The 72,089-nt window shown below is 44.5% G+C and overlaps 1 protein-coding gene across 2 annotated transcripts; it reads right to left on the bottom strand.

Annotated features, from left to right (window-relative positions):
* Nucleotides 1-44,875: 44,875 nt before the first annotated feature.
* Nucleotides 44,876-62,445, bottom strand: LOC115093210. Of its 2 annotated transcripts, none has more exons than XM_029604899.1 (6): nt 61,121-62,445; nt 56,105-56,165; nt 55,902-55,973; nt 48,484-48,650; nt 47,730-47,899; nt 44,876-45,114 (listed from the first exon to the last, which is right to left on the bottom strand). In XM_029604899.1, exons 1-6 carry the CDS (start codon nt 61,521-61,523, stop codon nt 44,896-44,898), a joined length of 1,092 nt encoding a protein of 363 aa, XP_029460759.1. In that variant the 5' UTR covers nt 61,524-62,445; the 3' UTR covers nt 44,876-44,895. The 2 variants fall into 2 exon arrangements, with proteins under 2 accessions (XP_029460759.1, XP_029460760.1); XM_029604900.1 differs by lacking the exon at nt 44,876-45,114 and adding an exon at nt 46,491-46,594.
* Between the last annotated feature and the right edge of the window lie 9,644 nt (nt 62,446-72,089).

Here is a 72,089-nt window from a genome sequence, read left to right as displayed (position 1 = left end):
CTCGCTCCACCCTTTCTACCTTTGTGGCGACTCCCCGGGCTGGCTTGATGCTATGGATCCACCATGTTCCTGATGACGTAAGGGCGCGCGCGCGCTCCAGACTTTCTACCAGCAACAAACCTCGGGTGGTATCTCCCTGTAGTGACGTCATCCGTTTTCAATTTAAAAGGTCTTTGTTTGCTAACTACAAACGAATTAGCAAGGAACTCCAACTGGACTTGCTTCGGCAGTCCACGATACTTGCAACAACGATCCGAGTCAGCAAGGGAAAACCTTTCTCCACTGCTCGGCCTTTTCAAACTTACCAGGAGTACCTGCTCCTCGGGGGCTCCACTCTCTCTCTTCTTGATTTCAGATTGTTGGATGGGATCCGGTACTCGCTCCACGAGGGCCTACTTTCCCGAAGATTCAGAAGACTCCTATTGCCTGTAGGCGATCGCAGACGTGAACACAGTGAGTCCTATTACAGACAGGAACTGGTACTCGCTCCACGAGGGCCCTTGTTCCTAATCTCTAAGACTCCCTTCAGTCTAAGATGTTATTGCAGGTACAGAGATCATGAGTTACCATTGCAGATTGCAGATTGGAACCGGTACTCGCTCCACGAGGGCCTATGTTCCTAATACATTTCTCAGACTCTCTTCTTCCTCAGAAGATATTGCATACCTGTATCTTATGGATTACTATTACAGATTAACAGATAGGAACCGATACTCGCTCCATGAGGGCCTATGTTCCTAAATCTCTTCTAGCCTCTCTTCTATTCCAGAAGCCATCCCATACACAGTTATTGTGAGTTCTATTTCAGACTGCCTATAGGAACCAGTACTCACCTGTGGCTCCTGTTTCTGAATACTGAAGACTCTCTGTTGCATAAGAAGACATTACAGATATCAACAATTGTGAGTGTATCATCTACCACTGGTTATGCCCTGCATACCCTGTCTACTCACTACCTATAGTCTCTCCTTACAGCTCAGCAACTCAGAGATGATAGTTCCAATATCAGAGGGACTTCAGCCCTGCCAGGCACATCAACTCAATACTGCCACCTCTGGTGGTTCTACTTCCAGTTTAATAAAGAACTATCTGTGTTTGTCTCAATGCTCCAGCCTAGCCGGTGGTCCTTCTCAGGATCTCCACTTGAGGGCGCTGTCATCTGCCATCGGCCCAGGGATTCATTATTTCTACTAAGTGTTACTCCTTACACTAATAGAGCGGTATTATCATCTGTCACTCTGTGGGAGCCAACACACATCAGACCATTACTCCTCTCTCTGCGGAAGCTGATCCATATCAGATAGCTATCTCCCCATGGGGATCATACAGGTTGCTGGCTCATCTTTCTACAGGAACAAAGCATAACAGTTGCTACTCCTTTCCTCTGGGGGAGCAGACCACTAACAGATTGCTAACTCCTTAGCAAGATCAGTAACAGATTCTAAACTCCTCCTCCTATAGGAGCCAAGCCTATCAGACTGCTATTTCCTCCCCTTGGGAGGAGCTGATCGATACCAGATCGCTCACTCTGCCCTCCTGGCGGGATAAGCGCTAGCAGATTGCTAACTCTGCAGCCTAATTCATAACACATTGACTCCGGTACAGGAGGTAATTTTATTCTGAAGTGCTTAGTTGAACATCTATGGATTCCTACCACACCAATAGCTAAGCCTCTGCTATTGTCCTCTACCCATGGAGAACCACTTCCTGGTGAAGTTTCATTGACCACCCATGCCATTGGCCTGCACACTGGAGCTCTACATTCAGAATCCATTTCATTTCTAGTATTGGAAAAAGCCATGCATCCGTTGGTTTTGAGGCTGCCCTGGCTTCAAGACCATATGCCACAATTTAATTGGGCCACGTTGGAACTGTCCCGGTGGGGACCAGACTGTCATGGTTGGTGTCTTGCGAAAGTTTCTCTGCTCATTTGCATGCATACCACTCCATCATTACCTGGCTTACCTCCACAATACGCCTCCTTCAGGGATGTTTTCTCAAAACAAGCAGCTGACGTTCTTCCACCGCACAGAGTGTTTGACTGCACCATAAATCTGAAACCTAATTCAGAACCTCCCAAAGGAAGAGTTTATCCTCTGTCAGTAGCTGAAACTAAAGCGATGTCTACCTACATACAAGAAAATCTACAAAAGGGATACTTCAGACCCTCCAAATCTCCTGCCGGTGCAGGCTTTTTTTTCGTAGGGAAGAAAAATGGCACCTTACGCCCCTGCATCGACTACAGGGGTCTGAATGAGATTACCATCAAGGACAGGTACCCCCTGCCCTTAATTTTGGAACTGTCAGATAGGCTCCAAGGAGCCAAAATATACTCCTTAAGGGAGCTTACAACTTGGTGCATATTTGAGAAGGAGATGAATGAAAGACTGCTTTTAACACCCGTGATAGACACTTTGAATACCTCGTCATGCCCTTCGGTTTAAGTAATGCACCTGCAGTCTTTCAAAATATGATGAACGACATCTTAAGGGACTTATTTTATCAGTGTGTGGTAGAATATCTCGATGATATACTGATCTTTTCTCAAGATCTGCAAACTCATCAAGGGGATGTCAAGAAAGTTCTAAGATGCCTGCATGAGTACCACTTATACGCCAAGCCTCGAAAGTGTGAATTCCACAAATAGTCTGTACCCTTCCTGGGATACATTATTTCTAAGAATAGTTTTCTAATGGACCCTAAGAAATTAGAAAGTATCCAGGATTGGCCTCAACCCACATGCCTGAAGGCATTGCGTCGCTTCTTGGGGTTCACCAATTACTACCGGTCCTTTATTAAAAACTACACATCACTGACAATCCCTCTAACCGCTATGAACAAGAAGGGAGCCAACCCGCCAATTGGTCTCCAGAAGCCTTATCAGCCTTTCTGACTCTCAAAGAGGCTTTTCAGAAGAAGCAGTGTTTCCGCCACCCTGACCCACACCGTCCTTTCATCGTGGAGGTCGACGCATCAGACGTTGGTGTGGGGGCGGTTCTAAGTAAGTACAACAAATCCAATGTGCTCCATCCTTGCTCCTTCTTCTAAAGGCGATTCTCACCTGCTGAGAGAAGTTATGGGATAGGAGACAAGGAGTTACTCGCAATCAAGATGGCTTTTGAAGAATGGCGTCCTTGGCTAGAAGGCGCAGAACACCAAATTGTAGCATACACCGATCACAAGAATCTGGAGTACCTTTGACATGCTCAACGACTCAATCACCATCAAGTAAGATGGTCTCTGTTTCAACAGATTTGACTTCCTTCTGAAGTATCATCCAAGAGAGAAGAACACTCGGGCTGATGTCCTTTCACGATTCTTCTCCCCTGAGGATGTGCCGGATGAACCCCATCATATCATTGATCAAGAAAGAGTGGTCTTCGCAGCCACTCACACAGTACCCACTGGGAAGATGGCAGTCACCAGAAATTTAAGGAAAAAGCTGTTGAAGTGGGCACAGGATTCCCGTCTGGCAGGTTATCCGGGACAGAGTTGAACCCTAGCTATGTTACAAAGATACTATTGGTGGCCAACCATGAAAAAAGGTGTACAAGCTTATGTGGGTTCCTGCACTGTTTGAGCCAAGCAAAAACCACCACCCGGGCATCCTTGGGGCCTATTACAGCCTCCACCATCGCCGGATAAACCATGAATGTTGCGATTCCAGGCCGCCCCCGGAATCGCCACTCACCGGCTCGCGGGTTGACGCGGATCCCGCGCTCCCCAGGGCCCCGGGGATGCCGCCGACCGCAGGCCCGGCGTTCCCCCAGCTCGCCCGGGCCTACAGCCGCTTCTGCTGCCGCTCCCCTGCCTCGCCGGAGCAGCCGGCGCCTCGCGGCGCTAAGCCCCGCCCCCTAGACGCACGCGCGCGTCTCTTTTGATTATTTAAAGGGGCCAGCGCGGGAAAGCCTTGGGGACGCCCCTGATGATGTCAGATGCCTCCAGGGTACTTAAACCCTGCAGCCAGGCCTAATCGTCGCCTTGCAACGAGGTTCCCAGGCTTGCTCCTGTCTCCAGTTGCTGCGTTCCTGCTGTCTCGGCTTCCACTTGGTTCCTGACTCGGATTGGCATACGTTTCCTCTTGGCTTCTGACCCCGGACTGGTAATTGGATTTCTTCTGGCTTCTGACCTTGGACCGGCTTCCGTTGACCCCCTGGCTTCTGACCTCGGACCGGCTTCCATTGACCCCCTGGCTTCCGACCCCAGACCGGCTTACGTGGATTCTCTGGCTTCTGACCTCGGACTGGCTGACGGTGATCCATCGGTTCCTGACTCCGGATTGGCGAGCAAAGACCCTTCGACACTCAACCTTGGACTGCAGCGGACCAGGCCCCCGTGGGCCCTCCTAAGTCCCAGCGGCCGGGTTCCTACGGGCTCCTCCTGGGGGGACTCCGGCTTCCAGGGTGAATCTCCTAAGTCCCAGTGGCCGAACTCCTACGAGCTCCTCTCGGGGGAGGATCGGCTTCCAGGGCGAAGGTTCTCTCAGCACAGTGCCAGCGCCTTCATCACCGCCTTCCTCGCCAGAGCTCTTGGTCGCATAGAGCTCCCAGGATTCCACCTTCGACCAGCCACTAGTCTGTCAGCTCCGCCTCCCGGTCGGGGTCGCTGCTACAAACATCTACAGCAGCTCCTCTTCCGGCTCCGATCGGCCCAAGGGTCCACGAATCCAACAATGAATGCATATAGCAACCAATTTCATAGTGGACCTGCCATCATCCAACGGAAATAGCACCATTTGGGTCATGGTTGACTGCTTCTCCAAAATGGCACATTTTGTAGTGCTACCAGGATTGCCCTCTGCTACTGAGTTAGCAAAACTCTTCATTAAACACATCTTCCGCCTTCATGGGATGCCTAAGCATATCCTATCTGACAGAGGAGTACAATTTACTGCAAAGTTTTGGAGAGCATTATGCCAAAAATTTGACATCGCCTTGGATTTGACTTCTGCCTACCATCCTCATTCTAACGGTCAGACTGAGAGGATGAATAGAACGCTGAAACAATTTCTGCGATCCTATGTCAATTCTAGACAGAACAACTGGGCTGAATTACTGCCTTGGGCAGAATTTGCCATTAATTCGCATCCTGCTACTGCAATGGGGTCTTCCCCCTTCCAGCTTGTCTACGGAAGACAACCATTACCTCCTCTGACAATTCCATTGACAGTGACCTCTCCTGCTGCCCAGTCTACTGCATCAGAATTATCCCAACTATGGAGACAAATGAAGGAGCTTCTCATCAAAGCAGGACAAAGGGTAAAAAGAACCTATGATGTTCATCATCAAAAGGCACCACAGTTTCAGCCCGGAGACAAAGTCTGGTTAAGTATTAAGTACCTTCGACTTAAGCTTCCTTCAGCAAAATTTGACCTCGCTATGTGGGACCCTTTGCCATCCTTTGGTGATTAGGGAATATGATGTACAGTCTAAAACTGCCTCCATCAATGAAGATATATAATGCATTTCATGTATCTCTATTCTCCAGGAAAACCCCAGAACCTACCAATCCAGATACATCCTTGATGTACGTAAAAGAGGCAAGACATGGGAATATGTCATCTCATGGGAGAACTAAGGCCCAGAAGAGAATTCATGGGAACCTGATTGAACATTCCTGATTGAACATCCCTGATTAAACATTCCACAAACCCACAAATTAGGTTTGTTTGTTTGAAAGATTGTTGATCACATACCAAGTTGTTCACCTAGTCCCACCCCCTCCTCCCCGCCCCCTCCCTCCTCTCCCCCTCCCTAGTTTATCTTATCAGGTTCATTGTAAAGCCCTGTTGGCTAATTATTGTTCTATGGAAACCGATGTGATGTTTTCTTAACGAATATCGGTATACAAAAACTTTCAAATAAATAAATAAATAAACTATTTTACTCTGCTAGTTTTCTACTCTATAGTAGCGCTATGTTAAGCTATATCCATTTCTTACAGTTCTCCTGAATTCATCACCCTGTTTTATGTAACTTTTTTCTCCTATATCATTGGTTCTCCCTTGTTTTGCTGTAAACTGGTATGATAAGATAATTATCTTGAGTATCTGTATATTAAAAGTTTCTAAATAAATAAATAAATAAATAAATAAATAAATAAATAAACCACTGGCCAACATTACAGATAAAGAGCTGGTACGTCAATTCCATCTGGCACACCCACAAAAACTCAGACCACCTGGAAGAGGTCTTGGAGAGGGCCCTTTGAAGGAGGTACTGTTACATCTGTCGGTCACAGATGGCTGCGACCACTCTGCCTTACCTCTTTTCTTCCATTTTCCTCCTCCTTGGGCAAGATGGCTGCCTCCGGAGCCGAGTGCCGAGGGACTCGACATCTTCAGCTTAGCATGGGCATTCCAGTCCACAATGCTCACTCCTGTGGCCACCTAGGTGCGCATGCACACATCTCCTTCACTCAAATACACGTGATGGCGGGAACCTCAGGACTTCCCTACCGCATGACGTCAATACCTCCGGGTATTTAAAGCCTCTGCTTCGCTACCACCTTTGAGTTAGCAAGGACTTCGGTTTAAGCTACTCTGATCGCTCTAAGCTGCTCACTTAGACACCGCTCTACACTCCGAGGACCTCGCTTCTTTAGAAGCTCAAGACACCAGCTCCTCAGGAGTTTCTCACTTCCATCACCCTTTGGGGCCTCTACTAACTTAGACAACCGCTCCTCAGGGGTATCTCTCTCTTATTTCTTTTCAGGATCTCCGGACTATCAGGTACTTGCTCCTCGAGGGCCTACCAGTCTATGTATCCTGTACCACGGACCTTCTGTCCCACCATCTCACTACCAGGAAGACGCCTACACTTCTGTGAGTACCTCTACAATCCGGTGCTCCAACTCTACCCACCAGGCTCGGTGTTGCCGGCATCATTGGTCCCCACCTCTCTTCAACATCTGGGTGAGATTCTACATCTGAGACTGTTGAACGTATTGGCACCTCACAGATCTCAGTGTCTTACCTTCCTGCTTCATACCATCTATCTACAGCAGTACAATAAAGCCTTCCATCCATTCTGTGTCTGCTATCTGAGTTTAGCCTATCGCTGTGGTTCCCCACAGGGCTCCTCCCCATGGGTGGAGTCATCTCCACAGTGACCAAGGGTCCACAATGCCACAAACACAACAGCCTCAGGGCTCCACTACAGCTATTATACCTCTTGATGCTGACTGCAATGTCTTCTCTACTGTATTTTCTTCATTTGTTGTGAAAGCTGATATCAGTGCAACCCAAGCAATCTCTGTCTCCTCATCTCCAACAGTTTTCAACAGCAATTTCAACAACTAAGATCCAGCCAGTGCAGAAGGAACAGTATGTCCATCAGGGCTTAATGGTACCTCATTGAATAGCTGACTCTCTGTCCCAGGTTATCAACAGACTCCTCCAATAAATATACAGGTAAACTGGGCTTATGCTCGGGGATTAAATTCTGCCAAAGCTAAGGTTACTGGTGAAACCCCCGACCTCTGACCTTCCCCTTATGCTTCACTATGATCTTTAAATTAAATAACTTGACAAGAAAAGTAAGACCTCAGAATTCAAAGCCACACATCCTTTCAATGTGCCACCATTTTGGTTCACACCTATCTTCTAGAATGTACATGAGTTACTAATCTCCCTGAGACACCACCACAGTGCCTAAAGGCGCCACTTCTTTTAATGTTTTCCACAGATCCCACACATCAGCCTCTACAGGATCTTTCTCTTGTCAAGTCTGATAGTACCACAAACATATGTTGTTGGTAACTTTTAGCTAGAGTCAGAGGCACAACAACACATCTGCTGGGAAGGGGGCAATTGGGTCACTGCTGCCATGGTATATCCCTGTCCTTGGTTCTCTGACATTATTTCCTGTTACTAAGAGTGCCAGTGAGCTAAGAACTGTTGTGGCTCACAGAGTAAAGATATCAGTGCATGGATGTGGTAGGAGCTACAGCATCAGACAGTACACACAGTTCCCTCCCACCAATATGAATTTATATACACAAACACACACACAAACACACTTTGAGCTCAGGGGAAGAGGCCCCCCCCCCATCTGTTAATTTGCTTTGGGCCCTGCATCCCCTTATGTCCAACTCTAGAGCAGAAAGTATTAAGTATGGGTCAAACAACAAAAGTGAATATTCAGGAGACTGAATATACACTGAATAACTGCCTGATGGACCAGTGGATAAATGTTAGTGCTCTTCTAAGCCAACAGATGGGAAGAAGAATGCCATTAACTGCCAGGAATAGAAGAAAAACTAATCAATACCAACAGATGCACAATATAAAAGATACAACCTCACTTTCAGAACTCATTTTACACTTACTTCACAACAATACAAATATAAACTTATTCACTAATACATCTACCAAACAGATCCGGAGAATCACAATCACGTATTAGGGATATGCATTGTTTGAAATGAATGGGTAAACATAATAAATGTGCCAATATTCATTGCATTCTTGGCCCTACAAAACAAATGGAGGGGTCCCATTAATGAAACAATTATTCTTTGTCCCATTCATTTATGTTTCCCATTAATTTCAATGGCCCATTAAAGTCTATGGCTGTGTACTGCTGAGAAAAAAAAAGTAACTGGTAACTATAGCAACTAGCTCTTGCCTGTGTGACCTCACTCTCTTGTCAGAGTCTTCTCAGAACCAAGGTAGATCAAGTAGTCAAGGAGACTAAACAGAGGACAGATCATTGTGAAACATCTTTTTAACTTGTCTATAGCTGCTATATTGATCAAGTAACACTAACGTCCTCCTACTGTTAAATCTGAACACATGCAAGAAGCAGTCTGTATTTTCTCTTTAGCTCTTCACAGAGAAGAACATTCTAGGAGAAACACTCTGAGATTTTTAAAAGTTCTTACCTTATAGACTTGGCATTGGTAAATGTTATGATCGTGGACCCTTGACCCGGCTAGAAGATGATGATGAGGCGCTGAGGGGAGGCCCACAGCAAAGGTCGTAGTCGTGAGGTGGATCAGAGCCAGGAGACCAACAGGATCTTCACCACTGGAAGCTCGAGATCCCCCCAGGAGGAGCCCTTGAGGACCCGAGCCACTTGGACTTAGGTGCGGTCACCTGGGGATGAGAGTCCTAAGAGAATTCCATAAGTCGTGAGTTGAGAGAGGAGTTGGAGCCAGGAGACCCACAGGAACTTCACCACTGGAAGACCGAGGACCCCCCGAGAGGAGCCCTGGAGGACCCGAGCTGCTTGGACAGGTGGGGATCTTCTGGAATTGGGTGTCCAAAGAGAAGTCCGAGTCAAGGCAGGCAGCAGCGAGGCAAAACATGGAAATGGACTAGGAGTCAGGGCAGGCAGCAGACAGCAGAGACCGGAGACAAGCCAGGAGTTAAGATGGGCAGCGAAGCAGGATACCAGAGAACAAACCAAAGTCAGGAGCCAGGAAGATGAGCCAAGAGGAACCAGGAACAGGAGCAGGCGAGGACAGAGCTGGAAACAGGAACAAGGCTGAAATGGAGCAGGAGTCAGGAACAAGCTGGAACAGGAGTCAGGAACAAGCTGGAACAGGAACAAGCAGCAACGGAGACAGCAACTAGATACTCCAGGAAGCGAACCTCGTTGCAAGGCCAGGATTTAAGATTGGTGCTGGTTTTTATATTGCCGGCGTCTTATGTCACTCCAGAGGGCCAGGCTGTCATTTCCCGCAGCAGGCCCTTTCAATTTCAGCCTCCTGTGCATGTGCGTGCCTAGAAGGCGGGGCTGAAGCAGGAAGTGAAGGAGCTCGGTGGCGTCTCCCTCATGGAGACGCCACCATGGAGAGGCCGTGCTGCAGCCCAGGGAGAGCGGGGGACTGCCGGGAGTCACCCCGGAGCTGGTGGAGAGAGAGGTAAGAGCCCGGCTGTGGTGTCCTGCATCTGGGAATCATAACAGTAAAGTGCTGTTCCTAATCTTCTCTGTGCTGAAATGGTCTCACTCATTGTGCCAGGAAGAGAGACAGTGCACTGTGATTTTCCTATTTATTGGAAGAGGGTCAGGGTAAGAGACAGTGTGGAGATTGCAGTTTCAGAAGTGTTAGAGAGTTTTTGTTTCTGGACAGTGAGGTGAACACAGCACACTCAGAGACTGAAGGCAAGACTCTTACCAGGTTGCCAGTCTTTTTTGTTTGTTAGTGTTTAACAATTATTTTATATGTGGAGTCAGTCAGCACTACTGCACACAGCACACCACACACACACACACACACACACACACACACTGTATATGTGCCTGTGTGTGTCTGTGTGTGTTATACAGTTCTCTATGCAATGAGGGTACTGTGAGTGGGGGGTACAGCTAAAGTAGTAATACATTCATTTGTAATATCCAAACCCTTAGTAGGCAGTGCTCCTCAGCAAATTCTATCATGTTAATAAAAGAGAGAAGAGGACATTTTGGCAGGGTTGGCAGCTTTGGTGGGGCAGAAATAAAAAAAAAAAACAGACTGTCCAGCACCTAAATTAAAGAGATACTTTTTTAGATCTAGAATGGTAGATGTGGAAAGGCAGCTCAATGCAGAAGTTGAAATTTACAGAGCATGTGCTGCAACCACCTCTTCCTTTCCCTCTTGTTTTAGAAAAGATTGGAGAGTCATCCAAGACTAGCATTAATAGAGCAGGGGTAGGAGAAGTACAATGCACAAAACCAGAAGTACACACTCCTCTTTGGTTCCTGCTTCTCAGGCACTGAAAGAAGTATTTTTACCAACTGATTCAGAGGAAGAATCTTCTGTGGGATTCTCTAAATTGATAGATATTGAAAATCTAGAAGCGAAAGACAATTTGGGAAGTTTAGTCAGTAGCATCTTAGTCTTCAGTTCAGTGATAGTGGGAAAAGGTGATGCTGATAATGTTGAGATCAATCCCCAGGAAAAACGGACTGCACAGGTAGTGAGCATGAGAGATATTTCTATAATTTTCCTTAATGTCTACCCTCTACCTCAATTTCAGTGCCAGCATCAGTCTCTAAAGTTATAGAAGGGATTTCATAAGAAATATATTATCTTGAGGCACTTTAAAGTGAGCAGGAATCCATATCTTACTCAGTGTATTCACTGCAGTAAGGACATCAGTTGAGGGAAGCAAGTGGGGCATCTTACAAATGCTGGTATGCAGCCTGACCTGCAAAAGCAGAACCCATTAGCATTGGCATAGGGGAGGGTGGCATTTCTAGTCTAGGGACCCCTTCTGTCACACCAAGTAAAATCCAGAGGAAAGGGATTGCAAAGGAGAAGACTTCCCAATATGATCCCATGGCTCCCTCCAGCAGTCAGATGTCAGGCCAGCAGTTCCCAGCCATGTGACCAAAGCAGCAACCCACCATAGTGGAAATGGGAAGGTGTTCCATAGCATGGTCCCAGAGCAAAAGGCAGGCAACATCTAAAATAATAATAAAGAACATTGGAGAAATGATTGTCCTTGAAAACCAGCCCTGCAAGTAGTGGAGAATGTGGGTTTTAATTGTCTAATTACAGTGCCCTCCAGGTCTACATTTAGTAGGAAGATAATTCCTACCTGTATAACCAATACAGGTGCAGCTGGCTAAGGCAGAAGGGAGAAGTGTGCATTTCACCAGCAATATCTGGACCAGCATGAACACTATGCACTCTTATCACTTTCTGACAGCACACTGATGGCACATGGCAGAGGTAGGGTCTGGCAGCTGCTCTAGCAGGGATGGAGTAACAGGGTGCAGATGGGCTCTGTTACACACTTAGTTGATGCAAAGCCCCCATACCTTAAGCAATATATATCAACCATAAGAAATTTGCTTGAAGGTTGGCAGCTAGACCAGAGAGCCAAGAGTCCAAACATAGGTTTCTTTGTGACAGACTATGGTGTAAAGATGATAAAGGCAAAGAAGATGGGGGCTTTCAGGGTATCTATTGCTTTGCACATTTGCTGCACATGGCAGTGAGGGATGCCCTGGGGCTGGAGCCCAAAGACAATGGGAATCCATTCCTGATAAAGAGGCAAAGGTAAATAGCAGGCCATTTCCATAGAAGTGTGAAGATGAGGAAACTTCTCCATGTCAAGCAGGAAGAATTCAAGTGCCTCATAAGGGATGATTCAAGATACTGGCACCTGAAGGAATTCAACCTTTATAATGCTACAAAGGTTAGTGAAGCAGCAGATAGTCTCATGATCTGCCTTTAAAAACAGAAATAGGAATGCATTGCCCCCTGGGGTATCATGATTGGGTTATGAAGAAGCATCAGGTACAAATTATGATGCCCTTCAATGATGCCACAGAGTATCTGAGTTTCAGAAGGGCCAACCTAAGCAGGGTCATAACTAAAGTAAATATTCTGGAGGAAAGGGTAGATGGTTGCCATGAACAAGAGGGAATGGAAGCAGAGGTGTTGCAGTTTCTGGACTCCTTACAGCATCAGATGCAAGAGAGACTGAATCTTCTCACACAAAATAATGCATATATATTTGCTATACTTTGTGAAAATGCAACTAAAGCTTCACTATTTATCTTACTATATAGAGGAGTATTTACATTTTTAAATTTTAATATTTCTTAATTCTCATTTTTAATTTCTCAGATTAATATAATAAAGTACTTCTCTTGCATATACTGTTTTTTTATTTTTATATCCTTTTATATACTTATTTTTAGGAGGAAAAGATTTCAGAGGCTGGCAAGTGTCACAATACTACTTAAACTATTCTAATCATTGGTCATAAAAACTCCTTCTACCTTCTTCCTCCCTTTTTTAAATTATACATGATATATAGTGAATGTTATGTGATAAATTCGCAATAAAAATTCAATGTCCAATAATTTCACAAACGTCAATTTTGCAAAAATGATGAACACAGCTCCACAACTTTATCATTCAAAGGTGAATCTTTGAATGCAAATTTAATAACCCAGCAATGAAACAATAATGCTGTTGTAAAAAACAGGAAATGCCTATGGGTACACATTTTACCATCAGCTGCATCGGGGCATTTTCATTTATGATCTTTTTTTCAAAGATGCATTCATTTGAAACTAAAAATACAAACCAAGCTGTTAAAAACAAGTCATATATTTAGACAACATTTGTACATTATTTGATATATACCTCTAGAAAACTTACTGAATCAGGTTACTTTTCTTCAGCTTAACTGTGAGCCCCATCTACCTTTCATCTTACAAAAATATGGTTCAGAAACACTGAAAAATGCTGCTACATCTTGATTGGCTTTTATAATATTTGTTCTGGGGAAGATATTGTAAGACCACGTTTTACATGGGTATCTCATGAAGAAAATGAAGGAGATGCTGGTAGCTAGGGCATGTGAACAGGAGTGCCAGAGGCTGAGGAAAAGTGGGGATTTAGCACAGAAAAGAGTGGACTTCTTAGAAAGTAGTGCAAGCAGGAGCAGCTTCCTGTCAATATCATTTCTTCCTCACTGCAATATGCTATAGTCATGTGCTCGCAAAGAACCATCACGTCTGATGAAGACTATAGCTACAGCAGTTGGCTAGCTAGACCTTTGGCCTACTCCAAACAAGGAGACCCCTTCATAAATTTATATGATATGTTTTATCGCAAAGCACATCAAGGACATGGACACAGGTGCACTGGCTTATTGGCACACAAGTTGGCAGTCTAGCCAGACCTAGCCAAGGTGGCTCAGCACTATCATTCCTGCCAAACAACCAGCATGCCCAGTGAACATGTCTTCTCAATTCCTACTTGCCATGGCCCAGATGTACCACCTTAGAGGCCTTGCTTCACAAGCAAGGCCTCTAAGGTTGCAGGAAAAACCTTAAGGTTTTTCCTGCAACCTCTATCACTACCTGCCATGCTCCTTATGTTCCACTTAGGGGTCTTGCTGATTCCTCTCTTTCTTCATGCCTTGCCATTGATATACTACCTTGGTGGTCATCCTCTTAATATATCATGCCTATTATGTACCAGTATAGGAACTTTGGTGTCACCATGTTGCTTGCTGTTTGGATCTCAGCCTAGTTTTCCCAACCCGTTGTTTGTTATACTGGGGTGTTTTGTCCCCAGAAAAAAAAAGTTGAAAAGAGAAAAAATACAAGTTTTTCCTCCCACCCCCATCTTTTTTCTGGTTCTCTATCTTACTGTTTTGTTGCATATCTCTAGGATCCCAGCATAGTTCCACCAACCTCATTTTTTCTTGCCTATACTATGGTGTGTTGCCCACAAAACCTCTCAGACAGAAGGAAGAATTGCAGGCACTAGAGAAGATGCACAAGAGAGTCCTTTTACATGTTCTTAATGTGGTAAAGGTTTTTCCGCATCATTCTTTAAAATGCGTTATGGTGTTAATGCTCGCATTAAGGTGTTTTCACATGCATAAAACATGTTAATGCATGCGATAAGCACCATAATGCATGGCATGATGCACATTTTTAAAAGAGGAGGGCTTGGGGAGGAATCGGGGCTGGGATTACCTCAAAAGTGGGCTGACTTCACAAAGTGCAAAGCCATAACACACAATATCACCAAAAATAACTACACCTTTTTCAATAGCGTTAAGCTGTGCAATATCATGAATTATGGACATAAAGTAATTTGCAATTTTTTTGCAAATTCCATTTTGGGAATTTTAGACTGGGAAGGGCCTGAGAGAGGAGAGGCAGGAGGGGAGAGGGAGAGCCTCTGAGGTTGGCACCATAGTAAGCAGCAGAGTGCATCAAACTAGGTCGAGAGTACATTGTACAATTCTCATCTTTGTGTACCTTCCTGTTGGGGATCCGTAGGCAGGAACACTAGGAAGTGCTCCCGATCCCTGGGAGAAGTGTGCCCTTGGACTCCGGTGAACCAGGAGAGGAGCTCCAAGGAAGCACTGAGGCAGGTGAATCAAAGTCCCGTCTGGGCTGGAACTGGAAGCCCAGGCCCCTGCTGACCTGCACAGCCTTGGTGAGGCCAACCATGCAAGGTTGGTCTCTGAGTGGTCCTCCGACCACTCCAAGCCTTTTAGGACCTGCCGCAGGGAATGGTAAAGGTGGCAGGCCAGACAGGAGACAAGGGCAGATGGAGGCTTTAGAGTAGGAGACCTCAGACGTGGAACTTGGAATGAAGACATGGACACAGAGCTGCGAAGATAGCCTGGTCGGCGGTGTCCTGCCACAGGTTAGTCCAGGGATGCGGCCTCTGGGCCGCGGAGCAAGATGGTGTCGGCGGCTCCTGCCACTCGGGAAAGTCTGGGGATGAGAGTGGCCTCCAGCCGCGGAGGTAAGAGGCCTCCCATGCTCCGGGCACTGGAGGGATCGCAACACTTCCAACACTCCAAATCACATCAAATTGTCATTGATGTGTACTGTGCTGTTTGTACCTCTGACTGTGCAAGTGAAAGTGCCCCCCCAAAACCTAGGCCACCACCAAAACCTCACCCTGAGTTACTAGTTGTCCCTCTTACAGTGGTATAAAAGTTGACTAATATGTACCAGTATGGGAGCATGTAAAAGTGCCCCCCGAAACCTAGACCACCACCAAAACCTCACTCTGAGTTACTAACTGCCCCTTGTACAGTAATATAAATAGTTTAGTTACATGAGAGCCTTATAAAGCATCTCTCTCTCTCTCCCCCCCCCAAAAAAAACCCCTCAGCTTATGATATGAAAATATCACAATTGCAATAAATTTAACATGCACTGCAGTAAAATACCTATGTTATGCAGTATCTCAAAAATTGCCATGCCCTTTTTTTTATTATTGCAGATGCTATTGGGTTTGATAGGAGTGATTTGCTATAGATTTTTACATAAGGAATTTAATTCTAAACAAGAGTCAATAAGTTGGTTAATTAGTAATATATAACTAGATTAGTAGTAGTATTTTGAGGGTCATTGCAGGACAAATACAAAATATATCCATAGACTAAAAGTACTTTAGGCTATCTTTACATCCCTCCTCCTTTAGAAATTTTAAATCAATAAAAAATCAACATAATTATGATGCAAAACGTAGTACAACAGTGAGAGGGAGGCTTTTTAGTCTTTTGCACTGAGTGCCACATGTATGATCATCTTCCAGTTGGTGAGAGGTTGTATGTATCTTCTAAGTGCAAAGAGCTCCAAGACTTCAGAGAATGAGCCCGATCTCTGGAGGCTAGAATGACAGACTGGAGGAGCTAAGGGAGACAGAGAGGTACATAGAGGAGACATTCAGAGATATAGTAGAGAAGTCAATCCTCCAATCTGGTAGCCCCTGTGCTGTTTTGGAGGAGAACAGTCACCTGGAAGGAGAACATCACCTTGATGAGGCAGGAAACAATCCTGTAGCTAAGACCTGCTCTCAAGGTGATATAGTATCCTCTTGCACCAAGGATAGGTCTCCAGGGACAAATGCCCCGGAGGGAAGGGTTAGGACTGCCATAATAGCTAGTGATTCAATTATTAGGAAGATTGATAAAAGGGTGGCTGGTGGATGTGAGGATCGCTTGGTAACTTGCCTGCCTGGGTTGAAGGTGGTGGACCTCATGCATCACATAGATAGAATTTTAGTTAGTGCTGTGGAGAAGCCCACTGTCTTGGTACATGTGAATACCAATGACATAGGAAAGTGCAGGAAGATTGTTCTGGAAGAGAAATTTAGGGTTTTAGGTAGAAAGCTCAAATCCATAACCTCCCGTTTAGCATTTTCAGAAATGCACCCCATTCCACGTGCAGAACCCCAGAGGCAGGCAGAACTCCAGACTCTGAATGTGTGGATGAGACGATGGTTCAGGGAAGGTAGTGTTAGGTTTATTAAAAACTTGGCTTTATTTTGGGGAAGGGGTCCTTTTCCGAAAGAAGGGTCTCCACTAGAGGTGTGAATCGTGTAATCGATCGTCTTAACGATCGATTTTGGCTGGGTGGGAGGGAAATCTGATCGTCGAGTTTGTTTTTTTCTAAAAATCGTTAAAAATCGTAAATCGGGGGAGGGCGGGAAAACCGGCACACCAAAAAACCCTAAAACCCACCCGAACCTTTAAAACAAATCCCCCCCTCCCGAATCCCCCCAAAATGTTTTAAATTACCTGGGGTCCAGTGGGGGGGTCCCGACGCGATCTCCTCCCACTCTCTGGCCACCGCTGCGTTGAGAAATGGCGCCGGTGGCCCTTTGCCCTTATCATGTGACAGGGCAAAGGTAGCGCCGGCGCCATTTTGTTTCCTGGCTCCCGACGTCACGCGTGCGGGAGATTGCCCCTGGACCTCCTGACCCCCACAAGACTTGCCAAAAGTCCAGCGGGGGTCCGGGAGCGACCTCCTGCACGCGGGCCGTATTGCCAATCTTCAAAATGGCGCCAGCGCTACGTTTGCCCTCACTATGTCATACTAATGAACTGGCTAATTTTAAAAATAATGCACTTGAACCCATCAGCATGCGAGCAGAGATACACTGTAATTGTGCACTCATATTATATCATTTAAAATGTTCCTTCCGCACATATTGCCACCAGAGCTTTAGTGGCTTTTAAATACATATGCTCACGCAAAGGGAAAACCAGTTTTTCATGTCCTTACAAGGGAGAGGAAGAAAGGGAGAGAGAGAGAGAGAGTGAGAAAGAGACAATATGATACTATATAAATATATATCTGCTACTATAAGAAGGCCACTTTCCACTGAGGGTGGCTTTAGGGGAAGGGGGTGCAGTGTTATATTGGTGCACTACAGACCCTTACACCCTGGCCAAGGGGGAGAGAATGAAGGACTTGAACAGGTAGATGTAAATCAGTTATTTACTCTCTCAGATAAGAGAAAGACTAGGAGGCACTCTATGAAGTTAGCAGGTAGCTCATTTAAAACAAATTGGAGAACATTATTTTCCACTCAACACATAATTAAGCTCTGGAATTCATTGCAGGAGGATGTGGTTACAACAGTTAGTGAAACTGGGTTTAAAAAGGTTTAGATATAGTTCTTATGATTCAAACTAAGCTGAAAGTGCCCCTCTTACAGTAGTAGATATATAAAGTGTCATACTGTCTCTCCTACATTGCTCTCTCTCTCTTTTTCTCTTTTTCTCTCATTCTCTCGCTTTCTCTTGCCGAGTATATATGGTAGTTAAGCGGTCTTGAAAATCCCTAAAACTTGAGATCTCCAGACTTGCTCCTCATCAGGACTAGCAGTAAAGTTATACAGATAATACACTGATTTGCACCATGGTCAGCTTTTCTAAAATTAAGAGTTATGCGTGTAACTCTTGTGAATGCCCATGCCCCAATTTTTTTCCACCCCATCGTTCATAATGTGGACACAGATATGTATGCATATACTTCTCAGCTTCCTAAAATTTGCATTGCTCACGTGCAGCCCACATATGTGTGTATGGGGCCATTTTGGCACGAGCAACCCTTTTAAAATCTACCTGAAAATCAGCAGCACAGTAATAATGGGTGACTTCAATTACCTCAGTACTGACTGGGTAAATGCTACATCAACACATTCTAGAGAAGTTAAGTTCCTAGATGAAATAAATGACTGCTTCATGGAGCAGCTGGTACAAGAACCAGCACGATGGGGAAACAATTTTAGACCTAGTCCTTAGTGGAACACATGATTTGGTGTGAGATATATCAGTGTTGGAGCCACTTGGCAACAGTGATCACAACATTATCAAATTTGACTTAATAACTGGAGGGAGTACAAAAAAGAAATCTACGATGACAGCATTTAACTTTCAAAAAGATAATAATGATAAAATGAGGAAAATGGTTAGAAAAAAACTGAAAGGAGCAATGGCAAAGGTTAAGAGTTTAGCTTAGTTGTTTAAGAATAACATCTTGGAAGCCCAGACCAGATGTATTCCATACATCACAAAAGGAGGAAAAAAGGCAAAACGACTATCGGCATAGATAAAAGATGAAGTGAAAGAGGCTATAATATCTAAAAGACCATCTTTCAAGAAATGGAAAAGAGATCCAAATGAAGAAAACAGGAAACAGCATAGGCACTGTCAAGTCAGATGCAAAGCATTGATAAGGAAGGCAAAGAGTGAATTTGAAAAAAATCTTGCCATGGAAATAAAAACTCAGAAACTTTTTCAGGTACATTTGAGGTAACAAGGGGTAAAAGGGTCACTTAGGGATGACAAAGCCATAGCAGAAAGACTAAATGAATTCTTAGCTTTAGTATTCACTGAGGAAGATGTAAGGGATATACCCATTCCAGAAATAATATTCAAAGGTGATGGTTCAGTGAACCTGGAAAATGTACTAGGGCAAATTGACAAACTAAAGAGTATCAAATCACCTGGAACAGATGGTATACATCCCAGAGTGCTGAAAGAACTGAGAAATGAAATTGCAGACCTGTTTTTGGAAATTTGTAAATTATCAGTAACATTGCCAATGGTACCTGAAGACTGGAGGGTTGCCAATGTAATGCCAATTTTTTAAAAAGTATCAAGGAATGATCCAGGAAACTACAGACCAGTGAGTCTGACATCTGCTGCTAGCAAAATGGTAGAAACTATCATAAAGGGCAAAATTGCTGAACATATATATAAGCATAGTTTAATAGGACAAAGCCAACATGGATTTAGCCAAAGGAAGTCTTGCCTCACAAATTTGCTATATTTTTTTGAAGGCATAAATAAACATGTGGATAAAGGTGATGTAGTTGATATAGTGTATCTGGATTTCCAGAAAGCATTTGTCAAAGTCCCTCCCAAGAGACTTCTTTGGAAATAAAAAGTCATGGGATGGGGGGCAGTGTCCTATTGTGGATTGCTAACTGATTAAATGATAGAAAACTGAAAGTATGGCTAATTGGTAAATTTTCCCAATGGGAAAAGGTAGAGGAGTGCCCCAGTGTTATGTTCTGGGACCACTGCTTTTTAATAAATATATAAATGACCTGGAAATGAGAACAACAAATGAGGTGATCAAATCTGCAGATGACTCAAAATTATTCAAAGTTGTTAAATCACAAGAGGATTGTGAGAAATTGTAAGAGGACATTGCAAAACTGGGAGACTGGGCATGCAAATGGAAAATGAGATTTAATATAGACAACTGTAAAGTGATGCACTTAGGGAAGAGTAACCCAAATTATAGTTATATAAAGCAAGGTTCCGCATTAGGAGTTACTTTTCAGGAAAAGGATCTAGGTGTTATCATTACAAATATGTGAAATGCTCTGTTTAGTGTGCAACAGCAGCCAAGAAAACAAACAGAATGCTAGGGATTATTAGGAAAGGAATGGAGAAGAAAATAGAGAATATCATAATGCCTTGCTCCATGTTGCAACCTCATGTTGAATATTGTGTACAATTCTGGTCACCACATCTCAAGAAAGTTATAGCAGAATTAGAAAAGGTACAGAGAAGGGTGACTAAAATGATAAAGGGGATAGAACAATTATCCTATGAAGAAAGGCTAATGAAGTTAGAACTCTTCAGCTTGGAGAAAAAATGGCTGAAGGAGATATGACAGAGGTCTATAAAATAATGAGTGGAATGGAATAAGTATACATTAAACAGTTGTATACTCAGGGGACACACAATTAAGTCACTAGGTAATACATTTAAAACTAATAAGAGAACATATTTATTTACTCAATACATATTAAGTTCTGGAATTCATTGCCAGAGAATGTGGTGAAAGCTATTAGTATAGCTGCATTTAAAAAAGGGTAGGGCAAGAGCCTGGAGGAAAAGTCTATTAACCATTATTAAGGTAGAGTTGCAGAAATCCACTGCTTATTCTTGAGATAAGCAGCTTGGAATCTATCTACCCCTTGGGATCCTGCAAGGTACTAGTAACCTGGCTTAGCCACTGTTGGAAGCAGAATATTGTGCATGATGGACCTTTGGTCTGACCCAGTATGGCAAGTCTTATGGGTATAGGGCCCCAATACCTCCCCCTTCCCTATCCTCTAAGTGTAAAAATAACCTACTGGTGTGAAGGAAACGTAATCCTCCACCCTTCCAAACCCCTCCATACCCCTCCCGTATCCCCAAACCTCAAAAGTTGCAAAGCAATCCAGCATGGGGGCCTGGGGCACCCCCAGACTTTTTTTCAAAATGGCGCTGACCTCACCTTTCCCTAGTCACTCGACTGGGACAAGGTCTGGGGATCAGATCTTGGCCACATAGCTGAGGTCCAAACCTCAGACCTTACCTTCAGAGTTAGCTAGATGACTTAGCTAGCTAAGGCCTGGATTCTCTAAGGTCACAGACTTTAGAGAATCCGGTGGTAACGGGGGCGGGGGGGCGAAGCAGGGGCGGGCCTGCGAAAACTAGCAGCCATCCCACCACTGCGGTGCGCTGGCTGCCAGCTTTCGCACTGAATAACTACACCATAAAAGGTGCGAAACTGGCGGCGATAAGGTTCCTTACCTTTTGCCGCCAGCGATGTCTCCGCAGCTTTGGCCCCAGTGCCGCCCCGACTCCTCCTCTTCCGGGCCGACTCCACCTCAACTCCGCCCCCATTTTCATGTCAAAAAGTTCCTTTTCGCGTGCGATCGCTTTTGAAAATGACCCCCTAAGTCTGGCCGGGTCAAAGAGCTGACCTAAAGTTAGCCAGCTATAAACTGACCGGCTAACTATAAGATAGCTGTCTATACAATATTCAACATTGCAGTTGAACTACTGAATATGACATGATTGTTGTTAGTTGGAAAAATGTATCTGGCTAACTTTGCTATCCACACTGTCTGAATATGGACCTTATGGTGTGTTGATGCCCCTCTGTGCTTCTTTGTCTTTTTATCAGTACCTTGAGTTTTTTCTACTAACCCTCTTCCCTCCTTAATTCCCCTCATGGTGCCTTAGAATGCTGATGCCACTTCATATTGCCATTTGCCTCTCGTGCTGCCTTCAAGGGTTCATATCATTGTTGTTAATTCTAGGGATGTGAATCGTTTTTTGACGATTTAAAATATCGTCCGATATATTTTAAATCGTCAAAAATCGTTAGGGCCACGATACAATACCAATTCCCCCGATTTATCGTCAAAAAATTGTTAAATCGGGGGGAAGGGGGAGAGCAGAAAAACCGGCACCACTAAAACCCCCTAAACCCACCCCGAACCCTTTAAATTTAAATCCCCCACCCCTCCCGAACCCCCCCCTCCCCCCAAATGCCTTAAATTACCTGGGGTCCAGCGGCACACTAAAACCACGGCAACTAAAACCCCCTAAAAACCACCCCAACCCGTTTTAAAGGTAAATCCCCCCCTCACGAACCCGAACCCCCCCCCCAAATGCCTTCTAACTTACCTGGGAGGTCCGTAGTAGCCGGTGGTCCATAGCTTAATTACCTCCGTAGCGGCGGTCCGTAGCTAAATCGTGGGAAGGGGTGAGAGGAGCAGAAGGAAAACGGCACAGGCCACACTAAGTGTAGTCTTCAGCCGGCGCCATTTTGCAAAATGGCCGCCGCACAAATGGCGGCGGCCATAGACCAAAACGATTCGAGCAGGAGGTCGTCCGGACCCCCGCTGGACTTTTTGGCAAGTCTTGTGGGGGTCAGGAGGCCCCCCCCAAGCTGGCCAAAAGTTCCTGGGGGTCCAGCGGGGGTCAAGGAGCGATTTTCCTGCCACGAATCGTTTTCCGTACGGAAAATGGCGCCGGCAGGAGATCGACTGCAGGAGGTCGTTCAGCGAGGGTTTCCTGACCCTCGCTGAACGAGGGTCATTTCATTTTAAATTAATGAATAAAATGGAGGTGTCCTTTGAAACAAATAAACAAACCAAAATTAAAAATTTTCCTCTGCACACCCCAACCTCATTTACTAATATAGTGGACTCCGCATTAATAATGAGCAATATGAGAAGTACCCTGAAATGATGATCACACCTATATCTACATATTACACTTATGGTTCTAATAGATGTCTTCCTGCAGCAATTAGAGGAACTAAGTCCATGTCAATGAAATTGATAGTTCTGATCACATGGATAAAATGTGATCTCTCATAGAATCTCCTTTATATCTCCTGATTGTGATTTTTACAGAATGAATATAAAAAAGTGACAACTTTTTGAAACTATGTATTTGAGCATTTATCCACTTTCTGAAAAAGAAGCAAAAGGCAATTCCTCACTGATCATTTAGTAAATTAATTCCAATAGCACTATCATGTCTAAATTATTCAAATTAATTTTCAGTTTGATGACAGATAAACTAACTATATTTCTGGCATTGTTGGCAAGGACTCTGATGCATCATAGTTTTTCTCTAATTGTTATATACATTTTATTGATCTTACATCATATATATTGGTTAAGAATGTGAACAGATAGGGCACTTTAGTTTATAATACAATTTCATACAGTGAAATGTGTTCTTTTGTTCCTTGGATATCTACCCACTTATCTCTCTCCCATCTTAATCTTTTTCCTGCCCACACATGTACATTCTGAACACACAAACTCCCTCTTAAACGCATAAGTGCTTAAACTGTAGCTGACCTAAGCACCAACACTACTATATTTCTCCATGGTTCGCAGCACCCTTATGACAGGTGATTCCTCAGTTACAGCATTTACAGTTGATCTCAGTCATGTCCACCAAGATATGATGAAACCAATTACCCATATCTTCTAGATATTGACAACCATGGAATTTAAAATGCGAGATAAAAGATGATTTTAGCTTGGATTACCTCTGCAGGAATACAGAGAATATATGTAAATAGTCAGGTTGGCATGGCTCAAAGGCATATAATCTCAGTTATCATTCATACAGTAGCTGGTATAGTTCAGTTTACATCTTTGTGAGTAAAATTATGGAGAGGTTAAAGGAAAAGTTTGTCTTTTTGCACAGTGATATTAACAGAGTGGACACTTCTGAGGAGTAATAGAATGAAATATGATTGAAGAAAATTTGAGGTGTAGTGAAGTGCTTGGCAGATAGATTCAGTGGAAAAAAGTATAAAATCATATATTTGTAGGGCAGAAATTCAGGGAAGCAGTTATGATGGGGGTGAGGGAGGGAACTAACTTATATGCACCCACCCGGAGAGAAATTCAGGTTGGTCCTGCCTGATCATCTCAAGATAAAGCAACAATGTGATAATGCAGTGACTAGAGTCAGGTGAATGCTATGGTGCATAGGGATTGGTATAACCAATACAAGAAAGGTATTATGGATCCCAGAGCCCAGAAAAGCACCAGGAAAATGGCATGGGACTGTAAGACATGTCCCATGCCAGCCTCCTTCCCCACAGTCTTGGATTCTGGGGGCTAGAGTCTAGGGATGTGAATCGTTTTAGGACGATTAAAATTATCGTCCGATAATTTTAATAGTCTTAAACCGTTATGGAACACAATACAATAGAGTTTCTAACGATTTATCGTTATAAATCGTTAGAATCGTGAGCCGGCACACTAAAACCCCCTAAAACCCACCCCCGACCCTTTAAATTAAATCCCCCACCCTCCCGAACCCCCCCCCCCCCAAATGACTTAAATAACCTGCGGGTCCAGTGGTGGTCCGGAACGGCAGCGGTCCGGAACGGGCTCCTGCTACTGAATCTTGTTGTCTTCAGCCGGCGCCATTTTCCAAAATGGCGCCGAAAAATGGCGGCGGCCATAGACGAACACGATTGGACGGCAGGAGGTCCTTCCGGACCCCCGCTGGACTTTTGGCAAGTCTTGTGGGGGTCAGGAGGCCCCCCCCAAGCTGGCCAAAAGTTCCTGGAGGTCCAGCGGGGGTCAGGGAGCGATTTCCCGCCGCGAATCGTTTTCATACGGAAAATGGCGCCGGCAGGAGATCGACTGCAGGAGGTCGTTCAGCGAGGCGCCGGAACCCTCGCTGAACGACCTCCTGCAGTCGATCTCCTGCCGGCGCCATTTTCCGTACGAAAACGATTCGCGGCGGGAAATCGCTCCCTGACCCCCGCTGGACCTCCAGGAACTTTTGGCCAACTTGGGGGGGGCCTCCTGACCCCCACAAGACTTGCCAAAAGTCCAGCGGGGGTCCGGAAGGACCTCCTGCCGTCCAATCGTGTTCGTCTATGGCCGCCGCCATTTTTCGGCGCCATTTTGGAAAATGGCGCCGGCTGAAGACAACAAGATTCAGTAGCAGGAGCCCGTTCCGGACCGCTGCCGTTCCGGACCGCCGCTGGACCCGCAGGTTATTTAAGTCATTTGGGGGGGGTTCGGGAGGGTGGGGGATTTAATTTAAAGGGTCGGGGTGGGTTTTAGGGGGTTTTAATGTGCCGGTTTTGCGATTTTACGTTTTTTCGATTTTTCACGATATTTTACCCCCCCAAACGGCAACAATACGATTCCCCCCCCTCCCAGCCGAAATCGATCGTTAAGACGATCGAGGACACGATTCACATCTCTACTAGAGTCCACACAGGCAAGAACACGACTAAGCATGGCAAGGCTGGACAGACAAGGCTTGAACAAGGAAGGCTTTGATGAAGACAGGCAAGACAAAGCAGGCTGGAGACAAGGCTTAGACAGAGCATGATTGGACAAAGGCAGATAAAACAAGGCAGACTGGAGACAAGGCTTGGACAAAGCAGGCTGGCTTGACAGGCAGGACAAAGCAGGCTGAGAAGAGCCTTTTGGACAAGGCAAGCCTGGCTATGGCAAGCGGACAAAGCAGACTGGAGGCCAAAGCTTGGACAAGACAGGCAGGATGCTAAGCATGACCTGCAACTAGACAAAGACAAAGGAGAGAAGGCAAGGACAGGACTCTGGTACAAGCAAGACTTGATACTGGAACAGACAGATAAGACCAACAAGGCAGTCTAGAGCAGGACTAGACATGGGAAACACTGACAAAGTACACAGAATTCCAAAGGCCAAACAGGGTTAGGGGCTTGAACAGGCAGAAATAGTCCAAAGGCCTCAAAGCAGGATACAAGAGAAAATATGCCTGAGGGCTTCAAGGAAAGGCAAGGAAGAAGGTCCATAGTCCACAGACAAGGCAAGCAGAGGCCCATAGGCCACCAAGGACAAGGGTCACTTGAATGCATATACAAGCGTTGCTCTCTGCTTAAACGGCAGGGATAAATGTGGAAAAGAGGATTTACGATAAGATAACATCCAAAAGGCATTGATCTGTGCAGTCTGGATATAAACAAGCATCGGGAACTTACTTGATGGTGGCGGTACTACCCTTACCATTAAGCCTTATGCTCACCTTGATGCAACTCAACATTACTTCTGCATCAATGGCAGGAGATGGCAGGAAATTTGAATCAAACAGTTACCAACAAGGGCCCTGTAACTTGGTGGTTGGTGAAACAGATAAGTTTGGGAAAATAAATATGGGAGCTTGCTGGGCAGGCTGAATGGGCCGATTGGTCTTTCTTTCTTCCAAAATTTCTGTTTCTAAGTTTAAGGGTCTTGATCACGGAGCCAGATGTGAAACCATGAGAAGACAGGAGAAAAACAGGCAAGGCTGTTTGCATAGGGCTGGGACTTGGACATAGCAAGGGCAGTGAGGAGAAACTTTACATGGCTAGTGATGAGGTCCACTGAGGGCCTCTACTGATGGGGAGACATGTGAAAGGTAAGAAAAGGCTGTATGGCAGGCAAAATCCTAACAAAAGGGCATGATAATGACTCTGTAAGGGATTAATTAGACCTCACTGAATATTGCATCCAGTTCTTGTTATGCTCAGGCTTGTGAACCCTATTGGGCCGACGGGAGGATGGTATACCTTAGGAGGAAGAACTGTAGGTTCATCCGTCGGGTTGGCGAGACAGAACATAAGATACGACAAATGACACTTGCACTGGGTTTTTCTTCTCCTGCCTCTGCCGATTGAAGCAGAGAGCTATATTGGATATGCGTGAAGTATCAGTTTTTCTTCGCCCATTGCCGTTGAAGCAGAGATCTATGCTGGATAAGCGTGAAGTATTGGTTTTACTTCTTCCCTGCCGTTGAAGCAGAGAGCTATGTTGGATATGCATTGAAAGTGAAGTATGCATTGAAAGCCACATTATAATATCAACAATATGAACAAGCCTAATAATTGTAATACCTATAGCCTATGAACTCACTGTTAATTTTACATACTCTTACCCACCCCTGTTTTTTTTTATAATTTGGAGATGGCAGCCCTCCATTCTTCCGCTCCGTGAAGGTGGAACACCAACCACTGGCCACTGGCATCCCGCTCCATGAATGCCTCTGTGGCTACTGCCACTCTGTGCAGTATTTTGCTGCCTCCTCTTTATACACGTCCTCTAGACCTGATGGATCCACAGTGTTTATCCCATGCCCCTTTGAAGTCCTTCACAGTTTTGGACTTCACCACTTCCTCTGGAAGGGCATTCCAATCATCCACCACTCTCTCTGTGAAGAAATACTTCCTGACATTGGTTCTTAGTCTTCCTCCCTGGAGCCTCAGCTCATGACCTCAGGTTCTGTTGATTTTTTTCTGACGGAAAAGGTTTGTCGGTGTCTTGGATCATTAAAAGTTTTTCAAGTATCTGAAAGTCCTGAATCATATCGCCCCTTCTCCTCCTTTCCTCCAGGGTGTACATATTTAGAATCTTTAATCTCATCCTACGTATGACATCCGATGAAGACCCTCACCTTTCTGGTTGCTCTTCTCTGTACCGCTTCAATCTTGTCCCTCTGTCTCTTTGTAGATACGGTCTCCAGACGGAACACAGTACTCCAGTTGAGGCGGCACCAAGGACCTGTACAAGGGGATATCACTTCCCTTTTCTTACTTGATATTCCCTCTCTATGCAGCCCAGCATTCTTCTGGCTTTTGCTATCGCCTTATCGCATTGTTTCTCAGACTTCATATCATTAGAACACTATCACCCTAAGGTCTCTCTCCTGCTCCGTGCACATCAGCCTTTCTTCCCCCCATTGAATACAGTTCTTCGGATTTCCACTCCCATATGGCATGACTTTGCACTTCTTGGCATTGATCTCAGCTGCCCATATCATTCGACCACTCTTCCAGCTTCCTTAAATCCCATCTCATTCTCTCCACTCCTTCCGGCGTGTCCACTCTGTTGCAGATCTTAGTGTCATCCGCAAAGAGACAATCTTACCTTCTATCCCATCCGCAATGTTGCTCACAAGATATTGAACAGGACCGGTCCCAACACCGATCCTTGCGGCACCACCACTTAAAACCGCTCTCTCTTCAGAGAAAGCTCCATTTACCATCACACATTTTCTTCTGTCCCGTCAACCAGTTTGCATCCAGGTCACCACCTCGGCACTCACTCCTAAGCTTTCGTTTTATTCACCAGTCTCCTGTGCGGAACTGTATCAAAAGCTTTGCTGAAATCTAAGTAGATGACATCTAGCGTTTCTTCCTTGATCCAATTCCTTGGTTACCCAGTCAAAAAAGTCAATCAGATTTGTCTGACAGGATCTTCCCCTGGTGAATCCATGCTGCCTCTGCTCCAGTAATTCTCCGGACTGTAGATAGTTCACTATTCTCACTTTCAACAGTGACTCCATTACTTTTCCCACAACCGAAGTGAAGCTAACCGGTCTGTAGTTGCCAGCCTCCTCTCTGTTCCCACTCTTGTGAAGCGGGACCACCACCGCTCTTCTCCAATCACTCGGCACCACTCCCGTTTCTAGGGATCTATTGAACAGGTCACACAGCGGACCCGCCAGCACATCTCTGAGCTCCCTTTGATGAATCCCATCAGGTCCCATGGCTTTGTCCATGTTCAGATTCTTTAGCTCTTCCCATACATTTTCTACTGTAAAAGGGTTTTCGTCTATTCCACTTCCTTCCAGTTTCTTGTTGTGTAGAGATGGTCCTTCTCCAGGGTCTTCTTTAGTGAACACAGAACTGAAGTATTTGTTTAATATTTCTGCCATTTCTTTGTCTCTCTCCACGCATTGATCATTTCCACCTTTCAATTTCACTATACCACTTTGAACTTTTCTCTTTTCACTGATGTATCTGAAAAATGTTTTGTTACCATTCTTTATCTCCTTGGCAATCCTCTCTTCCACCTGACTTTTTGCTGACTTGATTAATTTCTTAATCTCCCTCAGAAGATGAAGGTGTATAAAATAAGTGCTCTATGCAGCCCAGCATGTAAAAACTGTGTTAAAACATTTTATTGGCAGGAACAAAATCATAGCCAACATAGGACTTTACAGTATGGGCAGGCAATTCAACTAAAATCAATTCATACAAACTTCACATATTAAAGCAGCTATCATAATTTAGTAACTGATCCATCAAGGGGAATAGAAGTTGACATTACTAATAATGAATCTCTCAGATGCTAGAGACACCCTTGTAATGACAGGTTCAGAATTATGCTATTTTCCAATAGATTTTTAAATCAGTCCTTAAAGAAGAAAATAATCTTCCCCAGGGATATTCCAGGCAATAATTTATATAATCTTGTAACTACAACTACATGTTCTTTACTCCATCAAAGAGAAGGTACCTAGGAAATTTCTGACAAGGAAAACCCTTACAATAGAGTTCTCAGGGATTTCGATGCTGACTCTTGAGAAGCCTTTTAAATTAAATTACTGTAGAGATATTCCCCAAGCAACATAATGCTGAGTGCCCCCCCCCCCCCCTTTTTCGACCTGTCAGAATTTGGAGGCTAAGCAGGGTAAAACCTGACTAGTACTTGCATGGGAGGTTACCTGGGAAGGTTAGGTGCTGTGGGCTACAAAGGAGAATGGCAAACCACTATATTATTATACAGAGAGAATCCTATCACATATTAGCCCAGGGGTAGGGAGTTCCAGTCCTGGAGTGCCACAGAAGATCTGGTTTTCAGAACATCCACAATGAATATGCATAAGATAGATTTGCATACAATGGAAGTAGAACTAGGTCTGGTTAGATATGTGGTAGAGCTATATCAAATAGTATAGAACCACAAAGAAAATGCCAATGACACAGCACATGTTTCGTATAAAACTTTGTCAGGGGCTCATAAATGTTTTATCTGAAAACAAAAAAACAATATTAAAATACCAAACAATATTAGACAATTGAGAGAATTCGCTTACTAAGATTACAAAAGTAAAACTCCTGCGCCTGGAGCAGCCTGAGTGCCAACCTTCAGTTGCCCCTACAATATTTTCAAGTAGACTCTGTGCACCTTATGCTGTTATTCAGACTGCTGCCCTCATAAGCTAGGGCATGCTTGACCTCTTATGCCCAACACCAAAATCCTATTAACATCCAGTACCAAAATCTAGATAACTTGTTTGCAACTGATCCTCTAACTCATTTTCATGTCTTTATAAGCACGTTAAATTACAGGGAACAGCGCTGGATTTTCAAGCTGTCCACCGAATTTTCATCAGGGATGAATGACAATATAGCATTGATGTCTTCGGTTTAAAGAACAGATTTGAAGCATTTCATTGGTCCCTACAGTTAAAACTATTTCTGATTGGACGGTTTTTGAGTTAGGAAGACTATGAAAAACGTAAGGTTTCAAAATGGCAGTTCCATTTCTAAACGCCATAGCCACAATGCAGTTGCGGGAATAATTTTGCTTATAAAGACACGTATGTAATCTTAGTAAGCTAATTCTCTCACTTGTCTAATATTGTTTGGTATTTTAGTATTGTTTTTTTGTTTTCAGATAAAACATTTGTGAGCCCCTGATGAAGTTTATACGAAACACGCCGCTGTGTCATCGGCATTTTCTTTGTGGTTCTATACTTTTTTACAATGGAAGTAGTGCATGAAAATATATCTCATGCATATTCGTTGTGGATATCCGGAAAACCAGACCTGGTTGTGGCACTCCAAGGCCTAATGTTGCCTACCCCTATATTAGCCCATAATTGGTGGTATCTGTGCAAACAGTTAAGGTACATACCACCAGAAAAATGTAAGTTCCAGTCTTCTCTCCTTTCTATGCCTCTGCTGCAAAGTTCACAAGGAGAAAGGTGTCAGTGAATAGTCCAGACACATAATTCCCATTTCTGTTACCCCATTTAATAGAAACTCTGGGTGAATCTAGGCACTACTAAAAAACATTCAAGGATATTCCTTAATTTAGAAGACAACGCTATCCTTAACTCTGATATAATTTCCAATGAAGAACCTATGGGTATATTTTGCTTACTATAGCATGAAATATGTCACTGCTCTACTCACATATTTATGTAAAGGACCTTCTTGTGAATGATGATGGAGTTTTACTTTGTCAATACAAAAATTCATTCAGAAAGGTATGATCTGAAGAATTTAAATGGCAGATCTTTCTTGGAAGGACATCTGGAATTTCTCTTTCGTGTGCCTTCAAATCTGCCTTGACCGCCTACGCCTGGGCAGATCAAGAAAATATGCACAGCAAACATACAACACTGAGCAACAAAATAATATACAGATAAAAGATTTAATAATCATATGGCTTTTAAGCCAGGGCCTATTCATTCATTATTCCTTCATGGAGAAGAAAATTCTACATTGTTAAATGTTAATAGCACTACGGGTTTTTGTCCATAAAATCATGCAAGTAAGAAAAGTCTTCTATTCTTGTTTTGTATTGCTATCTTATTTCATGCTGTCAGTAAAAAAGATGGTTTATTCCTCTGGAATAATATCTGCTGGTCAAACATTTGATTCTTTCCACTTCAGAAACAACCTTTAAGATTATAGTATATAGTTCATTAGAATACAGGAAAAAATATGGCATTTCTTCTATAACGCTTGATTCATGCATCTGGAGACTGCAGTTCCAGTAACATAAAACATACATGGGCTTCCTCTATATTATTGTGATCATTACAAACATAAAGCAAGATTTTCTTTTGTTTTTGTTTTTGTTTTAATTATCACTCAGTGAAAATGAAATGTTCTGCGTGCCTTAATACAAATTGTAAACCTTTATAAGTATGGTTGATTAGTCTCTGTAAGAGTTCAACTATAATTAATCCACAAGGGAATCTTTGGCCTTAATAAGGGATTTTTGGCATATAACATTTATAGGGAAAATAAAATATATTTATAATTTATTATATTTATATCATGGATTTGGCTTGCTGAGTTCCCCTCTACTGCAAATATTTGTGAATATTAATTACATTTGCATATACCTTTGACTCATTCAAGAATAAATATAATTGTTTCCAATTATGGTATTTAAAGGAGAACTGCCTCCTAGTTGGACTATAATCATGCATTCTATATAGAAGGGAAAAGAACATAATTATGCAAACTGAACTGAAAGTATTTTCCATTTTTTCAAGATTTGATGTTCTACTTTGACATACTATATGATATGACTCACTTCATTATCATTCTATTAAAATACCATGTTTCTTGCTTTTTAATACTATGCATATCTGCAAACTACATTATTTACAATTAATAGGAAGAAGAATCAGATTAGAAATATTATATACAGTTATTTTGATTCTTGTTACTATTATGTCAAGTGATACTGCTTACTTTGCATACCCACAGTGCTTAGGGTCTCCTAATGAGTTCTCTATGGATCCCTGTACAAGTTAAAGATCTTTCTATAATCAGAGGATATGTATAGTAATAGGAGCTTAGATGTCAATTAATCCCAGGAGGTTTTGGCCTCCACTTGGTGAATAGTGGCCTAATATCAGTTTTTTCTTGCAAATCTACTTCATAAAAGGGAATATTCTGTTGCTATTCAGTGTGTTTTGAAATTTGCAAAAAGAACAAAAAAAGATATGTGGAATGCTCAAGCAATGAAGCTCATCTACATTGTGCATTTTCGGACTCTGCCCCACCTTTATTCCCTCCCACAACTATTTATTTATTTATTTGTTTATTTGTTTATTTAAATTCTTTTAATATACCGATGCTCAAGACCAAGTCTTATTGTACTGGTTTAAAATGGAACTAGCAAATAAACCATCTTTAGTTGTTCTTCACCTCCCCAAGGATGTATTTACTCCACATAAGAGCAGACGTAAGACTGGGTGGCCCCCTTTTTCCTGCGTAGCCCCCATTATTTCCTAAAGAAGAATAACTACATTTTTATTTTATTTTCCTCCCATGGAAAATCATGGAAGTCAGCCCGTGACATACTGTTCGCTATTATTATATCTGATGATTCTATTCAAATAGTATCAGAAAAAAAGTATCTGCAAGAAGGTGCAAGAAAGTCCTCTTTGGAGCACTTTCTTGCCACTTCTTAGCAGACAGTCCTCTTGAGGGTGCTAGAGAGTCATAAACAAAGTTGTCAGGATAACTGTAGTTCTCTTTTCAGATTATCAATTTTAAAGTAATGGAATGCATAGGTCACTGAGTACTGTGTAAGACATATCTTTTGGACTTCTAAAAGTACGAGACTTATGAAAATGAGTTAGAGGATCTGTTGCAAACAAGTTATCTAGATTTTGGTACTGGATGTTAATAGGATTTTGGTGTTGGGCATAAGAGGTCAAGCATGCCCTAGCTTATGAGGGCAGCAGTCTGAATAACAGCATAAGGTGCACAGAGTCTACTTGAAAATATTGTAGGGGCAACTGAAGGTTGGCACTCAGGCTGCTCCAGGCGCAGGGTGTCCTCTGTTTCGGCTGGAGGGTATCCAGAAATCAGGAATTACACTCTCATGGACAAAGGTCTGGATCTAGAACTTGCAAGTTGTAAGAGTTGGAGCAGAAGCTGGAGTAGCTGCTTGCAACGAAGCAAGATCCTTGGCAGGAGCAGTTGCTGGAAGTTAACTGGAACTGATAACCTGGAACTGCAGTCAGCATGCAGATAGCAGAAACATTTGAAGGAAGGACTCTGCCCATAAGATGCTTGATAGCAAACTGGCAGGTTAACCTTTGAATTACTACAAAAAGAGCATTTTGCTTCCCAGCAACCCTTTTTAACTGAGTCCCTGCCAATTCTTGATGCCTAGGGGTGTGGCCTTGAGGGCTATCTGACCTATATCTTTTCTCTACTGCTTTAGTTTCCTCCATTTGCCAGCTGGTCTAGTGGTTTAGACTCCTATACTGAACTCCTGGGCTGATCCCAGTTCTGGTTCCTAGCAGGATCATGAAGACTGTAGCATGTGCACTAGGATGCTGAATAAAAAACGTAGATGCCTGACTGATACTTTGGGAAACTTGGAGCATATAAAGGAAGTTTGCCTGTAAACAGATATGTATGGCCACTCCAGACCTGCAAGCAACATTTATCCTATTGGAACAAATATAAGCACAGAATTACTATTGGGTAAACATTCAATATGGTAGGGGAAAATTATGCTCATTAAATTTTAATACTGTTTGGGAGGATAAAGACACCAAGAGACATCAAACAAACCATATGCTGAGGCTTCAGTTTGTCTTCAATCTATACACATGTGAGTCAGCTCCAAATCACATCGAAGAAACCCCAGTATGCTTAAGTGGCTTGATGGCTTGTAATCTGGCCATTGCAATTTGGCAAGGGGAGAAACAAAAATAATTAGCTGATATATTCGGGCTGCCAGTGACCGACATACATAAATATGCTTATCAGCTGTATATTAATTTCCCTCATGGAGTCATCTTCATAACAGTTGAGGTTTTCAACTGTTATATGAATATTTCTAAATTCTGTGAATCTGTTTAATTACTGGGACATTTTGAACTTTGATGCCTGTGGGTGTCTGCGATGATGACAGGGCTCAGATGCTGAGTATAACAAATTAAACTGTAATCGGCTTGAAATGGTATGTTTCAAAATATTAAATAGACAAATGTATTCAAAGCCTAGATTAAATTCACATTCCAGGTTTCTTGGAATGTCCTCTTGATAATAGTGTCTAAAACAGGAAAAGCAAAACGAAATCCTACTCCTAATCTCATGATACATGACTCTCTCACTATTTGTACAGCTGAGAACCTGAGCCTATAAATTCCCTGCAGCATTAAATGGATTAGACTCTTACAGGTAGATATTAAAAAGATCTAGGCACTTTATTTAAGGAGTTAGCTGCCTAGATCTTCATGAATGAAAATTTCCCCCTGCTGAGTACCTAAAGTGGGTAGAACTAGTAACAAGCTAAAGTCAAGGTTAGGTAAGGTGCCTAACATAGGTGCTTAAATGTGGCTGAAAAAACAGCAGAGCTAAATGTGGGTGCTTCAGTTTTAGCATTTAAGTAGGCAAATTTCATTCCTGAAACTGAAATTCCTAAGTACAGCTGAAAGTTTTCCTAACTTTCCTGTAAATTTTAAAACCCCTAGGCGCGTCGAAGCCAAGAGATATGCACCTGACTTGTTGCAGCTCGTGCTGCACAGATTTTAAAACCCACACAGGTATGCGCGTACTCTCACTGTGTGTACAAATCATAAAAAGCAAAAACGGGGCATGGTGTGGGCAGGTCATGGGCGGGATGAGTCTGTAAAATTAAGTCAGCGCGTGCGTAAGTATGTCAGAGTTCCCTACCACATAACTTTAATTCTGCTCTAGATGGCGTGTAAGTCATGTAACAAAATACAAAGGCTAGTCAGTGGGGGTTTTAAGGGTCGGGGTAATAGGGTAAAAGGAAGGCAAGATAGCTAGGTGGATTGGGATGTCCTCTCTTTTACTGGGCTGAAATGGGAACAAACTGGGAAAAAGGGTTACTGCGTTGGTGCACGTAGCTACTAAGAAGTAAAATTTAAGACCCATGCACATGTGCACATGTGCATGTGTTTGCCGGCACACTCACATGGAAGCACCGATTTTATAACATACATGCGCATGTGTGCCTATATTCACATGTGTTATAAAATTGGCTATCTGTGTGTACATGTGCCCACAATTTTATAGTGACACGTGCATTTTCACACGAATGCCGTCTCAAGCACATAAGTGGGGGAATTTTAATAGGTATGCGAGGCAATGCAATAGGCCTTTTTACCAGTTCACTCCCAGTTCACCCCAGTAAAGGAGAGGACTTCCTAAACCACTTAGCTATCTTGCCTCCCTTTTACCCTATCAGACCTGAGCCTTAAAACCTCACTGACTAGCCTCGTTTTTTTTTGTTATATGACTTACACGCTGTCTATAGCGGAAGTAAAGTTACACTGTAGGGGACATCTGCACGAGCATGTGTGTGTAACTACTTAAGTGTGACTTCATGGTGCAGTCCTGGCCCATCCATGTCCCGCCCATGCAAAGCCCAGACCATGCCTACAACCTACCCCTTTTACAGAAAACTTTTTTATGCATGTACCAGGAGATATGTTGTGTGGCCGCGGGACTTTTAAAATCTGTGTGTCCGAGTTACATGCATATCTCCCAGTTTTGGCATGCACAAGCCTTTGAAATTCGACCAGTAAAATTCCCCCCACTTACATGAACGCGGTAGCATTTGCGCGCATATGCATGTGTCAATATAAAATAGTGCGCACATGTACGTACATATAGCTGACTTTATAACGTGCACGTATAAGCGCATATATGCGCATATGTTATAAAATCTCCACGTCCATGTGCGAGTGCCAGCAAACGTGCACACATGCAACTGTGCACGGGTCTTAAAATTAACCTCTTAAGGAGCTGAAAACTGAGGTGCCCTGGTCAAACACTCAGTTTTATTTGAAAATTGACCAATTAGTGTCTTTTTCGGTAGCCTTTCCAGGGAAAGGCAGATCTGTGACAGAGGAGCTTTGCAGAAACTCTTACCTAAAGCTAAGAGTTAAAACAGTTTGCAATCACAGTGATTTCTAATGAAGGCCTCCTACTCTTCCTTGTTACAAAGGGATGCTTTGCTTTCAGGACTGAACCACCACACTTGTCAATCTTGGGATCCATTCCCAAGCAGGAATGGGGGAAGAGGGAAATAAATTTTGGGATCCTTAGAGTTTCTTCTTTTTGAACTACTTCAAAATTGCACAGGATTCTCCAGTGGTGTTCTAAGAAATACATTTTACTTCAAAATTCAATATTCGGTAAAAGGTACATCCTCTATATTGTATTCAGACACTACTCTCTCTCTCTCTCTCTCATACACACAGAAACAACTTAGCAGAGTGAAAAGGAGCTTTTCTTCTGATTCTTCACTGAGGAACAAAGAGGCTTATGTTGCCTCACAAGCTGTGCTCAATATGTTATTGCATAAAAGAACTCAAAATGCCATGATATTTTACAAACATAAAGTCTAACATTATATGAACAGTGGATAGGCTGATGGCTAGGATCATATGAACTCAGGAAGAGTGTAGATTTATTCCTGTCATTTTGGATGCCAAGGGTTTCTGTCTTCTTTTAGACAAGCAAACTGGCAAAGTCTTTAAAAGTTTTTATCTAGATTTGTATGCTCAGACAAAAGGTGATTTGCTTAAATTTATTTTATTATACTTATATTATGCATGTAGCAGTGAAACTATGCTAAGCGGATTACAATTAACATAATTAATAAAATCACATACTAAAACAATATAATGCTTGACATTAATGCTTAGCAAAACCTCAAAACTAGAACCTTCATATTAATTATAACAACTCTCTCAAAAAACTCTTCAATCTTCGTGAAACGAATGAAAAAATGAAAACTTCAATGTGGAAAAAAATTTTTAAGGAAGGGAAGGAATGTTTCATATACAAGATCATAACTCCCCAACCGGGGTAATATGACTATAAAGTGTAATCATAAACATCCCTCCTCCGACCCGTGTGTGCAGTATGTGTACAAAACAGTGTTACAATGAATATCCTTTTTTTTGAAAAAATTTTTGAAATGAAACTCTATAAAGATGGTGCTCAAGTACACTCAAATGTTCAAAAGATTGTAAAAAGAACACTCCGCGCAGCCTGATCCCAAATAAAGGGTATGAAAATAAAGAGCCGCTGATGGACGCGACCCAAGAAGGCTTAAACGGCAGTCTCTTAGGGCTCACAACAGGAGCTCATACAACACCCCGACTTATCTGATGATGTGCTGGGTCACCGACGTAGCCACGTTTCAGGTCTACACGACGTAGCCACGTTTCAGGTCTACACTGAGACCTTTCATCAGGGAGTTGATCCTCTTCCGATATCACGTCGGTCAGTGTTGGGCCATGTCCTATGGGTTCCAAGTGTGGAACTTACGACTCCGTCCAGGCTGAAACGCTGTAGGCTAACGGAAGCATCCTTTTGAACGTGGTATAGAGCCAGCAATGCAACCAATCCCAATCAAGCTCTGAACGTCTGACGTATCGACCAGATAACGAATCAAGATGCAGACTCCATTCAAAGCGCGAACCTATGAACTTCAGAGCTCACAAAATTGAATTCCAATCCAGTAGTTCATTTAACCCAATCGGTGCTTGGGATTGTAAAGTGAAAATCCAGAAAGCTTCTCGTTTATTTAAAGACCGAGTCCGATCGCCGCCGCGAGAAGGCAATCGGACTTGATCTAAAATGGTCCACTTCAACTCTCCGAACGTATGACTTTGCTGAATGCAATGAGAAACGATCGGTGCAGTTAAAGTGGCAGTGTGTAATTTGGACTTGTGTTCATTCAAACGGATGCAAATTTTTCTGACCGTCCTACCAATGTACACCTTAGGACAAGGGCATACAATAGCATATACCACATGATCAGAATCACATGTGGTATGTGTCTTGCGATACACTTTGTAACCTGAAACAGGGTCAGTCCATGTATCTCCGTTCATACTAAGTCGACAATGAGCGCAATGCCCACATTGATTATGACTGCCACCTTGTTCATAACTGCTACCATCCAACATTGCATGAATCAAAGTATCGCGAATGTTCTTTCCGCGTGTTGTGACGATCAATGGAAAGTCTTTAAAGGCTTCATGAAGGGCCAGCACTGGCCAATGTGTCCGAATAGATGCAGCTGTAGCCGAAGTGGCCACTGAATGATTTAACACGCAGACTAAACCGGGGTCTTGTTTACGCGGCTTATAAGATAGCAATGACGATCGATCAGAAAATTTTGCCCGTTTGTATGCGCGTTTTATTGCTGATTTGGGATAACCCCGTTCCAAAAATCTATTACTGAGAATCTGAGATTGAAGTTCAAATTGATGTTGATCTGAACAAATCCGTTTGATTCTGAAGAACTGGCTAACAGGTAAACCTCGCTTGAATGATGGTGGATGGTGACTGTGAAATTTTAAAAGATTATTTTTGTCAGTGGGTTTACGGTATACTGTAGTAGTGAATTGCCCATCTTTTAAACCCACCAATACATCCAAAAAAGGTACTTGAATGAATGACTGTTGTTTGGTAAACTGTAAGTTGGGGTCTTGCTGATTTAACCACTCGAAGAACATTAATTACTAGCAGAGTAACCTATTTTAAAAATGCCTCTTGATATAGGTGAGTCTTCAATTTTTTCTTAAACAACACATAATCCTGTTCCTGATGCAATTCATCAGATCATTCTAAAATACTCGACCTTCGAAAGAAAATGCTCATAATGAGTTTCTTGCAGATGTGCATCTTTCCAGCTTGGAATAGAAAGCAAGTCCAAATCCATGGAATGAAGAGAACAAGAGGATATATAGGAAAAAAGGAAATCAGAAAGATAAGCAGGATCTTCCACCATCTTGGATCCAGAATTAGTTAGGCGCATGTACACAAGGGCCTCCTTTGAACACGTCATGGCGGGAACCTCGGGGGCGTCCCCTTCCGATGACGTCAACCCGCTATTGTATTTAACCTGACTGGCCCTTGCCTTCTTCGAGTTAGCAAGGAGTTCCGCCTTGCTGAATCCACCTCATTCAAGGACTCATTCAAGGACTTCCTGTTCCTGAGTCTGGTCTTGGCATTCAACGCTCTGAGTACCTGCTCCTCGGAGTATTCCCAACTATCCGCTCCTCGGAGGGCCTACCTGCCTGACTTCTACCATACCTGCTTCTCAGGTCTCTCTTTTCCTGGAACCATCTCTTGTGAGTACCTCTACTGACTTCTACTTTATGAACTGTATTGAGGACTTCCGGGGTGTACCCCAAGCCTTGGGCCAGTACCGCCTTTCCTTCATTAGAAGCTATTCAGCATTTCCTGCACTGCAGAGTATTGGCACACTAACTTCAAGAGCCACTTCCGGGTTCCGGTATCTCTAACAGTTCTACAACATCTACTGTACAGAAGTCTTCGGCATACCCCGCTCCGCGGGCCACTACCAGATCTGTAATCCTATGGTGCCTACACTCGTCAGAGGGGATCCCTGGTGTACCCCGCTCTGCAGGTCATTACTGGATCTTCTCATCTATGGCCTCGCTGTGGGTATTCCCCATTGCTCTGGACTATACTATTACATCTCCTGTTCTGTGGACATTACTGTTTCTTTCCTTCATAATAAAGTCTCTACTTCTAGCTGTGTCCCACGCCACTGAAACTATGCCTGCTGATGGTGAGGCTCACAGGGCTCCTCTCTGTGGGCGGAGACACCTCTCATCTTAGCCCAGGGTTCACATTCTTACAAAAACATAACATTGGCTATGTTTTAAGCCAGCCAACTACACTAGTGCTGAAAATTTACACTAGCCAGCTAGGTTTCATTGCTTGAGTAAACATTATCCCCAGAATGCCCATACATTGAATAGGCAAACCTAGCCTAGTAGTTTAGCAGGGATGGGGAGGGAGAAAATTTTCAGCACTAGTGATTTAGCTAAGTCTGTGATTAAGTGGCTTGATCCCTTTTGGCTCTATAAAATATATTTTCTACCTAAACTGCTTCTAATTCAGTTGTTTGAAATTCTGAAACATGTATTCTTGTGGTAAATAAATTTTTAAAAAAGGCCCAACAACTCAGGAATTTTGGGTTTAGATGATGCTCTGACTCATTTTAGGGTTAAAATTAATATGAAAACTGAACTTGTCTATAATAAGGAACTTCACCTATTATTTAAGATCATTAGAATACAGCTATTTATTCTTGATAGTTGAATTATTCTGTACTAGCAAGTTTTAGAAACCCATACATTTGTGTAGTTCTCTGCATGATGCCATATGACAACTCATGGCTTCTGATCCAATTCTTATGGTTTCTTACTATTTGTAATGGACAGTTAGAATACCTAGTAGGAAAACTGACATTGAAGAGCAGATTTTGCCTCCAAGCAGCTTTCAAGATATATGTTTTTCTGAATCATATTCAGAAAGGTCAGTGCTCTGGCCAGATGACCAGTAAAAGAACTGCAGATGGCAGTATGTGTCACCTGATTGTTGAGGACCTCCACAATGGCTTGAGAGGTCTAGAGTTCATGGAAAGGTTATGGATACAAATGCAGTGCACTCATGGCTTACAAGTGACATTTGTACCATTCAAGTAAGCGTTGAGCCCTATTTTCAAAAGGTTTTCAACCCTGTTTCAAGTGAATAAAAAACTACAGAAAGAGTGTCACTGTTTCTTTCAGCAGACAGAAATACATATCACAAAACTTCATAGATCATATATACAAACAGCTACTTAAAAATGAAACTGCGTATACAATATGTAGTACAAATTATCTTTCTTTGTAAGTCAAAAAAGTTATATAATTAAAACACACACATGAACATTTTGTTCAAACAATTAGTTAAGTATGCTTTCATTTTGTCTATTTGCATACTTTCAAGCACATATATTAATAACTTTTTTCAGTCACCCAAAGTAATTGTGCAAATGACTAAGGAGGTAATTTACTATGCTGTGTTAGTGCTTAACCACATGGTAAACATTGTTTACCATGTGGTAAATAGCCTAAGGCAAATGTAGCACATAATATTTAAAATACTATTTCTTCACACCCTTAGGTTTTGCACAATGTGGCTATGGTAATGAGCAGATTTGCATGAAAACACAAACCACGCAGTCTGATGCAAATAAAATAACATGACTTGCATCAATTTCTCAAGCTATGTTATTTTAGGAAAAGTTAGCTACATCTAATGTGCATTCTGAAAGTCCCAGGGCTCTCCTTAAAGGGACCAAGCAGATGAAGAATTCCCCCCAAGTAGTCAAATAAACCCTAGGGGTTTCATGGGACTCACTCTCCAACTCATGCACTTTCCCACTGAACTTTGAGGCAGCCAATTTGTAAAAATAATACAAACAAAATGTAACATTCTGTGTCAGACCCAACCCCTTCCTTCCTACCACACCTGCTTTTGTTCAAAATTTTCTTTATTAGAAAAATCAATGCAGCTAGAGTAGTGTTTCTCAACCCAGTCCTCTAGGCACATCTAGCCAGTCAGGTTTTCAGGACATCCACATGAAAGAAACCTGTGACTCTCGTTTCAGGGAACAGGAGCATAACATAGGAGGGAGGAGCATTCAGAGCATGGATAAAGTAAGGAGAGAGAAGGCGGGTTGCGAATGTGGGATTAGGGAAAGTAGGGTGAGGGTTCAATCAGGAGTGGGGGAGGGAGGGGTGGAAGGGATAAGGTTAGCCAAGTTATTAGGCATGAGGGAGGGAGAGCAGGGAGGGAAAAAGGAGAGGGGCAGGATCAGGGCAGAGCCAAGATATAAGTGATGGCTGGTCACTGGGCACCCACTTTACTCTCCAGCTCTGAGGTACTCGATCAAGTTACCTTAGCGGGTTCCTCCTTGTGAGTCATGTGTGCAGGCAGCAGGCATATCGAGTTGTTGGCGGCAGAGATCGGTAGGTTTTATGCATCCATGATGGCTTGCTTTGGTGGTGGGGGGGGGGGGGGGGGGGGGAGGTTGGTCTAGGCCAGCAGAAGGTTGTGGCTCTGCCCAACATGTGGGAGGTGGAGAGGGAATGAGTTGGAAATGGTGGCACAGGTCTACAGACTAGAAAGGAGACACAGCAAGGAGGCTGTGAGTCCTTTGTCGGTGCTCCGATGCCATTGGCACATGGCATTGGAGCACTCGGAACTTAAAATGTGTCCTAACCACTAACCTTGGTATTTATCAGATGTAGTGCATAGGTGTATGTCCCTCTAGATTCCTAATTAATATGAATGATACTCCCACAAGCATTCACTAGTTAATCAAACAATAACATCAAAACTAATTTTCACAGCTTCACATTGAGCTTCCACTCTGCCCACCCCCAGAGCTGAAAGATGCATGTTGGCAGTGCACTATCATTCCTGCCAGCCTTCTTTTTGCTTGTGGCCCAGCGATAGAGACTCCCCACCAGAGCCAAATACATGTGGCATTGGCATGTCATCCTCCTTACCCCCTGCAAGTATTATTTGACACATCCCCCCCCCCCCCTTGCCTTTCATGGCCCGGATGGTGGACTTCTGGTGGCAGCAATGTGGCAGCAATTTCCTGATCCTTAAAACATGTTGGCATTGGCTCTCCCCCACCTGAGCTGTGCGACAGGATTAGGCCTTCCTCGGCCCTGGATCCCAGAAAACCATGTGTCAGTGGCACTTTCCCCTTCCCCCACCTGAACTCACAATATGGTATACGACACTCCTATCATTCCTGTGAGGCGACTCAGCCATGAGCGTGGACCAGTAAGGAGAGCAGGGCTGGGCATCATAAAGCAACATTTAGATGACACATTATATATATATAAAAAAAAAAATTGCGGCAGTGAACAAAGGCCGCACGTGGGAGTTAGAGGTGCAGGTTGAGCTCAAACCAGCAGCAAAGTGTGGGAGGAAGAGTTACTCCTGCAGAGTGACCCACAGTTCCTAAAGGGATAAGACAGGGGAAGGCCAGCAATGAGGTCAACTACTCTGAAAGCAACAGGGGGCTAATCTTGAGCAGAAAACCGGCAGAAGCAGAATCGGGGGCAGCAGAGTCTAGGAGTCCTTTGGGTCAGCATATTAACTAGGGATGTGAATCATATTTCTGAAGATTGAAAATATCTCACGATATTTTCAAAGTCGTCAGAAATTGGGGGCTCCCTGAAACCGATAGGAAAACCCCACAAAATTGTTTGTGGGGTTCTCTTATTGTTTTGGGGGAGGGTGGGAAAAACGGCACACAAAAACAATCCCTAAACCCACCCCGACCCTTTAAATTACCTGGTGGTCCAGTGGTGGTCCCGGCGCCATCTTTAAAAATAGTGCGGGCCATCCAGTGCTCCTTCCATGTGACAGGGACCGACCAATGGCACGGATACCCTGTCACATGGTAAGGGCAAAGGGCCATCGGCACCATTTTTATTAGTGGCAGCCGACGGCCCGAGAGCGGGAGATCGCTCCCGGGACCACCACTGGACCACCAAGTAAGTTAAAACGTTTTGGGGGGAAGCTAAGGGAGCTGTTTTGAAGTGTCGGGTGGGTTTTTTGTTTATTGGCTTGGGCGCAGCCAATAAAAAAAAAACCCGATTGGGCTGCACGAAAAAAAATTCACATCTCTAATATTAACTCCAATTTGTTATTGGTGGGTACAAAATGATAGTGCCAGTGGGTCCACAAAAAAAACCCAACATTCTATAGTCTTCTCAGGAATGGCTGAAAAGCACGGCGGTAGCAAGGGTGCCTTGTGGACAGCATTTAAGGGGTTTCCAGAGTGTGCAGTGAAGACATGTGGAATAATGCATGATGATAAGCAGGCCATGTTTTTCTGCTTGTTTTGGGCTACATAGAGACCAGTTTAGTGGGCACTTTGATGGCCTTTCAAGGGTACTGCAATTTGTGATGTGACATAAATAACCTCCTACCCTCCTTTTCTTCAGCATTTCTCTTTACAGTGGGACAGTCATGGCCCCAAAGAAGCAGCAGTATAATTCACGGAGCAAGAAGTCCTCCAGCAAGACCAGCCCAGAGGCTCTCACAGGCACCTCAAGGGCACAATGTGGTATGGCAGAAAAGGCAGCTCCAGCAAAGAGGCCCACAGCACCTTGGACAACCCCACCCAGCAGTGATCAAACCAAGCTGGAAGATCTTATATTTTATTTATTTATTTATTATTTTTATATACCGACATTCATCTCAATTGAAATATCACACCGGTTTACATTCAGGTACTGTAGGTATTTCTCTATCCCCAGAGGGCTTACAATCTAAGTTTTTGTACCTGAGGCAATGTAGGGTAAAGTGACTTGCCCAAGGTCACAAGGAGCGACAGCGGGACTTGAACCTTGGTCTCCTGGTTCATAGTCCACTGTTCTAACCACTAGGCACCAGCAGGCTCAGACCCATGACTCAGAATAGCTCCAGCAGCAAATGGTCATCAGCACGGCCCAGGGCAGCAGTCAGAACAGTGGCTAAACAGCTCCCAGTGAAGCAGACTCACCCCTAGTGACAATGTGCTTTCCCTGATGGCAACTCCAGGAAAGACCACTGATGCTAACTCATTCCAGACTTGCAGCCTTTCAGACTCCAGTTTTACTCCAGACAGCAGTGATGAGGAGCTAGCCTTGGCATTGGTTATGCAGAACACCTTAAAGGCCTTAAAAAAAAAAAAAAAAAAAAACGTACAGAAGGTAAGGAAGTCTCCACAGGTGTAGCTTGCAGAAATGATCCTCAGTCTGAACAAGGGTTAGCAAGCACAGACCTTGGCACTGCATTGTCAGCTCAACCTACTGGACAAGGAGACGACCCAGGGAGAATGTTCTGTGTGGGGTCAGCCCTAGCATATGGCATTCCTCTTAAGATTAGAATTTGGAGGCTGGGGTACATTGATGTCTTCTAGGGATGTGAATCGTTTTTTGACGATTTAAAATATCGTCCGATATATTTTAAATCGTCAAAAATCGTTAGAGCCGCGATACAATAACAATTCCCCCGATTTATCGTCAAAAAATCGTAAATTGGGGGAAGGGGGAGGGGAAGGGGGAGGGCGGGAAAACCGGCACACTAAAACAACCCTAAAACCCACCCGACCCTTTAAAATAAATCCCCCACCCTCCCGAACCCCCCCAAAATGCCTTAAATTACCTGGGGTCCAGAGGAAGGGTCCCGGTGTGATCTTTTACTCTCGGACCTCCGGTGCTTGTAGAAATGGCGCCGGTGCTACCTTTGGTTTTTCCGTACGGAAAATGGCGCCGGCCATTTTGCGCAAAATGGCGCCGGACATAGACAACACGATTCGACTGCAGGAGGTCGTTCCGGACCCCCGCTGGACTTTTGGCAAGTCTTGTGGGGGTCAAGAGGCCCCCCCAAGCTGGCCAAAAGTCCCTGGGGGTCCAGCGGGGGTCCGGGAGCGATCTCCTGCCGTGAATCGTTTTTCCATACGGAAAAACGATTCGCATGCAGGAAGTCGTTCCCGGACCCCCGCTGGACTTTTGGCAAGTCTTGTGGGGGTCAGGAGGCCCCCCCAAGCTGGCCAAAATGTCCCTGGGGGTCCAGCGGGGGTCCGGGAGCGATCTCCTACGCTCCTGACCTCGGGGGACAAAAAACAAAATGGCACCGGCGCTACCTTTGACCTGTCATATGACAAGGCAAAGGTAGCGCCGGCGCCATTTCTACAAGCACCGGAGGTCCGAGAGTAAAAGATCACACCGGGACCCTTCCTCTGGACCCCAGGTAATTTAAGGCATTTTGGGGGGGTTCGGGAGGGTGGGGGATTTATTTTAAAGGGTCGGGGTGGGTTTTAGGGTTGTTTTAGTGTGCCGGTTTTCCCGCCCTCCCCCCCCCACTGGACCCCAGGTAATTTAAGGCATTTTGGGGGGGTTCGGGAGGGTTGGGGATTTATTTTAAAGGGTCGGGGTGGGTTTTAGGGATGTTTTAGTGTGCCGGTTTTCGATTTACACGATTTTCACGACTTTCACGATATTTAAAAAACCCAAACGGCGACGATCCGATTCCCTCCCCCTCCCAGCCAAAATCGATCGTTAAGACGATCGATCACACGATTCACATCTCTAATGTCTTCTCCTTGCTTGTCTTGTATCAAAATGGTGATAACTTGGAATCCAAAGACAAAGACCCTGGAAGTGAAATAAAGGACAAAAAACCCCACAAAATTATTAAAATTATCCAGAACTGGGTCTCCGCATTCCATATTTATATAAGCGTGGTAGTGGAGAGAGAGCCTGATCATGTGATTTATCTAATTAAATATCCAGACACCTAGATCAAGACGCATAAGCACGGGGACTGGGCTTGGCTGAACTATGATGTCAAGTTCAGGTAAATAATGACTTAAGACAGTTCCATCACCTGGGGTCACCGGATGCTGGATCTGGGGCTGGATGAGATGGTAGTGAATAGGCCAATTGGCATCGACAAGCCCCGGTACTCTGACAGTCTGGCTAGAGATAAAAACACCGCTCTGAGTTCAAGGATGTGGGACATGTGCAGGCAGTTTAAATCTGGCACAGCACATGGAAAAACTGCAAATTTCAAAATGCTTGTGCCAACTGTGATGCAAGTCATCCAGCTGCTCATTACAGAGCTTCCAGGGAGAATTGGCATCAGGGACCCCCATCCAGCAAAGGGTGCTGAGGGGCCTAGCCCCAACGCCAGTCAGCACTGAAGCCATGGAACATGGCTTTGTTGCTATCCAGTCGAAGCCCAAGCTGCAGAAATCACACTTGGTTTTACAGAAGGTTACATCATCCCTTGCTTCAAGTTGCCCCATATGCACCCTTTCCCAATACACAGTGCTAGGCCCCTTGCAGTACATGAGCTCAGAGAGAAGCAAAAATTAGCACAGGACCTCGCGTTGGGCAGATTGGGCAGTCCTTTTCATTTTTCCCAACCTAGTAATATTATCCCCAAGAAAGAACATGAAGAGTTTAGGCTCATTCACAATCTCTCTTACCCCGAGGGTGGGTCAGTCAATTCTATAATTGACCCACACCTATGTTCTGTCTCTTGTGCCTCTTTAGACCAGACCATCCAGGCCATTTGAGCACTTGGCAGCCAAAACCATCTGGCAAAGGCAGACCTCAGTTCAGCCTTTTGCCTGCTTCCAATCCACCCTGATTCCTTTCAACTATTGTTATTCAAAAGTGCATCCCGATGGGTTACTGGATCTCCTATGCATATTTTGAGAACTTCACCTCATTTGTGCATTTGATGGTCAAGCAGAAATTGGGATCCAAGTAACTAGTGCATTACCTGGATGATTTTCTCTTCATAGAGAAAGACGCCCAGGACTGTCGTGCCCTTCACTCTTGTTTCCAGATGGTAGTTCATGAATTCTATATTCCCTTGACCCAAGAAAAAACTCCACCACCACTGTTTTGCTGGATTCTCAGGTGTAGATATCCAGGCTGCCAAAAGATAAACTGGAAAAATTATAAATTGTGCTGCAGGACATGCTAAAGGATAGCCACTTTAAAGCATTTGCAATCATTGTTGGGTCTTTTGAGTTTCCCATGACATGTTATTCTGATGAGCAGGGCTTTCTTGCGCAGTTTAGCACTATCCACCATGAGAATCACTAGAAAGCATCATCACATCTGAGTGAGCAGTGTCATAAAGCAGGATTTGAAAATATGGGAATACTTCCTGCATGAATTTAATGGGATGACCTTTTGGCAGGAGGCACCTAGGGACAATAATGATTTCAGCTCTTTACCGACACATGGGAGGACTACGGTTTCAGTATCTAAATCAATGGAGCATGGTGCACCAGATCATGCCCCCACGAATGGCACAAGAATGGAGTTACCAGGGACATAACCTTCCTCAAGCTTTTCCCAGTCCTGGTGGCACTGCTGATTTGGGGTCACTTGGCTAATACTTGCATTGTCTTTCAATCGGACAACATGTCCATGGTCCATGCAATAAACAGATTGTTGGCTAGGACCTGGGGTAGCAATGCTCTGCTAAGGGAATTAGTACTCCGCCATTTGCTGTATAATATCACCTTCCACGCTGTGCACATTCCTGGCTTCAAAAACAGCATAGCTGATTCTTTTTCTTGTTTTCCGTGGGCTACTTTCAGACATCTGGCTTCGAAAGCAGAACCAATCAGCACCCCAGTCACTCCTGGCATTTTGGCCGCCTGGCATTTTGAAGATAATACTTGGTTCACTGGCAGACAATAAAAGGAGAAATTATTTTATGGCACTGTTGGATTTTCAGGCATTTCTAGCTGGGGCTAGCAAAGATTTGCTATGGTCAATTACCATAGACATGCTGCTGCGCTACATATTACAATGCAAAGCGGGGTGCCTGGCAAGGTCCACTGTATCAACTTGCTTGGCAAGCATAACATTCTTCTCTAGAGCATTAGATTTGCAAATCGCATGACCAACATAACAATGAAAAGGTTCATGATGGGGTGGGCAAGGGCCAGGAGCAAGGTCAAGGAATCTTGAAACCCTATAATGTTCTTGTAGGTGCTAAACCACATATGCTTCAAAGGTTTTGAGACCTGCCTGCTCTGCAGTAGAGATGAGTTTCGTTTTTTACTACCGGGTCGTCTTTTGAGTCGGACGCTTCGGGGTAAAGTTTGTTTTCCCTCGGTTAGTTTTTTTGACAAACGAACAAAAAACTAAGAGGGAAAACCGAAACCGGCCCAAAAAACGACGCTGGAAAATGAAGCTAAAAAAAACCCCACCCCAAGCATTAAAACTTACTATAAAACATTACCTACAACCCCCCCCCCACCAACCCGATCCCTCCCCAAGACTTACCAACATCCCTGGTAGTCCAGCGGGGTCCAGCAAGCAATTTGTCCCTCCGTGCCTGGCGTGCCTGCCTCGCTCAAAACGATGCCGATAGCCTCTGACCTACTATGTCACATGGGCTACAGGTGCCATTGGTCAGCCCCTGTCACATGGCCATCGGCACCATCTTGTGCTCTTACCATGTGACAGGGGCTCACCAATGGCACCGGTAGCCCCTGTGACATAGTATGGGCAAAGGCTATCGGCGCCATTTTGATTACTGGCAGCCGACGGCCCGAGGGCAGGAGATCGCTCCAGGACCCCCGCTGGACCCCCAGGGACTTTTGGCAAGTCTAGGGGGGTCAGGAGGACCCCCAAGCTGGCCAAAGATCCATGGGGGTCCAGCGGGGGTCCCGGAGCGATCTCCTGCCCTCAGGCCGTCGGCTGCCAGTAATCAAAATGGCGCCGATAGCCTTTGCCCATACAATGTCACAGGGGCTATCGGCGCCATTGGTCGGTTGCTCCTACCATGTGACAGAGGCTGGCCAATGGCACCGGTAGCCCCTGTGACATAGTAGGTCAGAGGCTATCGGCACCATTTTGAGTGAGGCAGGCATGCCGGGCACGGAGGGACAAATCGCTCGCGGGACCCTGCTGGACCACCAGGGATGTTAGTAAGTCTTGGGGAGGGATTGGGATGGTGGGCCGGGGGGGGGGGGTTGTATTATAGTTAATTGTAAATCCTGGGGTGGTTTTTAATTTAAAAAAATAAAATGTGCCCCTCCCCCCGTACAAACCCGAAAAACTGATTTTCCCCGAAGTTTGGGGAAAATCTGTTTCGGGGTTTGGGGCCCCCGACCCACACGAATTAGGCAATTTCATTGAAATTGCCTGATTTGTGATAAACGATTGCACATCTCTACTCTGCAGTGCATTTGCTTTAACTTTCTTTGCCGCCTTGTGAGTAAGTGAGCTAGTAGCCTACTCATCCTGAGGACAATCCCTCTCCAGCCTGGCCATTGAGGATGTCACCTTCTTCCCTAACAAATTATTACTTCCCATATGCAAATCCAATACAAACCAGGACGCTAAATACTCAGAGATAGTTCTGCATGGTCTGGAGGGCTATGCTCTTGCCCAGTTGATAACTTGCAAAGCTATCTGGCCTTGCAGCCGGCATCATAGGGATCCCTGCTCTTACACAAGAATGGCCACCCCTATCCCGTTACCAGTTGTCCCCGGGCGAAGCAGGCATTAGTGGACAGGGATTCACAACCCATTCCTTTCGGATAGGGGCAGCAACCCCAGCAGCAGCATTGGGAATGTCCCCAGAGGTGATAATAGCCATAGGCAGCAGGTGCTTCTGAAGATATCAGTTATACATGTTCCAGATTTTGATGATTAGCATACTAATAATCACTGCTTTATATAATTCAGGTCTGAGTCCATGAGTGCAGCATGTGTGAATCATAGGGCATTCCTTCATGTGCTGGGCCCACTTAAGAGCTAAAACCAGGCCCCTTGGTGAGCATTTGGACATGGCTTCATACCACATTTTGCTAACTTGGAAAGGCACGTCAGGAATGAGATGGGAATAATTGATGCCGCTGATTCTATACATGAGAAGAACACAACTGCCGCCATTTGCAATAATCATTCTTTTGGGCAGCAATGACCTTGCTGCTACGCATAGTGTGAAATTCATTCAAAAGATTCAGAGAGATTGTATCTCTTTATCAGAATTACTGCCAGGCACATGCATCATTTGGTCCTGTATCACACCCAGGCACATTTGGAGTGATGAAAAGTCCTACCAGGCAATTGAAAGAACCAGAAAGAAAATAAATAAGTGGATGCGAAGGTTCATCCCCATTATCAATGGGATTCTATCCTGCATGAGATGATTGATGAAAACTGCCCAGGGCTATTTCACCCAGACAGTGAACTTCTCAGACATAGGCCTCAATACATTTCTTAGTGACCTACAGGATGCTATTAGAGATGTGAATCGTGTCCTCGATCGTCTTAACGATCGATTTCGGCTGGGAGGGGGAGGGAATCGTATTGTTGCTGTTTGGGTGTGTAAAGTATCGTGAAAATCGTTAAAATCATGAGCCGGCACACTAAAACCCCCTAAACCCACCCCCGACCCTTTAAATTAAATCCCCCACCCTCCCCTTAATGCCTTAAATTACCTGGGGGTCCGTATCCTTAAATTACCTCCGTAGCGGAGGTCCGTAGCTAAATCGGGGGAAGGGGGAGAGCAGGAAAAGCGGCACACTAAATCGTGTAGTCTTCAGCCGCGAATTGTTTTCCGTACGGAAAATGGCGCCGGCAGGAGATCGACTGCAGGGGGTCGTTCAGCGACCCCCGCTGAACGACCTCCTGCAGTATGGCCGGCGCCAATTTCCGTACGGAAAACGTTTCGCGGCAGGAAATCGCTCCCGGACCCCCAGCTGGACCCCCAGGAACTTTTGGCCAGCCTGGGGGGTCCTCCTGACCCCCACAAGACTTGCCAAAAGTCCAGCGGGGGTCCGGAACGACCTCCTGCGTCGAATCATTTTGGTCTATGGCCACCGCCATTTTGCGGCGGCCATTTTGCAAAATGGCACCGGCTGAAGACTACACGATTTAGTGTGCCGCTTTTCCTGCTCTCCCCCTTCCCCCGATTTAGCTACGGACCGCCGCTACGGAGGTAATTTAAGGCTACGGACCCCCAGGTAATTTAAGGCATTTGGGGGGGGGTTCGGGAGGGTGGGGGATTTAATTTAAAGGGTCGGGGTGGGTTTTAGGGGGTTTTAGTGTGCCGTGTTTTAGTGTGCTGTGTTTTAGTGTGCCGCTGGACCCCCAGGTAATTTAAGGCATTTGGGGGGGTTCGGGAGGGTGGGGGATTTAATTTAAAGGGTCGGGGGTGGGTTTTAGGGTGTTTTAGTGTGCCGGTTTTCCTGCCCTCCCCCTTCCCCCGATTTATGATTTTTTGACGATAAATCGTGGGAATTGGTATTGTATCATGGCCCTAACGATTTTTGACGATTTAAAATATATCGGACGATATTTTAAATCGTCAAAAAACGATTCACATCCCTAGATGCTATGGAGTTTCTCCCTGAAGGTCATGGTCACAGAAATTAAGGTATGGGGAGCCCCAGCAAATAAGAGTTTACTCCCAGAGTTAGTGGCGAGGTGACCAGTAAATTTGTGCCAGAAAGGGACCATTGGTATGGCAGCAGTCCCTGCAGGGACAGAGCAAATGCTTACTGCAAAGTATTGCAGGCCCACCAATAGTAGGAAGGGGTGGGAATTTAGTGCAGCAGGTTACTTTTGCTTTGACAGCGAAAAGGGGGAAGGCAGCATACAAGTAGCTCTCAACCCAGGACCCCGGTCTTCAATGGATTTGGGTCTGGGAATGTCAGAAAACCCCTCAACGTATATGGTGGATTTAGGGTCAATGACATAGTTGATAGTTATCTAGCACTAGTCACTTAGAATTGTAGTGGTAATGTCAGGATATATAAATTAGGCTTGATAGGCCGGCAGTTATTGAGTTGTATTACTGTACATTACCAAATGTTACTGCAATTGTTGTACATTGTAAGTTGTTTTCTGCAGCCATGCTTGACCACAATAAAGGTTTTACTGCCAAAAATAGAATCTGTACCTTATTTGTACTGGATGGTACGAGCACCAGGCAGGGAAACCCATCAAGTGCTCAGAGAGCAGATTATAGACAGATTGCTGGACCAGAGAACCGTCCTTGCACATATTACAAGCATGAGAGACATTAGCATACAATGGAAGCAGTGCATGCAAATCTATCTCATACATATTCATTGTGGATATCCTGAAAACTTGATTGGTGAGGTGAGTCCCAAGGACTCATTTCGGAAGCACTGAGCTAGGGGATGAAAGTTTGTGGCAACTTTACCTCAATTACTGCAGTTATGACATTTCTCAGTAGCACCTGCAGGTATGGCTGCTGTTGCTGCTGAGAGAAAATGGCTACAGTACTGAGGGGCAGACCCAGTTAGTAGCATGGTAGAGAGAGTGGAGAAGATGAAAGAATAGAATGAGATAGAGAAGAAAACTAAGGAGGAAGAGAAGGCAGAGGAAAGGGAGGAGCTAGTTCCATGCTTGCTAGCACTGTATGCTGATGGACAATCTAGATCTTTATTAAATCAAAATTTAACAAAACAATACTCAAAACCTTACCACATCACCCCAAGGAATAGTCATCTAAAAAATACCCACTCTATCTCACACCTTAATCATACCCATTCACACCACTCACATTCTTCATACCACCCACCATTAAAATGCTTTCATGGTACACACAAATGTAAACCTCTTTACACTACAATCTAAATATTTTAAATACAATTTGTTTATAAGCAGAGAAAATTCTATTGCACAAATTTTTCTTCGCTCAAAGAACGAAAATTCTTCAATCCTTCTTCATCTTCTCAACATGTTTCGCCTTCCCACAGGCTTCTTCAGGAGAACTTCTAAGGAATCTCCTACTGCTCATACATTATCAACACATTTCCAACGGGTTTCATCTGAACGTCCCAAAAATTTCTTTCGGACGTACAACCAGGTATATCCTCGACTCTCACTTTTCGGCGTCTCTTGAACAAAATTTCTTAGAACGCCTCCTCGTATACCTTGTTATACTCTCCCTTTGTAAATTTGCCTTTTCACTTATCCACAAGGAACGCCACCTCCGTGGCTTTCAAAGACGCCGCCATCGGGTGAGTCAACGGAAGTCCTTGGGGTGATGTGGTATGGTTTTGAGTATTGTTTTGTTAAATTTTGATTTAATAAAGATTGAGATCATATATATGTCACTATATGTTATTTGATGTTAATAATTTCATGATATGTGATTAGATTGCCAGAATATTTGTATCTTTTAGATGGACAATCTAGGGCATGGGACTATTTTAGGTTGCCATAGGATGACAGCATGCAGACATGTTGTTCCTGAAAGCCTATATCAGGAGCCTAGGAGGATAGATGTCAGGTAGCAGCCATGTTAGTTTGGATAACTGATGGCTTGTGGTAATACATGGGAAGGAAGGACTGCTGGGTGGGAACTAAATAATTGACCTTGCATGCTCAAGTACTCAAGAGGACGGAGTACAAAAGTTAAGGAATAATAACCAGCATATTGTCAAGGTCTATGACTGGAAACTGGGATATATCTTTGGCAGTGTGGACTGAAATAACTAAGCAGATTGTGTCAATTGTTCTTTTTCTGCCTTCATGTTCTAGGTTTCCATGAAATCTCTCCAGGCTACTACCAAATCCATCAGTTACTGGCAGACGTTCTGTAATGGAAGCTGGTAGAGGCAGAACTTATGACCCTGCTGCCCCTCAACTTCTCATATGATATTCTTCTCCCCCCACTGTACCAAATATCAGAGTCAATGGTGGTAGTAAGAGGTATGCATCTGCATCCAACCTGAACAGTCATGAAGAGTAACTGTTCTGGGGGAGTACTGTTTTACAAATTGTATGGTGATGTGGTCAGCCTGGACAAGCAATGTGTTAAGACTGCTGGACATACATTGAATTTTTTTCACCTACCATTCCACTGAATATAACTGTATGTGTGAGAGCACTTCCACATTGCACCAGGCCTATTATTGTTGGGAGGAATCAGAGAACGCTGACTGTCAAAGTGACAGCATGTAACTGACTTTGAATGACAGAAGCAGGCATTGGTACAGCCAGTGATGACATATTCATAACATCTGTCAATAGACACTACCTCAGCGCTATACAGATTTGCATTGTGAGTTGTATTCCACTGACTACTAGTCTATTAGAGTACCATTGGCAACCAATTTTGAGATCTGTGCTCACAGTTGGAAAATGTTTTATCTCTTCTCTCACCCAGCACAAAGTAACACAAGCAAGTTTAAGTCACATACATTAATACTTTCTCAGGTGTGGAAAGACTTTGATTTTGCATAGATTCAGACTTCACAAAGTAATGAGCAATGAAGGAATACCAATTTTGTCCATTGTTCAATTTATAAATCAAGTAATGAAATCCCATCAGATTTTATTGAGTCTGTGGGAAACTCATTTCCCAAATTTACTCGAAGATGAAATATGCTGAAATTTGCCTGACTTGACTTCAAATTTAAATTTTTTGTGCATTTCTAATAATGGAGATCTCCAAACGTGCATTTTTCAGAATGTCTGCAACAACAGCTATAAGAAAAATATTTGTATGCATTTGATCTTAGAAGTCAAGTTAATTTTTGTTAGTATGAAAACCAACCAGTTTGAGAGTTATGAGATTTGAATTTGAGAACTATTGTCTTAGAAGATATTATGCAATAAACAGTATTTTTTAAAGTTTGATTTCTTAATAAAATATTTCATAATTTATTTAATGAAAAAGATTTCTATCCTGTTTCTATAAACTTCAAGGTGGGATACAATATGTACATTCATAAAAACATTAAAACAGAGTACAGAAAAACACAGCTCAGGCTTCACCATAGATGTTAACATATTAGAATATTAATAGTTTGTCAGGGGGGTTTCACAAGTCACAAGCTTCTAGATCATTAGGTGTATCAAGGCTCAATATTTAAAAGCTTCTTGAAACAGATAGGTTTTTAATAACTTTTTAAATCTTCCCTTGTCTGGCAAGACTTACCTGGACATTCCTATGTCGAAGAGGTCCAATTTGCATACATTCTTCTGGTTATCCTTCTGGCTCCTGCAGACCCTCGAATTAAAGTAAAATACTTCAATTAGAATGAGATGTAATTATATTTTTCCAAATCTTACGGAGTCCTTATTGCTAATTTACAAGTACTACAATCAATCTTAGAGTAAGAAACAGGTTTAAATATTTACTTTCTCATTCTTATTTTGATGAAACTCTTGTGAATGTGTGGGACCTTTACCAAGGCGTTTCCTAAAGGAAAATAAAAAAGAAAGAACGGAGCTGGCAGTTTAAAAAATATATGCATTTGTACTGTTAAAAATGTTAATTTTGAAGCACTTTTCTTCAGAACTACTTACGCCTCTTTTATAGAATCATGGATTATTTAGAAGATTTCTACCTTATTGAAAGTGCCGCTATTCTCCAATCCATTCCTTTTGGTTTTTCCATGGTCATTTAATGCTGTGCATATACAGCAACATTACAACAGTATTAGTCCTCACCAGTCATCATGCATACTGCCCATAGTTCTATTACAACCAAATGGGGCAGATTTTATAACCTGCGCACGTAGCCTACATTTGTGCGCGCTACCCGGCGAGCACAAATGTACGCACAATTTTATAACATGCACGCGCAGCCGCACGCATGTTATAAAATCTGGGGTTGGCGCACAAAAGGGGGTGCACACTTGTGCACCTTGCATGCGCCGAGCCCTAGGGGAGCCCCAATGGCTTTCCCTGTTCCCTCCGAGGCGCTCCGAAATCAGAGCGGCCTCGGAGGGAACTTTCCTTCTGCTCCCCCCCACCTTCCTCTCCCTTCCCCTATCTAACCCACCCACCAGCCCTACCTAATTCCCCCCCACTTTTATTTCAGGAGTTACACCTGCCTCTGGCAGATGTAACTTGCGTGTGTGGGCCAGCTGCCGGCGCGCCATCCCCTGGCACGGCCGCTGTGCTGGAGGACTCAGGACCGCCTCTGGACCGCCCTCGGACCAGCGCCCTGGCCCCAGCCCCACTACTTCTCGCCCCATTTCCAAAGCCCCAGGACATACGCACGTCCCGGTGCTTGCGCGCATAGCCGAGCCTATACAAAATAGGCTCGGCGCACGCAGGAACAGGTTTTCGGGGTTACGCGCGTAAGTTAAGCGCGTAACCCTTTGAAAATCTGCCCCATTATGATTAGTTTACTTCATTTGCTTTAGGCAGTTTTCAGAAGGCCACTTAGGCATAGAGTACATTTGTACTGCAGACCTAGTAGACATTTTTCAAAGAAAACTACATAAACTATTGTTCCATGTAAAGCCCCTTTCTCTTTTTTGGGCATTTCATCGTTTTATGTAAACTGGAGTGATTTGTAGTTCTTACAAGAACTTTGGTATATAAAAATTAAAAATAAATAAATAAAAATAAAATAAATAAACTGTTTTGCTTTTGAAAATGTGCTTGCATGGTTACCTGGTCACACAAATACCTACAGACTTTGCCTTTCCTTTTTCTGCAGACAGCGAAACTTGAAAATTCTATTCTGCACCTGTGCTTTCCTCTCTAATGACCTAAACACGCCCTCATGAATGCTCTTTTTTGATGCAACTAAAAGCATACACATTGGGGCAGATTTTCAAAGGGTTACGCGCGTAACCCCGAAAACCTGCTCCTGCGTGCGCCGAGCCTATTTTGCATAGGTTCGGCGACGCGCGCAAGCCCCGGGACGCACGTATGTCCCGGGGTTTTGAAAAAGGGGCGGTCCGGGGGCGGTCCGGGGGCGGTCCAGGGGCGGTCTCAAGTCCTCCGGCACAGTGGCTGTGCCGGGGGATGGCGCGCCGGCAGCTGGCCGGCGCGCGCAAGTTATAAAATTGGACGTACACTTGTGCTCGCCGGGTAGCGCGCACAAATGTAGGCCGCACGCGCAGGTTATAAAATCTGCCCCATTGTGAACACTCATAATTTTTAAATGTTCTGAAGAAGGCAGTTTTTAAACAGGCTAATTTACACTACCACTTACCTGAGAAATGGCTTTGGAAACTGTCCTCTAACCAATTCTCTCTCATGAATCTAATGATTTACACCAGGTCAGGAAAAGGATTCCCTTTTTCTACCTCCTTTCTGAGACTCCATAGAATTAGATACATCTTTGTGGTGTTTGATGCCTGAATAAATGCTTACAAAACTAACTATGCCTTTTCTTCTCACGTGTTGGGTAGACATCAAGAGGAAGCAACTGGTTTTTGTTTTTGTTTTTACAGCAGCTTAGAACTGATATTGCTTTCTGATTTTAATTCCATCTTTTTTACACTGTTCCGCAAAAAAAAAAAAAATGTTATCTCCTTGTGAACCTGTTACCAATTTTTGGCCCAACTGTATTTGAAGGATATTTGAAGGATGAAGTGGTGAAGCAACCTTTCATGGTCTGTTCTACTTGTTCAGCTCATTCTTTGATCTTCTTCATGTATTCTACCTTGGTTGTTAATATTTATGTACCCCAATGCACTGTTTACTTTTGTTGTTGTATAGAATTGTATAGGTTCATAGCCATTAATGCATTTTTATTTTGTTAACAAACCCTAATTTTTTTCATTTTGACCCTTCAGAGATAACATTACCTACTGAGCTGAAATTGATACAATTCAATCTAAATAAAAACATTTTTACCTATATAACTGAAAGAAGTATGGGAATCTTTAAAAAAAAATAATTTAACTCGTTAAGCATATAGCATGCTGATAGATGATAAAGTCAAGTATAAGTAAAGAGAACATCTGATGAAACATGATTCAGTTGCATTTACTCTACTAGAGGCTGAACTAAGAGGGCATGTATCTGAGTTGAATTTTAGGGCAAAGATACATTCCTTTATGTTGAATGAGTCCAGTCAGGCCTTCTTTTAAAGTAAATACTCTAACACTATATGATCTGCATCCCCTATTCCACTCTCTGGACACATAAGGACAGGGGTGCTGAGGGGCCATCATGTACCCCATGGTGCTCCTGGGTTCTCCCAACAAGGAAGAAGATTTGACTCAAGGTCCCACTAACCTAGTAGCAATATGAAATAGTAAGTGACAGTAAAGAGCAAAATGGCCCACCAGTTTACCTACTAGAAATGAGTCCACTTTGAGTAGATGTGCATAAAAATCCCGCATTGAAACCTGACTCCCATTCCCCCCCCCCCATGTGTGTCTTTTAGGCTATCCTATGTCTTTGAAGAATTATAACATAGTCCTATCACTGCTGTTTTGGGCTGTATTATTTATGTATTGTATATTGACTTTTTTGATTGTAAGTCACTTTGGGCAGACTTGCTAAATAGAAAGATATTAAATGTAAATTTAAATAGGAATAACTGCAGTTTGATAAAATTGCCTTTCCCCAATTGATCAGTCTTGGACTTTGGGAGAAACAAAGTCACTGACCTTGCCGAAATCTGGACACATTGTACCGTAATTCCTTTTTTGTTTTATACACCTTTGGGACTGGGCTACTAACTCGCTAATGTGCATGATGCCAAAGAACGCCCACAAAAAAGCCAATCGAAATAACGCCACTTCAAACCCTGACCAACATACCTGTTCTAACAGCACCAAAAATCTGATCAAGTGATCAAGCCTTCATATCTAATGGGTAACCATTGATCCCTGTGTCTTCCAACTCTTTTTTGCCAACCCCCTGGCACCCGCCTTAACCTGAAACTTTGCATGGGGGTTTCCCCATCCCTTCAACTTTTGGAAAAATGAGAAACCAGCCAATTGCGCTCTGACTGTGGCCACCAAATAACCTGCTTGTTTTGCCCAGAGCACAAAACCAACCAAGAAACCCTCTGACTCCTTTCCCTCTTCCCACCCCCAATGCTGCAAGTAATGTGACAGAGCTGCGCTGCCTTTTACATATGTCGTCCACGTGTTAGGGGCCACTGAGCCCTGAATTAATGCCTATTCCTCTTCATCATTTGTCTCCTGTAAATATCCACCTTCTTTCCTATGCCTGGAGCCCATGAAACCTTACGTGAAAAAAGAGATAGTCACCTCCGGCTTCCTTGCTCAGCTATACCGTCTCCCTCTCGCCCCCCCTTCGGCATCCCGCACCCCTTATCATATTATTATTTCTCTTTTTTGGTGAGGCAGCATTGCGACTTATCCCCCAATTCTGAACCGTACCCTGCCATCGCCGCTTTTTCTTCCCCCACCATATTCCTGCTACCCTGATCACCTAATTGCCCAACATCCCCACTCTCCTATCTGGCCTCTGCTAACCCACCCCTACCATCTGCCACCCCTTGCCCTGTACCCCTCCCTTGTCCCCTGTGCCATACCCTTGCCACCTTCCCAGTCCCCATTTGCTATCTTTCTATGGTTTTTGCCCCTTCAGGGGTACTTTGGCAATGGCCTGGGTGCATTTTGTACTGGGGTGAGCACCATTGCATGCCAAGCAAGCATGTCTGAACTTACACTCAGGGAATATGCAGGTAGCCCTATTGAATCTCCAACAAACATCACTGCCTGCCATCACCGCTTTTGGCTCCCTACTCCCCTGACTACTGCCTCCCGTCCCCTTGTCCGCCCCCGGGTTGCTGCTTGAACTTCCAAATCCTCCTACCAACCCTCCCACCACCCCCACTCTCGCCTTTCCTAGCCTCGCGCTCTTGTTGGTCATCTATATAAGCCAAAGATTAATGTCCTGCGTACTCCATGACATGAATTTATTACCCGCCATCTTTCTCCCAGAACATTTCATCATAGTTGAGCCAGGCCCAACCTTCGTAATCCTTAAAAGCCCCCAGGATACTATCACAATATGCTAGTAGTGCCCCATGTTGTTCCAGCTTGTAATGCCCCACCACGCTGGCTAAGCGGAGGAAATCCCGAATCCAATTAAGTATGTTCTTAGGCACTTTTGTCCCCATCTCTCTCTCGTTCTTCCTCTTGCTACCCTTTCTCCTTCTTCTCTTGCCTCCCCTCCTTCCATCCAATAACTGAAAAATGTTGACATATCTTCTCCTGATTCTACTGTGCACTTTGCCTGGCACACCTTCTCACAATTCTGTTAACGATGCCAACACTGGGTATCCCATATCCTGACTCGGCCCTAATCCACTGGAGTCCGTAGAAGACTCCGTCGAGGAACTGCTATCGGTGGAACTGGATGAAGTGCCCCTCCTTCGTTTTGCCCTGCTTTTCTTCCCTTTGCTGGTAGAATCCTCCCTCTCTTTACCTTCTTCAACGCCTGGTGGCCTGGTCCTTGCTGCTTCCCAGCTACCTCCATCATGAAAACCCGCCTGTTGCCGATCGCGTCCTGTGTATTCCTTCTGCCTCTCCCACCAATCTTCGCTACTCGAAGTGCCTGGGTATGCTTGTTCTTCTGTACCTGCAATTACAAAAAGACTGGCCGCAATACCTGCCCCCAAAACCCTTTTGATGTTCCCCTTCGCATTGCCCTGTACCCTGCCTCCTTTCCTTCCCGTACTTGCCTGCAAAATCCCATTCCATTCTTCCTCTAGGCACTTCCGGCCACTGTCGAGCTGACATTGAACTCCCACCCCGACCCATGGACCATGCTGGCTAACCCCCAAAACCTCCTGCTCCTGCCGAATGCAGTGAGAAGAACCCATGAGCATCCCGACTTTGCCTCCATGTTTCCCCACTTCCTACCTTCTCCCTCAGCCTCCTGCCACAATCACCGCACTCATGCACGGTCTCCTCTCCTTCGCGAACTCTGCCGCCGCTCATCCTGCCTGCTCCATGAGTGCCTCTGGTCCTTCCCCGTCTTGTATCCTTAAGCTCTGGGCTCGCATCAGCTCCTTCGGCCTCTCTCTCTGCTCGCTGCTGGCGCTGAGTCCTCGCCGAAGTGCTAGCCTTTTCCCTTGCTGCTCTGACTTCTTCCTTGCCTCGCAACCACCTGCGACCTCTTGTGGGGTTGCCACCGGATGGGTGCCCTCTCCTTGCACTGCTGGCATCAGTTCCCAAACCTATGCATCCCTTGATTCTCTCTGCCATGCTTGTCTTTCTCATATCTGTCTCTGGCCTATGCGGCATTTCAGTGTTGGACCCCGGGCATGCAGAGACAAGTCGAGTGGGAGGTCCGCTCTCTTCCTGCAGTCTGTTTGGATTCCCAACCGACCTCCGGTCCTACTACAGGGCCGCTTTCACCTGAACTGGCTGCATAAAGTCTTTCCATCGACGCTCGTGGTGTGGGGGGAGGGGCACTGCTGTGATCCAGCGCTGGTTTCACAAATCGCGCTGCAACGGCACCCCGGTGTCCACGTTTTTTAATCGCTCGCCCGTTCGGCCCCCGACCTACCGCCTCTGTCTCCACTGCGCCTCATGTCCGGGGCTATTAATAAACGCTATATTCTTCAGATTCTAACAGGTCCTGTGAGACAACAATTTGAGTGCTCCTCTCTGTATTTTTGCCTTCTGAATCTGCTGCCTGCCTGCCTTGGCGTCACCAGGCTGCTAGCCAATCGGTGCCTTTGATTCAAATCTGTCCAGCAACTGCTATGCTCCAATACACCCTCCCTTTCGCTTCCTTGCTCGTCCTTCCCGCCTTATCCTGTCTTGCCCTACCCTCCCCCTTCGAACTCCTTCTTGTCCCTCGCGCTCGCTTTATCCTATGTTATGGCCGCAGCACTGTATACCACGGCGCTACTTGTCTTTTATTTAGCATTTCTGCTTTTCCTTTCTCTCTCCACACATTCTTCTTCAACTCCTCTCAGTCTTACAATTCTACTTTTGGCTTTACTTGTTTTAACTGACATAAATGAAAAAAGTCTTGTTTCCTCAATTTACCTCTTTTATTATCATTTCTACCTTTCACTTTTGGCCAGCCTGACTTCTTTTCCTGCTTCATTCAGATGTCCCAGATATTCTTTCCTGTGCTCCTCTTTTTGTGATACTTTTTAAATGCTAACCTATTTTCTTATATTTTTTCAGTCACCTCATTAGAGGACCATAACCATTTTCTTTTTTTTTTTTTAAATTAACCTTTCTGATATAAAGATCAGCCATTCTTTCTATAACTCCTTTAGTTTAGCCTGCTGGTCTTCCTCTTCAACCGCCCACTCCCACCCTGACAGTCAAACCTGGTGCAGCCAGTTATACAAACCATATATTTGCATGACATGGCAACACATGGGAGTGAAGTAATAACTGCTGCTGAAGAAGCAGCACATGATAGTAGAGAAATAATCCCCTCCACTCCCTTTTAAGCAGGTGGAGAGAAGAACAGCAATGTAAAAATGTACCTCTGGTGAAGATGCAGTTCCAATGATCATCCCACAGCCAGCAGAAGAAGCAGTGTTTAATATAGCACCAGCCCCCTATACCACGAGGGACCAGGCTCATGGCACATGCCATACAACTGGCTCACACTAAAAGATTGGCTCCATGGCATATAGGAAGCCAATGCTTTGCTTATCACTGCACCTCCTGCCAGCTACATGAGGGTAGGGGGAGGAAGGCAGGCCAGAACTAGAACTTGAGAAGCCATAGAAGGCTCCCCAGCCCCCATCCCTCTCCCAAAATGCCATAGCAGGTGTTACGAGCGTGAGGAGCACGGTCACCTCTAAAGCAGGTGTTGTGAGCCCTTGAGCCACAGCTCGAGTCAGGGAGGAGCCCCAAGACACTGTGTGGGAGGTAAACTGATGCGAGTATGGGTAGCCAGGAGCAGGACAAGGTAAAAGACAAGAACTGAAGGTCCGACCCTCAACCAAACCTGCCCACCTCAGGATGACCAGCAACATAGTGTTGGTCAATGAACAGTCCTCCGACCGTTCCAAGCCCTTTCGGACCTGCCGCTGGGTAACGGCAATAGGCAGCAGGCTGGACAGAAAATGAGGGCAGATGAAGACCTTAAAACCTAGAAAGCTCCAAAACAAGGCACTGAAGACGAAGTCTCTGAAACAAGGCACTGTAGACATAGACTCTGAAGTAAGGTACTGTAGACGTAGACTCTGAAACAAGTACTGTAAACATAGACTCTGGAACAAGGTAAGGAACTTGGAAGGTTGAGACATTGGCACAGTCCCTCAGGGCGCCCTATACAACCAGTAGCACTGGTCTGGTCACGGACCTCCCTGTCCTACATCCGCGGGAGCGGGGCCAGCACAGGAAGGGTAAGAGGTACTGAAGAATCAGGAACAAGGTACTGCACACCGGCAGTCAGAAATAGGGTACTGCACACCAGCAGTCAGGAACAACAGGACTGGAACATCGGGATCAGGAACAAACATCAGGAAACAGGTAGAGAGACAGGACATGGAGCCATCAATAAAAGAAACCAGTGGCAACCTGGATCGGCACAGGAGAACCTGGACGAGCATGGCATCCAATCCGAAGGCCAACAGGAACTGAAGTGAAGATTCTTTTATACTGCTGTATGCAGGCAACTCCCTGGGAGGAGTCCAGATGGGCCACCCCTCGCTGGCCCTATAAGAATGGAGAGAAGCCACGGGCCCGCCCCTTAGGGAGAAGGGTGTGGCCCAAACCAGAACATCCAGGCTGCAGTGGAGCAGGCCTTGAGTAGGCATCTAGGGCTTTGGACTTCCTCTTTACCTTTAGTAGAACAAATCTCCCACACCAAGTTGAGGTTGCTTACTGAGGTATTTGTGGAATGGTAATAATTTGGTAAATTATATCTCTTGTGGTAACATCTGTAGGAGAAACACAAAATTCAAAAGTCACATGTTTTTCAATCAACAGCAGTTCACCTACAAGCAGGGGCTTCAGCAGTTCACCTACAAGCAGGGGCTTCCTCAGACTCATTCCTTTTCAGGATACTGTTTAGAGAACTCCCATATTATGGACTTCTTATTTGGTACCTGAGTCTAGTTGGTGATTTCCTCTGTCTATACTGGAAATGTGGGGCAGTTTCCCTGCACAAGAATGAGATTCTTTCTCATTCATATTATTTATCCTCTGAGAATCCTCTGATTATACTCAGACAGAAGTCTTTGCTGCTACACTGCTTTGATGCAGAACCTTGTCAGCTGCAGATCAATACTCTTGGCAGTAGTGGTGATTTTCTTGCACATCATACCAACTCACCAACCTAACGGGGTTATTTTCTAAAGGCTTATCGCACACGATACAGCCATATCGCATGCAATAAGCCTCCATCGCATGCGAAAAGGCCCTTTTCACATGCGATAGCATGCAAATTCGAGTCAGGGCGGAGTTGGGGTGGTGAGGGGAGGTGGCGAGGGGGCTGATTCGGCGGTGTCTTCGCTGGCGGAGATAATGTTACTAACATTATTGTCGCCAGTAGCTTGCCCAATAGCACCACCTTTGACAGTGGTGCTATTCGGTGCGAAAGCCAGCAGCCGGCACACCGTGGCCAATGAAATTGCACCGCCATGGTGCGAAGTCTGATGGCTTTCGCAGGCCTGCCCCCCCCCCCCCCCCCGTTTTCACTGGATTCATCATTCTGCGAAGAATGATGAATCCAGGCCTAAAATCTTTATTAACATGCTTCTTTTACCTCAATGAAAAACAATGGAAGGTGGAGAGTGCCTCTGAATCCAGTCTGAAATCTTTTATATTTAGAAAATTACCACTGCTTGAGAGTCAGCTCCTGAATGAAAATTCACTTTTCCCTCAAATTTGGGGTGCAATTTCCATGGGACTAAGGGGTATGGAAAATACTCTCCTTCATTAGGAATTACCATGTGATTCCTGTTCAGAACCCCTCACAACTGCTCCCAGCGCTACTCCCCCTCTCAGAATCCCAAGCACTCCAACCTTGAGCTCAGGATTTCTTCCTAGGAGAAACAAGAAGGAAAAGAACATGGAAACCCAGTCCTTACACACCTCCCAAAAGGCAGTGTCTGAAAAAATTACTGCACTTCCTCTTTGACATCAATGCTATATAGAACCCCCCCTTACACATAATTCTTACTTTTTTTCTACAGGAAAATGTATAAATAAACACACACAGGCACAGACACATACACACACATCCCTTTCTCAGATTCAGAAATATTTATTGATATGACATTTTATGTTCAATGTATTTTTATTTTATCATTAACAAAGACAGACAAAATGTGTTGGTATTTGACCCATCTTGCATTCAGCAAAAACAATAAGCAAGAATAACCAAAACATCAACTATGAACCCCAGAATCCTCCCTTCCTATACCCAGCCCTTCCCAATTATGAGAGAGACACAGACAGCAAAAATGACCAGCTATTCATGTGGCAGAATTTAGGACTAAACTCCTTGCACTCGGAGAAAGGGAATGAAGATATGAGTTCCATGTTCCCAGGAAGGAATGGTGCCTTTTGAAAGATGTTAGTGCTGTTCTGCAATCCATTTGAGGGATGATAACTTTGATGCCAGTGCACACTGCACAGGTGCACATGTATGCACATATGCCAGCTCGCACCAAAGAACGTGGCCATTTTATAACATATGGAAGTATATGCATGCATGTTATAAAATAGACTGAACACACGTTCATGTGCGCACAATTTTATATGGACACGAACATTTGAGCGCAAATGCCACCCTTACCACGTAAGTGGAGGAGTTTTATAAGGGATGGGCGCCGACGCCATTACTATTTTTCCCAATTTGCCCAGTTAAGGGATAGGACTTCTAAAGTCCCTAGATTATTAGACTCCCTTTTCCCTTGTTAGTCCTAACCCTTAGAACCTCACTGACTAGACTAGCTTTTTTTGTTTTTTTACTTACACACCATCCATATCAGTAGTAAAGATACGCGGCAGGGAGATCCCAGCGCACACCTGTGCTCATAAATACTTACATGTACATTTCATGTTAAAGTCTCTGAGTGACCATATCCTGCCCTTGCCCCATCCCTCTTTGGGGCTTTTCACTTTTGCGCAGACCGAGAGATACGTGCATGCATGGGTAGTTTTTAAAATCTCTTCAGTATGCACTGGACAGACATACTTGCATATTTCCCACTTTTGGCACATCCCAGGCTTTTAAAATTTGGCATGTCCCAGGCTTTTAAAATTAGGAAAAGCAATTTTGAAAGCCATTTCTATGGGTAAAACAAATGGACTTTTTGAAAATTGTACTTGGCCCTACATGCATACATTTATTCCCAGTGAGAAGAGGCATTCCTGGGGACAGGTTGGGGTAGGGCTTGCACTCATGGGTATACTTTTGAATTTTCAAAAAGTATGTACATATTCTTTCTCAGAAAATCTACCTGTACAAAATAGCTGGTGTAAATAGGTGCAGGTAACTTTCCTGAGATAATTTTAAAAATGAAAGTACATCTGTACTTTCATTTTGAAAAGCAAGACAAAATTTATGGGTTAAAGGTGCCCGCAGACTTGCATCAATCACTCCCAAATTGGTTAAAATAAAAGGAAAAAATAAGAAAAAATATGTACAAGTGATAACAGTAAAATAAAATTATAGGATAAAGAAAGGACAATTCCAAGATTTTTGTGCTGGTCCATATTGTCCATAGTCAGATCATGTTTCTGGCCTGGTGCCAAGATGAATAATACTTTGCTGTTATAGCTGCTGACTTTCTCTATAGCTCTCCCTCTTTCCCTCTCTCTCTCTCTCTCTTTCTTTCTTACTTAAAAAAATAAAACTGTAAATTTGAGTATGGTGACATCTAATGGAAATTGTGTGCCATGACATGACAGTTTAGTTATAGTATGAGCAGGCTGTGATACTGCTTCATGTATTTATTTGCTCAGATATCCTATCAAAAATATCACAACAATGCTTGATGATTTAAAAACAAATGACATTTTCAATCAAGGTAGGGCAGGAGAATGAGAATACAGAATATAAAATAATTAGCACTCAAAACATCAGACAAGAATAAAACAAGAACACTCACATTAGATATGAATATATCTATCTATCTAGTTGGATAGGATTGATTCATTGATTGATTGATTTGTGACCACATAATGGGAGCTAAAAATAAAAAGAGGCATGATAGAATAAGAAAGGTATTATAGCTAAATGAAAATATTCTCAGGAAAATAAACAAGAAGAAAGAAACACCATTCATTGTAAGACCACATAATGTCAGACTTTTAAATGAATGAAAAAGCTAGGTCATTATGTCAATTAATACAGTGTTATTTTACAGATTTACCAAATATTTTCTAATTGATTAATGAAAATGAAAAGAAGAATAAAAGATTAAGTAAATAAACCTTATCAACATCCATATCAAATTGTCAAAAATCAAAGTGCTGAGAAAGAAAATATTTTGTAGCATATGAACTAACTATGCTGTCATCTTACTGTTTGTATTTACTAATTTATCATTCATAATAGAGTGTTTCTAATTTATATAGGTATACACACCACATTTTCACATCACTATCTATATAATAGGCAGTTGAGCTTGTGTGCATCATGTTTGGTTGTTTCAGTGTAATGGTGCATGTCTAAGCTGCTCTAGCACAGTCCCTGGATTGACCAGAAGGAGCCGTTTGACCACACAGTACTTCACTCATTCACACCTATCACCACCTGTCTGCTATAGCCCGATTTCTCTCACTACTGCACCAAACCTCAAATCCAATGACTCACCTCCCCACTCTATAGTTGTCACAATCAATCTTCTCTGACCACTGTGTCACGCTAATGCATGAAAGTGTGGATCCCTTTCCCGAGGGGGAGTTGGCACTACCTGAGAGGGCGAACCCCCGCAGGTTCCCTCAAGTCGGGAGGCAAGGCTACTGATGCAGGGGCCAGCTTCAGCTTCACCAATACCAACCCCGTTCCCTGCGAGTTGAGCCTTTGGGTGCATGGGGCCAGCTGGTCTTAGGTGGGCCCCCATGAAGACAGTAGAAGGTCGATGATCAGTCCGAGGTCGGAAGCCTGAGGGTCATCAATAGCCGGTCCAAGATTGGAAGCCTGAGAGTCATTGGAAGCCGGTCCGGGATCAGAAACCAGAGTCGTCGAAAGCCGGTCCAGGGTCAGAAGCCAGAAGGGTGGTCAGAAGCCGGTCCAAAGTCAGAAGTCAGAAGATCCATCCAAGGGAGAAGGAGCAGGAGCTGGAACTGGGCAGGAAGACAGGAGCAGGTCCGAGGAAGGCAGGAAGCGGAGCACAGGACACAGGAACAGGAACTTAGGAAGCAGGAACTCTGAAGCAAGCACGGCACCAGAACAAAGCCAGACAGACTTGTTGCCAAGTCGCCAGGGAAGTGTCCTTTGAGGTCTTTTATAGGGCAGTGCCCTGACGTCCAGAGGAGGGGCCGGCAGCGGCTTCCTGCCACGGGCCCTTTATATCTGCCACTGAGGCACGCATGCCCACCTAAAGTTGAAAGTGGCTGGGGGCGGTATCCTGCAGGCTGCGCTGGCGTCGGCGGCTGCGGAGGCCATCCGGCCTCAGGGAACACCACGAATGGAAGAACCGGCCCGAGGGGTAAGCATTAGGGGTGTCCATTCGTTTTGAACTTAAATGTAAAACGCAACTTTTTTTTTTTTTTTTAACTTAAAAAAGTGATGAGGCAAAAACGATCGGATTTCCAACTTATTCAACATAGCTATGTTGAATAAGTTGGAAATCGCGATTGTTGATCCTAAATAAAAATTTAAACCCCTCACCCTCCTTAATCCCCCCCCCCCAAGACTTACCAAAACTCCCTGGTGGTCCAGCAGGGAGTCAGGACGCCATTTCTGAACTCCTTTGCGAGGAGCACGTGACGTCGGTGTCACGTCGGAGTGACGCGGCGTCAAGTGATTCCCCGCGCGTTCGCTCTGGGACCCTCGTTGCACCCAAAAGGAACTTTTGGCCAGCTTGGGGGGGGGGTCAGGAGGCCCCCCCCCAAAAAAGGAACTTTTGGGTGCAACGAGGGTCCCGGAGCGAACGCGCGGGAATCACGTGACGCCGCGTCACTCCGACGTGACGCCGACGTCACGTGCTCCTCGCAAAGGAGTTCAGAAATGGCGTCCTGACTCCCCGCTGGACCACCAGGGAGTTTTGGTAAGTCTTGGGGGGGGGGGGATTAAGGAGGGTGAGGGGTTTAAATTTTTATTTGCACGTATGGACATAGACTCAACTTATGGAATTCTCCATATGTCCATATTGACCGAAATTGACCCCCCCTTTCAACTTATGGACTTATGAACATAAACTTTTGGTCTGCACATCCCTAGTAAGCATAACAGTATCCTCCTCTTAAGCCCCCTCCTGGGGGTTTTTGGTTTCTTGGGATGTCGAGGTAGACTTTTGTCTATGATGTAACAGGTGGGTTCCCAGAAGTTTTCCTCTGGGCCAAAACCTTCCTACGTGAGAAGATACTCCCACCTCCGACCTTGCTTCCTTATGTCTATTACATCTCGGACTTGGTAGGTGTTGTCGTCGTCTGAGGCTACAGGTTGTGGTTCCGGTTATCTTCTGGCGGGCCAGGAGAGTACCAAGGGCTTTAGGAGGGAGACGTGAAAGGAGTTATGGATCCACAAAGAAGGGGGCAGAGGAAGCTGATAAGTGACAGGTCCCAAGCACTGAAGAACTGGAAATGGCCCGATATACCGTGGAGCTGGACACATCGATGGGAGTTTAAGGTGGATATATTGCATGCTGAGCCAGACCTTCTCTCCTGGCTTGAATTGAGGAGCTGGTCTTCAATGGGCATCAGTCACCTTCTTGGCTCTGTGGCCTGCTTCTTGAAGAAGCTGTTGGGTCTCATTACAAAGATGGTGTAATTGTTGGGCTTTTAGCTGAGCCTCTGGGGATGGTACCGTCAATGGTACTGGCAGTGGAGGAAGAGGTTGTCGGCCATACACCAGGAGAAAAGGAGGAGTTTTAGTGGCTGCTGAGATATGGGAATTCAAGGCAAATTCCGCCCAGGGCAGAAGGGATGCCCAATCGTTTTGTAGGGCATTTACGTAACTGTGTAGAAACTGTTTGAGGGTTCGATGTATCCACTCTGCCTGTCCATTGGCTTGCATATGATAGGCCATGGTGAAATCCAGAGAAATGTTAAACTTTTTGCAAAGGGACTTCCAGAACCTGGCCGTGAACTGGGTTCCTTGGTCCAAGACTATATGCTGGGGTAGGCCATGGAGGCAGAAGACGTGCTGGATGAAATGCTGTGCCAATTGTGGAACAGAGGAAAGAGCTGACAGAGTGACAAAATGCACCATCTTGGAGAACCAATCGACTATAGTCCAGATGACTGTGTGGCCATCAGAAGGTGGAAGATCTACCACAAAATCCATGGCGATGTGGGACCAGGGCTCCGTGGGTGCTGGTAAGGGATGTAAGCGACCCCAAGGTCGGCCTGCGGGAAGCTTCTGCTGGGCGCAGACTGGGCAAGAATCTACATAGTTGCAGATGTCACATCTGATCATGGGCCTCCAATAAAATCGTTGTAGTGAAGCCAAGGTACGAGCTCTCCCGGGGTGACCCGCAGTGCGGGCATCATGAGCCCATTGCAGTACTGTGTTTTGGAGCCAGTGAGGCACAACCATCTTGCCCAAAGGGATGGTGGTGGTCACTGAGAGGAGGATGCAAGTGGAGTAAATGATATGACGGGGAGGCTCCTCAGTACCTTCGGGGACAAAGGAACGAGACAAGGCATTGGCTTTAAGGTTTTTGGCGGCGGGCCTGTAGTGTAGGTAGAAGTTGAAGCGACCGAAGAAGAGGTCCCATCGGGCCTGACAAGGGTTTAATCGCTGAGCTTGGTATAAATATTCTAAATGTTTATGATCTGTGTATACAGTGATGAGATGTTGTGCCCCCTCGAGCCAGGGCCGCCACTCCTCAAAACAAAGCTTCACTGCTAGGAGCTCCTTATCACCAATCCCGTAATTACGTTCTGCAGGAGAGAATTGTCTGGAATAAAAGGAGCAGGGTTGCAGGGTACCCATTGGGGAATGCTGACTGAGCACGGCCCCTACCCCCATGGCAGAGGCATCCACTTCAATGATGTAAGTTCATGATGGGTTGGGGTGCCGAAGACAGGGTCTTTGAAGGAAGGCAGTCTTTAGGTGCTAGAAGGCCGATACGGCTGCAGCGGGCCCCAGTTTCAGGTTTGCTGTCTTACGGTTCAGAGTGGTGAGTGGAGCTACTAGCTTGGCGTAGTTATGGATGAACGTTCAGTAATAATTAGCAACTCTAAGAAGCATTGCAGGGCCCACAGACTGACAGGTTGAGTCCAGGTCTGGATGCTTTGGAGCTTATAAGGGTCCACCTGGAAACCATGATGGGAAACGATGTAACCGAGAA

The sequence above is a fragment of the Rhinatrema bivittatum genome, chromosome 6 (genome assembly GCF_901001135.1).
Source record: "Rhinatrema bivittatum chromosome 6, aRhiBiv1.1, whole genome shotgun sequence".
NCBI classification, from domain to species: domain Eukaryota; kingdom Metazoa; phylum Chordata; class Amphibia; order Gymnophiona; family Rhinatrematidae; genus Rhinatrema; species Rhinatrema bivittatum.
This window is presented reverse-complemented; position numbering and strand designations above follow the sequence as displayed.

Excerpts from the sequence above, each read along its gene's own strand:
- LOC115093210 (XM_029604899.1), bottom strand. The coding sequence starts at position 61,523 with ATGCTCATGGGTTCTTCTCACTGCATTCGGCAGGAGCAGGAGGTTTTG. Across the intron at positions 48,651-55,901 it reads TTCGACATAGGAATGTCCAG|TGAACCAAGTATTATCTTCA; the intron begins GTAAGTCTTGCC and ends ATTGTCTGCCAG. Across the intron at positions 45,115-47,729 it reads ATGAAGAGAAAATCATCCAG|GCCTTTAAGGTGTTCTGCAT; the intron begins GTAATGCACTAG and ends TTTTTTTTTAAG.